This window comes from Phyllostomus hastatus, unplaced genomic scaffold (genome assembly GCF_019186645.2).
Source record: "Phyllostomus hastatus isolate PE091 unplaced genomic scaffold, TTU_PhHast_1.1 phas_contig_198, whole genome shotgun sequence".
NCBI classification, from domain to species: Eukaryota; Metazoa; Chordata; class Mammalia; order Chiroptera; family Phyllostomidae; genus Phyllostomus; species Phyllostomus hastatus.
Window position 1 is genome coordinate 6,603,216 of NW_025333715.1, and position 60,948 is coordinate 6,664,163.

Consider the following 60,948-nt stretch of genomic DNA (forward strand, 5'->3'; position numbering starts at 1 on the left):
ATAATAGATCGCCTTGTGATTCCAACTGAAAATACCTAATCGAGTAATTGCTCTTAACTTAAGATTTCACTCTTTTATACATAGTGTGGGGGCAGCTCACTGACCTTCAAAGTTACCGTATTTGTAAGCTCAGTGGATGAGGTTCACAGAATTGCTTAAATACCTGAGAAGGCTTGTCCGCCATTTGTACTTGGGAAATCAAGCAAAGCTATTTTATGTAATCGATGATGTAACGTGAAATGCTTAAAGGGGTTTAATTTGGTAAATGAGGCCAAGATTAACCCAAGCCCCCTTAAAAGTGTTGGCTAAAATTTGTTAGGCCTAGAATTAAAATAAGTTATTGAAGCTGAAATTAAGAGGTTCAGAATAAACTAGGCTTTTTCCTCTTATGCATACTTTTAATAAATTGAATATTAATGATTAAAACCCAAGCAAACATCTGAATAATCTTTTCTGCACACACAAATGAATGGTAAGGGCATCAAAAAACATTCACATTGTCCCTGGCTGGCGTAGCTCAGTGGATTGAGCTCAGGCTGCGAACCAAAGTGTCACAGGTTTGATTCCCAGTGAGGGTACATGCCTGGGTTGCAGGCCATGACCCCCAGCAACTGCACATTGATGTTTCTCTCTCTCTCTATCTCCCTCCCTTCCCTCTCTAAAAATAAATAAATAAATATTTTTTAAAAAGAAATCTTTAAAAAAATAACATTCACATTAATGTGTGTATGTGTGTATGGGTTGGAGGTTATTGGACACAGTCTAGTCACCTCTCATATCTGCTTGTGTGGAGCCAAGAATAGGACGAATCCCTCACAGGGCCCTGGGCTGGCCACCTGGTCCCTTTAAATCCACGTGGGAACTGGGCCTGGGTCACGGCTTCCTGCTCTACACGCCCATCACCGGCTACAGGTCACACAGGACCCACAGGACAGAGTGAGTGTTCCCAGCCTGTTTGGGACGAAGGCTGTGGCTCACAGGGCCCCACAGAGGGATGTCCCATCTCCACGTGAGAGACGATGGCGGCGTGAAGGCCACCCCTGTAGTCTGAGGCTGGGGCACACCGGGACTCCCGCGCCCTCCACGGCTCAGAATGCAAACATCTCCATGCAGTGCTCCCCTGGGAAGTCCTCGCAGCACCTCCTCCGAGTGGAGCCCTGGGCCAGACGGCAGGACTGCCCCGTGGAGGAGAGGCCTCCTTCGGGAAGGCCCAGTGGGAGCCGGGGGGCAGGGCGGGGGCTCAGGGAGACACGCACCCAACACTGGGAGTCCTGACAGCCCCAGAGGTGGCGACAAGGTTGGGGGACAGCCTCCCCAGCAGGCTGCTGGCTTCCCAAATAACTACCTAGTCAGGCCACCACATTCTTTCGTCCCCTGACCGGGGCCTACCTGCTCACCTGAAAACTCTAGACCCCTGGAAAATCCCTCCGGTAAGGTCTGGGTGTCCCTGGTGCGCCCCCAGCCCTGGCGCCGTGCCCCTCCCCTGGCACTGGGGCTGCTTAGCTGGACACAGCACTTCCTGGGCGCCTCCTCTGCTGGGCGTGCATTTTGGAAGCAGGGCTCCATGAACCCATTAGAAGGACTCTTTCTGATTGAATCCCTGGAGGTTTATCTTTTCAAACAGTCCCAGAACCGTGGGGTCTCAGTACGATTCCGATCTGTATTATCACTCACCGTCAGGGGCTCCCTCGGGAGGAAGGAGATAAGGAGGGGAAGGCAAAGGTGATGTGACAGTGAAAGTTTCTCCTTCTCCAGCCAGGACCGTGGGCCCCTGGCAGGCGACACTGGTCCCCACTTGTCATCAGGAGCAGGGGATGAAGGCCATGGTGCTGGGGAGAGCAGTCAGCAGCAGCAGCTGCCAGCAGCCAGCAGCCGGCAGCCAGCCCTGTCTGTCCTGCTGGCTGGCCCGTGGCTCCAGGGCGGGGGCCACACGCCCACAGACCCGCAGAACGGACCGGAGGAGCACTAGTCCGCGCTTCGCCCTGGCTCAGACGCAGCCTCCCAGCACCCGCCTGTCGGCGGCCTAACCTTTCCTTGCGGTGAAAGAGTCTAGGGAAATGACCACCCCCCACCCCTCACCAACTCCTCCCCAAACAAATGAAAAAAATAATTGTGAAAAAATCAAAAAGGTTTCCCAGCAAAACAGGAAGAGCAGGAAGAGAACAAGTTTGCACAGAACCAGCCCCTCTCCGCTGGGAGCTGAAAGCAAACAGCCGGGAACTTTGGGTCTCTTCTCATCTGTTTTACATTCCCTAGAAGAGGGAGGGATTGCCAGCCAAGGGGGCCCACGGGAGCCAGAGTGGTCCCTGGATTTTATCTGTGATTGCTCAGGAGTCGGTTCTCCCAGCCATGGCCTTGAGCACCCCCCCTCTGTCCTGCTGGCCTCACTGGGGCCGGCCAGTGTCCACAGCCAGGCTGCATCAAAGGCAGAAAGAAACCACGGCATTTGGGGGTGTCTCTGTACAGAAGCTTAGCAGTAGCCCAAACGAACTAGCCGCTCAGGGGAAGGGCCTCCTCCTCCTCCCTTGTTCATCTCTGTGTCAGAGGGTGCCCGGGCTTGGAGATTCTAGACACAGCCCTTTCCACTCTTACGCACAGCGTTCTGCCTCCCTGGACATGCATCGAGGAGCTTCGGCCATGGCAGATTCGAGAAGCAGCCACCCCGAGGCACTCAGGACCTCTCCCACATCCCAAGGCTGTGCCTCTGTATCGAGCTCCCTCTACCAGGCGCCCTCTCCTCTTGTGGTGAGTCCCCCCCACCAGAGCACCCGTGCTGCACTCAGAACAAAGCCCACGCTCTCCTTTGTGACCCGTGGACCCAGCATGGGCGGCCCCTGCCTTCCTTGCAGACCTCAGGCTCCCAACAACCCCCTTCCAGGCCCACTGGCCTCCCTCAGATACGCCGAGTGTGCCCCTGCCTCAGGGCCTTTGCACATGCTGCCCCTTCTGCTCAGAAGGCTCTTCTCCCAGACCCTTGCAGCTGACTCCTGGTCCTCGTGCAGGTCTCAGCTCCGATGTGGCTCCTCAGGAGACCTGCCCTGACCTAGCTGGGCACCCCATCCACACACCCCGTTCCTCTCCATCATGCAGCCTAGTTAGTCTTTTTCTAACACTGACCTGGCCCGAAGAGCATCTTTCTGTTTTGCATATTCATTGCCTGCTGCCCTCAGGAGAATCTGAGCTTTCTGAGGACTGGCGTCTGTCTTTTCTCTGCCACATCCCCAGTGCCTAGAATCATGCCAGGCACGTGGTTGGCACCCAGTGGATGCTGGGTGACCGGGTGCCCAGCGTCAGGGACCTGAAGGGTATGGGTGTCCCTGCCCTCAGGGAGTTCTTGCTACGAGAGGGGAGAGCAAGGACCGGACAGAACTCTCCTGTGTCCCTGGAACTCTGCAGACACCCATGTGGGGCACAAGGAGGCTGGCCAGTTGTGCCTGAGGGGGCCAGACGGGAGTTCAATGGCAGAACATCCCAGGGCTGGGTTTGGAAACCCATGTAGGTGCTTCCCAGGCGGAGCAAGGGGGCAAAGGCGTGAAAAAGCAGGGGCCACTCAGGAAAGAGCGGATGGGTCCATGAGACCAAAGGAAGGGGCTGAGTTGGGAGTTGGGGGAGCGGGCGGGGGACAGGAAGTGAGACCACCGGGAAGGCCTCTTTCCCGGGAGAAAGAGCCCGAGCTTCCTCCTAGAGACAGCAATGAGCCCTGAGCGGTTTCCTTCCCCTGTTGACGTTTCGGCTCCTCCCAGGGCTGAAGAGTCTCACGCAGAGGAATGACTTGGTCGGAACAGCCTCTCCAAAAGATCCCTCTGCCAAAATTGGAGCTCCCCACGTCCCGTGCCCAAGTATGACCAAATTCAGGCACATTTCCAAAAGACTCCGCTGCCTCCCTTCTAAAAATAGTGCAGCCTTTCCTTGGGGGCACATAATTCCACAGCGCGGTCGTTCAGGGGGAACTAGACATGGCTTAGTTCTTTGGGGCTCGCATTGTCACCTGGCTGCATGTCTTCCCCCCTTTTGTCCCTAGTTTCACAAGTCCGATTGCATCGCGTGGCCGATGTCGTCGGGGAGCGGGAGGCGATGAGAGGTGCCCAGTGGATGTGGAATCTGTGCTCATCTCGGCGCCCTCCCTGTTTGGGCGGAAGCCCAGCATTGCCAACAGTGTGGTGCAATAAGGGCAGTAGCTACCTTGCAGGATCGTTCTGAGAATTAAATTAGTTAATATGGTGGGCAAAGCACCTGGAAGACTCCTTGAAACTCGATGGGTGCTATGTAAGACTGTGGTTTTGTTTTTGACCAACACGATTTCAATTTCTAGGATTAAAACTGAGTGTTGGTGGAAGAGAAACATGCAAATACGCACATGGTGTGTGTGTCCCTCTCTCTTCAGCTACGAGCTACCTGGGGTGCACGCCCCACCCCCATCACAGGTTCGCCGTCCGCCCCACAGAGCTGCAGGAGACGCGTGCATTACCCTGCTGTCCGCCCAACACACCTCCGAGACAGGGATGTCATCCCGTTTTACAGATGAACAAAACTGAGGCTCAGAGAGGTTGGCAACTAAAAGGTGCGCAGCTCAGGTGGCATCTGTTGGCACCTTCATCTCTCCATGCACGTTGGTTCCTAAAGGGGAGAAATCCCACCTTTCCCATTTTTATATTCCCAGAGCCCAATACGGGGCGGGAAGAAGACGCCCCATAGGTGTTTGCTTGGTCCAAATCCCTTGTTATATGGTCAAAATTACTCTTTTTTAAAAATATATTTTATTGATTATGCTATTACAGTTGTCCCATTTCCCCCCTTCACTCCCCTCCGCCCTGTACACCCTCTCCCACCCACTTCCCCCCTTTAGTTCATGTCCATGTGTCATACTTATAAGTTCTTCAGCTTCTACATTTCCCATGCCGTTCTTGACCTCCCCCTGTCTATTTTCTCCCTACCATCTATGCTACTTATTCTCTGCACCTTTTCCCCCTCTCCCCTCCTCCCACTCCCCTGTTGCTAACCCTCCATGTGATCTCCATTTCTGTGGTTCTGTTCCTGTTCTAGCTGTTTGCTTAGTTTCTTTTGGTTTTGCTTTAGGTGTGGTTGTTCATAATTGTGAGTTTGCTGTCCTTTTACTATACATGTTTTTTTAATATTCTTTTCTTAGATAAGTCCCTTTAACATTTCATAAAATAAAGGCTTGGTGATGATGAACTCCTTTAACTTGACCTTATCTGGGAAGCACTTGATCTGCCCTTCCATTCTAAATGAAAGCTTTGCTGGATAGAGTAGTCTGGAATATAGGTCCTTGTCTTTCATGACTTGGAATACTTCTTTCCAGCCCCTTCTTGCATGTAAGGTCTCTTTTGAGAAATCAGCTGACAGTCTGATGGGAACTCCTTTGTAGGTGACTGTCCCCTTATCTCTTGCTGCTTCTAGGATTCTCTCCTTCATTTTTACCTTGGCTAATGTAATTATGATGTGCCTTGGTGTGTTTCTTCTTGGGTCCAACTTCTTTGGGACTCTGTGAGCTTCCTGGACTTCCTGGAAGTCTATTTCCTTTGCTAGAATGGGGAAGTTCTCCTTTATTATTTGTTCAAATATGTTTTCAATCTGTTTCTCTACCTCTTCCCCTTCTGGCACCCCTATAATTCGGATGTTGGAACATTTAAAGATGTCCTGGATGTTGGAACATTTAAAGATGTCCTGGATGTTCCTAAGCTTCTCCTCATTTTTTGAATTGTTATTTCTCCATTCTTTCCCGTTTGGTTGTTTCTTTCTTCCTTCTGGTCCACTCTATTGTTTTGAGTTCCAGTTTCCTTCCCATCACTATTGGTTCTCTATGCATTTTCCTTAATTTCTTTTATGGTAACCTGCATTTGTTCATCTAATTTGCGACCAAAATCAACCAATTCTGTGAGCTTCCTGATCACCAGTGTTTTGAACTGTGCATCTGATAGGTTAGCTATCTCTCAGTCGCTCAAAAGGATGAGTTCTGGAGCACTGATTTGTTTTTCTGTTTGAGCCATATCTCTCTCTCTCTCTCTCTCTTTTTGGTCTGGTCGCTCTGGCTACCGTGAGGGGCGGAGCCTTAGGTGTTCACCAGGGCTGGGCACCCCAGTCACTAGATTGTGACATTGTATGTGAGGGTGGGGTGGAGAGGGAACAATGGCTGTAGCTCCGTTCTCCATGGGACCTCAGTCCCTTCCCTGGGATCTTTGGTTGCGCGCTCTGCCCTGCTCCACAATTGCCGCCTCACTGGGTCCACCAGCTGCCGCTTGCGTACTCAGGGTCCACCCGCTGCGATCTTGCGCTCCCCAGATGCCTTACATGCTCCCGGTTGCCTTATTCGCCCAACTTTCCCTGTTCTCTGCACCACGCTGTGACCCAAGCCCAGCTGCTCCTCTCTGCCCCTCCTACTGGTCTGGATGAACGGGTCTACTTCAACTTCTTGGCTGTCCGACTTCCATTCAGATAAATTCTCTATCAGTTCTGAGTGTTATTCTGCCTCTAAATTGTTGTTGTTCCAATCTTGGTTGTGTGTGGAGGTACGGTGCATCCACCTATGCCTCCATCTTGCCGGAAGTCCAAAATTACTCTTGAAAAATGCCTTCGGTGGCCCACTTGTGTATCCAACAAATGTTTATTGAAGACCTACTATGTGCAGGGCCCCAAGCTAGTGCTAGAGATGAAGTGTGCCAGATAAGCAGTTTATTCCTGCCCCCATGGGGCTGGGAGTCTAGTGAGGGCTCAGCTCAGTGGTTCGTGGACGTCAGGTAGCCCACTGAGGGCCGGGCAGAACAACAGGACAGCTAAGGGAAGGGAGTGATGGGTAGAAGTGGGGGGGGAGGGACTTGAGAGAAGGGCGTCAGACACCACTTTTCTGAAGAAATGAGATTTGAGCAGATTGAAAGAAGTGAGGAAACAAGTCGTGCCCTGACTGGTGTGGCTCCTCGGGCTGGATGTCATTCCATAAAGTGAAAGGTCGCTGCTTCGAAACCCATTCGGGGCACATGCCTGGGTGGTGGGTCCAGTCCCTGTTCGGGGCGTGCGCGGGAGGCAGCCGATGGATGTTTCTCTTTCACATTGATGTTTCTCTCCCTCTCTTTCTCCCTCTCTCTACAAATAAATAAAATCTTTTCAAAAAGAAAGAAACAAACAAGTGGCATCCATCAGGAGAAAACGTGAGTGGCGGAGGCAGAGGGATCGGCCAAGGACCTGGGTGGAAACGAGTTTGGAGTTCGCAGAGCCCACAAAGCACCGTGTATGTGGCCTTGTGGGTCAGCCCTGGACAGGAGTATCTGCTCTCCGCCCAGACCGCCAGGGTCCCTTTGTCGTGTCCCCACCTCCACCCTACCGTGTGCTTTTCCCTCCAACAGCCAGCTCCCGCGACTCTCCTTCCCAAGACCACCGGGGCACTGACACCACTCTGCACACTGAGGCAGAAAGCGGGCATGCGGCCCCCCTCCCCCCGCAGCCTTTGCCCAGGGCCTGCGGGTGGGGACAAAGATGGAGCATCACTTACACTCCAGAGCTCTCAGCAGGGCCAGGCTGGGCCCCGGGAAAGGACTGCACCTGAGATGATGCTCCACCCTCCGCTTGGCTCCTCCCCTTTCCAGTCCTGCTTCACTCACTCCCAGAGCCGGTCCTTGCTAAGTCCTGTGACAACAAACACAGAACAGCTGACGTCAGGGTGTGTCGCAGTGAATACATCTGCAGAATGTCATTTTACGCTGTTTAAATGATGGCAACGAATGCAGGGACTTGACCGTTGGATTAAACGCACACTTGATGCTACTCCCGCTGTGTCACAACCCACCCCCCAGGCCTCCAGGACCCCAGACTGGGGGCAGAGCGAAGGTCTGTGGCCTGTGGTTCTGAGCTCAAGGCACTGCCTTTTGGCATCGGGATGGGGATGGTCCACTTCGAGCCTCAAGAGACAGCCTGAGTGTGCCAACCACACTGGGCTGACATCTAAGCCTGTGACAAAGCCACTTCCCCTACATCCCTTAGCCCTTCCCTACCCCAAGTGCAAGCAAATCCTTTTTATCTAAGGTCCCCCCACCCCCCACCCCATAGCACAGGTTTCCGTGCATTTATTCCCTCCTTCGTCCAACAGACATTGATGAAGCAGGGGCCCAGCATCCCACAGGTGCCTGGATGAAGGGAGCATCCGACCCCGAGGACCCCGTCAGCCCCGAGCACGACCTCTGTCCCAGCTGGAGACCCACTTAGGGTACATTACTCCAATAACGGCCCTGAGGCCCCGCTTCAGTGCGACCTTGTCATTCCTCCTCCCCAGAGGTGGAGTCCGAGTCCCCACCCCCGAGCGTGGAATGGCCTTCCGTGTGAGTTTCCTATCGCTCTGCATCCAAGTGCCACACAATTCGCGGCTTAAAACAACACCCATGGACTATTTCAGTTTCTGTAGGTCAAAAGCCCAGAATAGCTTTCCGGGCCTCCAGTTTGCAGAAGGCTGACTTTTCGGCCTCCATAACCACGCGAGCCTATTCCTATAATAAATCTCCCCTAGCGTACCGCTATGTACAGGCTACTGACTCGTGCCTCGGGGAGCCCTGACCAGCACCTCCAGACCCCCAAGGCACCCTCTACATCCCCGTTGTGGTGCTCTGAGTAATGCCGCCACCCGAAGACACCCACCTCCTGACCCCCGGAACCTAGGAATACGGTGCCTCACATACCTCGTGTACATGTTAGCCTGCGACAGAAGGGACTTCACAGAGAGGGCTGAGGAGAGGGCGTGCAGACGGGGAGACTGCCCCCGGTTATTTGCGTGGCCCCGCTGTAATCACAAGGGCACTTCACGGGAAGGAGGCAGGGTGTCAGTACGTGGTTCAGTCGCCAGTTCAAATGGAAGCGGCAGCTGAGAGATCAAGAAGAGGCAGAGGCCTGAAAGGACAGCAACGGGAGAATCGGGAAAGATCATCAAAGGCAAAGACGCGTCATTAGGGACAGAGGCGAAGACCGTCCACGCCCCCGTATTCCCAATTACCGTGTATGGAGGTGAAAGGTGAACCTCGAAGGAGGCTGATAGAAAGTGGATTCATTTGAAATAAGGTCTTGAAGGAGGGCTGCACAGAAAGATGAACAGATGGGTCGTAGAGCAAAGGAAGCCTGAGACATCGCCGGAGGCAAAAATGACAGAACCGGGGCTGCCCTGCCTACCTCGGGCGCTTCGTGAGGAGGCAGGGGTCTCGGGGAAAGGCAGTTAGGTGGGAGTGGTATAGAGCAGCGGGGAAAGAGGAGGACCGGATACGAGATGAACTGACTCCACACAAGAAGCCTAGGCGTGAGTCCACAGGAGCTGGGGACGGCTGCTGAGGACAGGACGTGGTGGACACCAGTCCTTCACAGGGTCGCCACCAGGAGTCGGAGCCGACCAGACAGCCCGTGACACACACACAATAGGGGTCAGGCAGGGGAAGGCAAAAGTGAAGACTGGAGCGATGCAGCCACGAGACAGGGAATGTCGGCAGCTTCTAGAAGCTGGATAAGGCAAGGGAAGGGTTCTCCGCCAGAGCCTCAGGAGGGAGCCCGCCCTGAGGATATCTTGACTGTAGCCTGGGGACACTAACTTTGACCTTCTGACCTCCAGAACCCTAAGATAACAAGCCTGTGCTCTTTTAAGCCACTGGATTTGTGGAGATGTGTGACAGTACAGTAGTCATAGGAAGTTAACACACCTTCATTCCAGCACTAGTCGCCCTTGGTGGCGGGTGTCTTTCTCTTCTAACCAAGAGTAGCTCAAGCCTAGGCAACTGTGTTTCTGCTCATTTAACACAAAACCTTAAAAAGAGCTCACAAAAGCTGCTGAATGAACTAACAGCTGGATTCATGCTTATCAGCCTCACTCAGTGCCTCATTCAGGCCCCTCTCCCTCAGCCTGAAAACATCCACCTGCTCAACAGCTACACAGCTCACCTGCCCATTCATTCCCACCACCCCGGGAGGGCAGCTCCGTTCTTACACCCAAGGCCTCTTCGGGCTGACCAGCAAACAGCTATTTCTCAAGAGCCTGTTGCTTTTCGGGGCAGGGGAGGAGGGCAATTTCTTCCAAGGTGATAAGTGGACAAATCTGCAGAGAGGCAGGAACGAGAAGTGGACATGTCAATATGGTGGACTTGAACCCGCAGGAACTGGTGTTGCATCACAGACATGTAAAAGTCGCCCTGTCTGATAAGGAACGAGAGAGAGCAACAGACAGACCTGGCCCTCGCCACCTCCTTCTCAGCCCCACCACAGCCACCCAAATGAGGGTGAAACCTGTATTTAATGACACCAGAAAGAGCTCTATTTTTGTACCATTGAGGGAGAAAAGCTGATTCCAGATCGTGTAAATCACATGGTCCTATTGTGTTAAGAAGAAAGAAATCAAATATATTTGCTATTATATATACAATGTGTGTGTCAATATAGAACAGAGGCTAGACAAAGCTTCGTGAAGATGTTAATGATGATTTTATGGAGCTTACGGACAGTTGCTTTTCTTCTTACGTTTTTCTAATTTACAAAGAACAAGACTGTTGCTGTGATAAAAATAAAGTTTAAATAATTCAAAGTAAAAGAAATGGAGCGTTTTGCGTGGCAGGACTGCTTTGTGTCCATTCCCAGACAGCCCAGGTCTCTCAGCCCCTCCCCAAATAGGAAGCTGGGGTCTGGTCTCCCCGGGAGTAATGGCGGAATCATTAGAGAAACTGCAGGCGGCAGGAGAGTGACGTGGCCAGGGGGCCTGGGAATCAGAAAGCACGTAGACATGACCGTGAGGGTAGTTTCTACCGCATAACCCAAGGATGACCCGCTTCGGGCTCAATGTGGAGTGTGGGGAGCCCGTTCTTACCCCCGCGCCCTCTCTTTCCTTCCCCTATCACCACACCGATCTCCCTGCGGTCTTCACCGAGCCTCCCAGGGTGAAGGCAGGTGCCGCCGGAGATCTTGGCCCAGAAACAGATGCACCGGCCTTCCCGGGCCCTATTCACTGCACCCCCCACCTTTCCTGCGGTGGCGTTTTTGTTTTAATTCATCTAAACTGGTTACAAAACCACACTCCCACGAATACATAAATAATGGATGGGGGGGTGGCAGCGTTTTAAAGAAATTCCCGCAGGGCTTGGCAAGCAAGCATTTCTGCTGTATCATATTTAACTGTTTGCAAACTTCTGCTGGAAAGATGCGCAGAGGCTGCAAAGACTCCATTGCCTTCCCCGCCTGAGACCTGGTGAGACTTGCTGGGGCGGAGGGGTGGGTAGGGTTAAAAGGAGAGAGAAGTTGTCAGCTATCCGGGGCCGGGAAGATGGAGAGGGGAGTGGAAAATGTAAGACTGCAAAGCCCGGCTTCCTACGAGCTCAGAATCCACCCCCTCCCCACCCTACGGTCTGGGCCAAGGCTCCGGCCACCAGCGAGGCCCCTTTAAGAACCAGCGCGCGCCCCCGCCCCGCGTGCGCTCACTTTCCCTAGCAACGGCCCCGGGGGAGGGGGAGGTCCTAGCAACGGCGCGCTCGCCCGCAGGGTCACGTGACGGTCCACAGCTGGAGCGAGAACGCGCGCTCTGCCGCGCGTCCGCCCGTCGGGGCTTGAGCGCTGCGGCGCGTGCGCGAGCGGTGCAGCACCGGCCGCGGGAGCAGGCAGGGAGTATTATGGGCTGTGGGTGCCGCTGAGCAAGATGGAGCTGTCTGCAGTGGGCGAGCGGGTCTTCGCGGCTGAATCCATCATCAAACGGCGAATCCGAAAGGTGAGCGGCCTCCCGGGCCGGGACGCCTTGTCCGGCAGCTATTGGCCGGGTCCGCGGACCATCCCAGTGAAGCGGTCCCGCTAACCCCGGGTATCTTGCCACCCCCGCGCCGCCGCCTCCTCGCGTCCCCGCATCTTCCCCACCCCCACTCTCCCGTTTTTCTCTTCTCTGTTTTTCAGGGACGCATCGAGTACCTGGTGAAATGGAAGGGGTGGGCCATCAAGTGAGTGTCTCAGAGCCCAGGAACGAGGGGGGAGGGGACTCAGCGGACACCGGGCCTTTTTTTCTTGGAGGGGGGAGCGGGGGGGGGTTCACGTTTGCTCCCTTGCATGTGCCTCTGCCTCTCTGGTTTTCATTTTTATTTTCTGCATGTGTATCTCGGCAGGTACAGCACTTGGGAGCCCGAGGAGAACATCCTGGACTCGAGGCTCATTGCAGCCTTCGAGCAGAAGTGAGTTTGGGAAGCTGGCAGGGGTGGTGGGGCCGAGGCTCGGCTGGGGCGCCGCGCGGGGAAACGGGGAAGCCGGGGAGGGCAGCACGGAGTGGGGCCCGGGAAGGGGCTCTTTGTAACCTTTTGCATTTCTCCTCTGCAGGGAGAGGGAGCGGGAGCTGTATGGGCCCAAGAAGAGGGGACCCAAACCCAAAACTTTCCTCCTGAAGGTAACCTGGCCCAGCCCCAGCAGCCCCCTCTCGGGCCCCTAGCCCCGGCACAGCTCGGGGCCTTCTAGGGAGGGACAGATCGGCGGCTGCCCAGGCGGGCGGGCCTTTCCAGACGGGCCCCAGCTGGGCAGGGGCTGGTGGTGAGCCCACTAGGAGCCCTTGGCAGCCACCCCGGCTGCCTCCAGCTTCAGCAAGAGGGTTCCGGGAGTCGGGGACCAGGACGGGGATAATCCTCACTGGCAAACCAGGGTTTGGGGAGACCATTAGGGCTCCAGAAAGGGGATGGATGAAGCAGGTGGGGGCTGCACCTAGGCGGTGGCAGGGAGGTTGCTTCTGTACCTGAGAGCCCTAGTCTCTCCCAGCCTTGAGCTGTCTACCCGTGGGCTCTGCCTGGATTAAGGGAGAGTGAATGTGGTCTCCCTTGTGGCAGGGAACAGGGAGAGGCATTTGGGGGCCACCTGCCTCCCTGTCCGCAGCTTCCTTCTCTCTCTCTTAGGATTTGTTCTGCATGCCTTCCCTTCTTACTGGAGAGGGATTCCACTTGAATTGAACCTAAATCATTTCTCTTGGAGCTTTTCACTTAGTCTGGGCCACTGGCTTCAGGACCCTGAGCCTGTTTCCCCCTACCTCTGGCTGTCTCCAGAGCCTGTAATGAGGATGGAGAGAGGGGGAGCAAAACCATAGCACATTAGCCTTGGCAAGGGAGGGAGACCCAGCTCCTGAGGAAGCCATCTTAGTTTTGGGCAGGTTTGTTTTATTTTGTTTTTTCGCTGAGAAACGGAACGGAGTCTGGAGAAGGGAGGGCAAGATCGCCGAGACGGCAGGCAGGCTGCAGGAGAACCTCCCTGGGCGACTGCAATCTCCCCATTAGCATTAAGATTGTCTTAGGGCCCTTCCCACCCTGACAGCTTGTGACTTTGTGGCAGTTGGTACAGGAAGGGCAGTGAGGACTCTGCAGGGAAGAGACTGTGCAGAAGGCAGAAGCTCAGAATCACCAATTTCTCCAAAAGGCTCAAAGCCCAAAGAGAGTGAGGTGGGCCTCTCCAGTCCCACCTCCCCACCCAGAAGGACCGTGTATGTGTGTAAGGGTTTGCTTTGGACTTTAAGCAGAAGTGAAAGAAATTTGGGGTTCCAGAATTACATATTTCTGTGACCCCTGACCCCCATCTGCACACATTTTAGGGGATCCATGAAGTAGCCTTAACCCTTGATGATGCTTTGGCGGGATTAGGCGGATCGGCTGGAGGGCTGGTGGGCTGTGACAGTCTCTCCGCGCTGCTGGAGCGCCCTCTAGCGGTGAAGCGAGTAATGACTGTGAGCATTGATTTCACGAAGTGCCTTTTTTTTTTTTTTAATGCTTCTAGTTCCTGTGTCTATGAGGCCTAAACACAGAGCTGAGCCCCCACATGGATTATCTCTTGTAATCCCCTCAACAACCCTATGAAGGGGGGGGTACTATCCCCATTTCACAGAGGAGAAAATCAAGTCCCAGAGAGAGGAATTGATGTACCTCGAGTCCCACCACCCAACTTCATGGCTTCATCCCGTCCTTTTCACCCTGTCCCTCAGACCATACCCATCGGGTTCAGAGGCAAGGTGGGCAGACACACACAGGAGACCTCGGAGGGACCGGGGATGGAGGCGGATGAGAGGGCTTTGAGGGGGGGGGGGGGGGGAATCAGGTTGCTCTGTGAGCTCCTGAGAGGCGGTGTGCACGGCAAGCCAGCGGCCCTCGACTGGCACTTCACGCTGGGGGCTGTTCTGAAGGGAGCAGGAGCCCAGGAAGTCGGTCGCATCCCCATTGACAGACAGGGAAACGGAGGCCGCAGGGGCGCGGTGATTCACCCGCAGTCACAGAGTTTCAGCAGCAGAGCCCGGGCCTCCCAACCCCCGTGCTGTGTGCACGGCCGCACCTGTCACCGTCAGAGCACCGTGGGCACGCTGGCTGTGGGCGGCAGGCCCAGGCCTACCTTCAGAACCAGTCAGGAGGAGGGTTAAACCAGCCTCTTTTTAAAAAATAAATTGTACAGGGTGGGACAAAAGTAGGTTTACAGTTGTTCGTAGGGAAAAATAATACAAGAATTAATAAGCCACAAGACAGGAACAAACTCTGTTTCACAGACTCACAACTGTAAACCTACTTTTGCCCTACCCTGTATGTAGAAATTTATAAAGGAAGACAGGTTTCACAGAAGTTAGGAAAGCGTATCTTAGAAAAAGCTTATTGCTCATAAGCCCCGCCCCCCGCACCATGGACAGATCTGGTGTTTATTGAGTACTTGCTGCCTCCCAGGCATGGTGTGTAGCAGGCATGGTGGTCCCGGGGGCCCCTGTGGTGGGTCCTGCTGTGGTCGCACAGCATGGGCAAGAGGCGCAGGAGACCCACTGACCTGGGGTTTCATCCTGGATCTGATGTTTGCCCACGCTCCTGGTCCCATCCCCAGGGGCTGTCCATCACTGCTGAACTCTGGCAGGACAATTACGGAGGTCCACAGACCCAGGCAATATACAGACGGAGTAAATGCTGACGCTGCTGGGGGGATCAGAAAGAACAGGATCCCCTAAGCTCCGGCAGGGTTGATCCTGCTACAGGCCCTGCTTGCCATGCCAGGGAAGGTCTGGTGGCTTTCTCCTGCCTTTGGGAAGAGGTATAAGGGAGCCAGTACCTGGCTGTGCTGGCTGGGAGCAAGAGGGGCTGGTAACCCCGGGCAGGAGCAGCCTGGGCACTGTGTGCTGCCACCTAGTGGCTGAAGGGGTTGTTGATCAAGCAGCCCCTTAAGTATGTGGGAGGGCCATGTGTCATTCAAGTGTTCTTCTCCCACATTCTAAATTAAGTCATCCTTGCTGACTCAGGAAGTAAGTCAGCAAACATATCTTCTGGGGGCTGTGGTCAAATTCAGCCTCATCTTACCTGAGGGGCATAGAGGCTACCTCCCAAGTACTGCTTAGGCGCCCCAGTGCCACTGTGGGGTAAGGCGAAGAGACCCCAAACCACATGTCCCACTCGGAGCTCACAGACTAGGGGAAAGTGTCCCTTTCTCGGCCACCACCATCTTCCCCCTGGATGGAAGCAGTCACCCCCTAACGGGTCCCCTGTCACACCAGGCGCCGAGGTATCTGTAGAGTACGGACCAACCTCCCACCTCCACCTGCTCTCCAGCCCTTGCATTCCGTCCCTTGGCCGCGTGGCGTCCTCTCACCGCCAGGCGCTCAGCCTCCACCGTTGATCTCAGCAGTGCCCCCTCAGGCCACCTGGGCTTCTGCAGCCACCCGGGGCGCGGTCGCACTCTGGAACGACCTGGGCCCTGCTACTCCGGCTTCATCCTCCAGGATCTGCGCCCCTAGCTGTGCCGCTCGGGCCCCACGCTTCCTTTATTGCATCGAGTCCCCCCGCATCCTAACTGCCTGTTACTTGCCTTCCCCCAGGAGCGCGGCCCCCTAGGTAGGGGCTGTGTGTTCATAGTTGTGGCCCCAAGCAGCCGGCAGGCCCTCGCTAGCACTTCCCAGTGAACGGAGGATACGGAGACCCTGGAGTGCGGTCGATGTGGCCTTGTGCACCTGGGGCCTCTGAGGGCTCCGCCACACCCCGAGTGTTCCCCGATGCAGCAGCTGAGATGCTGCAGAGCCTTGGGGCTTTGCAGATTTCACACCTGGGTGTGCAGGTGGCTCAGGCACCTGGGATGGTGTCTGGCTGCCCACAGGACTCTGCTGAGCTGTCCTGCCCCCACTGTTTTAGTGGAGAAAGTATGAAGTGGTCTGTCCCAAAGACGGTGAGCATCTGAGAGGCCAATCCACGCTGGAGATGCAGCCAGTCCAAAGGTGGAGAGAGACCACAGAGTTTGGGGGCCTACAAGTATGTCACTAGGGCTGTGGTGTGGGGTGCAGCAGAGAGGAGGCTCCCTCTCCTTTCTGTCCCCGGGGATTGGTCCATGAAGGAGTGCCAGGCCGGGCTGGGCTCCTTCACAGAGCAGGATTGGGCAGGGGCCTCTGAGCAAAGCCCCTGTCCCTGTACAGTGTCCCAGCTGTTGACACTCCCATATCAGCGAGGGTAGCCACCGGCCAGTCCGCCTCCGTGGCCCACAGCTGAGCGGTCTCGTTTCCCTCTGACCTCTTGCACTGTCTGAATCCCTTTCCTTTTCTCGCTAAGGTGGGTCAAGAGCAGCGCTGGTTCTCCCAGGTGCGCTCAGGGTGGTTTAATGAGAGCATTTGTGTGAGTGACTGGCGCGGGGACGTCCAGAAGCGGGCAGTGGGAAGCCGAGCTCCCACCGACCCCTCCCTGTCCCCTACAGGCGCGGGCCCAGGCCGAGGCCCTCCGCATCAGTGACATGCATTTCTCCGTCAAGCCGAGCGCCAGCGCCTCCTCGCCCAAGCTGCACTCCAGCGCAGCCGTGCACAGGCTCAAGAAAGACATCAGGCGCTGCCACCGCATGTCCCGCCGCCCCCTGCCCCGCCCAGACCCCCAGGGGGGCAGCCCTGGCCTGCGCCCGCCCATCTCGCCTTTCTCGGAGACCGTGCGCATCATAAACCGCAAGGTAAAGCCTCGGGAGCCCAAGCGGAACCGCATCATCCTGAACCTGAAGGTCATCGACAAGGGCACCGGTGGAGGGGGCACTGGGCAGGGGGCTGGAAACCTTGCGCGCCCCAAAGTCCCCTCTCGGAACCGTGTCATCGGCAAGAGCAAGAAGTTCAGCGAGAGCATCCTGCGCACGCAGATCCGCCATATGAAGTTCGGCGCCTTCGCGCTGTACAACAAGCCCCCTCCGCCCGGCCCTCTGCCGCCCCCGCAAGCCAGCAAGGCCGACGTCGCTGCCTCCGCCGCCCCGGGGCTGCTCCTGCCAGCCCCCGCTGCCCCCTACGACGCCCGCAGCTCCGGCTCCTCCGGCTGCCCCTCGCCAGCACCCCAGTCCTCTGACCCCGACGACTCACCCCCCAAGCTGCTCCCCGAGACCATGAGCCCATCTGGCCCCGACTGGCGAGAGCCCGAGGTGCTCGACCTGTCCATCTCTCCCGAGACGGCAGCCACCAGCAAGCGGGCACCTCCTGACGTCAGCGCGGCCGCCAGCCAGGCACTGGCCACAGCCCCTGAGCCTGTGGGTGCCTCCTCTGAGCCTGAGGCTGGGGACTGGCGCCCAGAGATGTCACCCTGCTCCAATGTGGTCGTCACCGATGTCACCAGCAATCTCCTGACGGTCACTATCAAGGAGTTCTGCAACCCTGAGGATTTCGAGAAGGTGGCTGCTGGGGTAGCAGGTGCTGCAGGTGGGGGTGGCAGCAGTGGGGTGAGCAAGTGAGGGGGCTCCATCACGGAGGGGGCTTTGGGGGGGCCCTCCTGCCCAAAGTCATACTCTTGCTCTCCCCCCCACCCTCAGACACCTCCGCCTGTGCTTTGCTTGTTTCAAATGGCTGGTGTTGACCCCGGGATGGGGCAGGGCAGTTGGAGCCTTCTGAAGCCCAGTGGGGGTCAGTCCTGGACCAGATCAGGGCTGGGGTGGGACCGGGCACTGGAAGGTCCTCCCTCTTGCCATTGGCGCCCTCCCCGCCCATGCACAGTGGGGCCCACCGGGCGGCTCCTGAGGAGTCCCAGCACCCAGGGTTCAGCTGCCCCCGCCGCATCCCACCCCGTCCCCCCAGTTTGCTTCCAGCTCTCCTGCGCAGTGTCTGATTTCTCGGTGCTGACCCGGCGGCCTCGGACCCCTTGGAGGCCCCTCCCAGCGCTCGTGCTGTTCCTTTCCTTCCTCCAGACGCCTGGGCAGGGGGGGTAGGGGGGGCAGGGATGGCGGAGCTCAGACGGAGGTTGGGGCGAGGCCAGCCTCGGCCCCTCCCTGCACATCAGCGAGGGTGGCCGTGCCCAGAGGCAGGGGTCTCCTGCCCACCGTTGGAGGAGACCCAAGGGCCCCCTTAGGCCCCGCCCCACCTCTTCACTAGTTTCCATCCGGAAGGTGGGGGGTGGGCAGGGAGCTGAGCTGGCCGCAGCCTCCCAGCACGAAAGGCCCCTTCAGTCCCCAACCAAAGGTGCTACGAGAACCTGCTGTGGACGCCTCCAGCTGTGCGCGCGTGTCTGCGCCCCGGGCGCGTTCGTGCATGTGTCTTCACGCCTGGGCACTGCGCACCGGGTCCAGGCTTTCCGGCGGCTCCCTTTGGGGTTCTTCAGCACGGGGTCACCGAAGGCCTGGATCCTCCCTTGCCGGCAGCTGGGCCTGTGGAGGCCGCCAGGCCAGTCCTTCCTGCCCGGGTGGGCAGGGGGCATGGTCCCCGTGCCCTTCCCTTCTGGGGCGGTCAGCCTGACTGCCGGGCCTTCGGTGGCCGCACGCGTGGCATGGTGGGGACTGAGGCAGGGAAGGGAGGCCCCCGCCCTGGACTTCCACCTTCCTCCCGTGTGCTTTGGGGGAAGGAGGAGGCCTGGAAGTGGTCTCGAGGGTCTCTGGCTTCTCTCCAGCCCTCTCTTTTGCTTCTGACCCTGAGGCTCTCTCACAGCCCAGCCTGTTCGAGGCGGTGGGAGGCCTCCGGGGCCCTGGGCAGCTTTTCTCCCTCTGCTGCCAGGGAGCAGAGGCCTCCGTGCCAGTGGCAGAAACCAAAGCCCCAGGTGGAGCCCGGGCCCCGGGAGGCCAGGCGGGCCGGGGCGGGGGCCTGCTGCGCGACAGCCTTGCGTGGCGTGCCCTGCCCGCAGCTCAGCGTGGCTCCCTGGGGTGTGCGCTGAGTGACGGGTCTCAGCCGGGAAGTGGGAAGCGTGGTGGCAGGAGGCAGGAGATGACAGAAAGGGAATCCGATTGGGGAGCAGACTCCTCCTTCCTGAGTGTGGGAGGGCCCCTCCTGAGAGGCCTCCCCACCAGGGCTTCCGCCCAGCCCCACCCCCCCACCCCTAGGTGTGGAATGAGGGCCCTCACAGGGTTTTGGGGGGCTGGCACTCCCGGACCCCTCTGCACCTGCCCTTTGTGTTGGCTCTGTGGCCGTCCAAGTGCCAATTGGCTTCCCCCCAAATAAGGGCTGGTGTTTCTCCTCTGTCCTCAGAGGCGATTTCCCCCGACCCCTCACCCCAGGGGCGTGGCCGCCTGGGTGCCAGTTACAGGTGTTTCCAGAGACCATAGAAATGTGTTTTCCTGAGAGTCCGTGTCATTCGTGACTTTTTTTGTAAAGAAGTTGTGTTTTCAGAGGTGATTTTATGACAGGAAAGTGAAAGACTTAGTTTTGCAAAAAACAAAAAAAAAAAGAGGAAAAAAAAGAAATAGAAAAAAATATTGTGGGATTCCTATGGGGTTTGGGGGGGCGGGGAGAAAGCTATTTAAAAGAGAAACTAGTGACGCAGTGATTGCACAGGTGAGGTGGCAGTGTCGGGGACAGGAGCGGGGGCCCGGGCCCCGCCGGCGCGTCCCCAGGGCTGTGGCCGACCGCCTTGCTTCCGTGGTTCGAGGCAGCATGAGCCCTCCCGTCCTGGGCCCGGACTCCACACCTGTCCTCCCTCCAAGGAAAGGATGCCCACTGGTCCAGGGGGGCTAGCCAGAAGCTGCAGGGACCAAGCCACTGGAGCTGATATTTGGGGAGGTGGGGGTCAGCAGGGGTCCCCCCCCCCCATCGCCAGATGGGTCGTGGGTAACTCTCTGCAGGAAGGCTGGAGAGTAGGTGCAGTTGCTCCGTTCCTTTGCCAGCTTGTCGGGCCACCTGGTCCCCACCACCACCACCCCGTGGGGGGTTTCTCCCTCCCCATCACCCCAAAGACCATGATGCCCCTGGGCTTCCCTGGCCGGGTAGTGGATGCAGGCTCCAGGCAGACAGAGCTGTGGACCCCGGGAGACCCTTAGGTGGTGACCCTGTGGACTGAGGGTAACCGTGGGCAGGAGGGAGTGCCTGCCCCAGGGCCCAGACTTGCAGCCCCGCCCCACCGTGGCACTCTCGGGGACACGCGTGCACTCTGCTCCCACAGGGCCTGAGTGGGCACGGTGTCGCCAGCAAGCAGAGCCCCCCTCACCTCTCTCCAGAGTGGCTTGGAGCAGGGGCCCAGAAGCGCCCCCACACACACACACACACTCTCTTGCACGGATCTGCCTCCCATGGGCCCTTCCCCCTTGCTGCTTTTCCGTTTGCCTAATTACCAAGCAGAAGTTGCCGTCTGGTTTGCTTTATTTTCATGTGTGAAACGCCCCCACAGCCCGATCTCCCCCATGTTAGGCCTTTGGTGGGGGCGTCAGTCACGGCCCCTCATTGCCACGCCTCCTCATCCACACGTCATAGGAAACAGGTGAGGTCCGGTGCCTCTGGTTTGAGATGGGAAGGCGGGCCCTACCCCTGACCCGCCCCCCCGACCCTCGCTTGCCCGTCTGTGAAATGGGTGTATCGGGCAGCAAGGCCTCTTCGTGGAGCACTGCCAGCATCCAGGCAGCCACCGAGGGTCAGCAGTGGTTGAGGTTGCCGCCCTGGGCCTCCAGCCGCCCACCACTCCCACGGCCCCCTCTGGTTCTCACCCTGCAGCAGGGCCAGGGTCCAAATGAGCTCCGTGCTTCTACTCCGGAAAGAGGTGACGATCAAGCACCCAGCCACAGCGTGAGGTGGGCGCTGTGGGAGGGATCACCCACTTACAAGACACAGACACTGGGTCTCAGAGGCAGAGCCGCTCCACGGGGTGAAGAGCCCGCTGCTCTGGCCTTTGGCCTTTTCAAAGCCCCTCTCACCAGTGGGGCCTGGGCCCTGGAGCCACCACTAAGCTGGCAGGCTGCCCCTGAGCCCCCACGGTCCCGGGGGAGGGGTCAGCCCAGGGTAGGAAACTTCGTGGGGAGGGCGGGTGGAGGCTGAGCCACGCCAGCCTTTGGCCTCTGGCGACCACGTGGACGCCCCACCCTCCCCGCCTTGTGGGGTCTGGTTCTCGCTGTTGGTTTTCGTTCGTTTGTTTGTTTTGCACTTCGCCCCACTTCAGACAGTGGAGCCCGGCCCCGTCAGCTCCACGGGCGCCCATGCACTAGCCCGGGGCGGCCTCTCGGGGGCTTGTGTGGTTTAAGGAATCACTTTTAAAAGGAAAAAAAAAAAAAAAAAGGAAAGTGTTTAAAGGTTTTTGTTTTTTTCTGTCTGCATCTCCTCTCGGATTCAGAAAAGCCCAGAATTACAGCCTCCGGCCCCAGGAGAGGGTCTCCCCGGCCTGACCCCCATCTTGCTGACAGTCACCAAGATGCCACAAGGGGACAGGCTGGGTGGGGACTGAGGACCCCACCTCCCAGGCCCGCAGGATGCCCCCCTCCATCTTGAAGGAGTCAGCACCTCACTCCAACAGTGCGTGAGCGCCTACTGTGTGCAATGCTTCCGCTAGGCAAAGGGGGGCCGGTGGCCCAATGGGGGACCCTTTGCGAGAGGCCGGGGAGGAGGAGCAGGGAGTCCTGGGGTCTGCCCTGCTGTTGGCCAGAGTGGAAATGGAGACGTTTTTGTTGTTGTTGGTTTTAATTTAAAAACACAAAGGCCTAAAGAAATGTATCTTATAATTTTTTTTTTAATTTTTGAAAAGCTCATTTAATGCATTGTGCACGAATGAATTCTATATATATAAAATATACATATATAGCTCTATATTTGGGGAGGGTGCTGTTTCTTTTCTCTCTGTCATTTTAAAAATGAAGTGGCGTTGCCTTCATCTGTGGTCCAACCATCCAGCACCCAGCTGGCTAAACTCTGCCTCCCGTGGTTACGGAGAGGACACTCGTGGAGAGGACACTCGTGGGGTCGGCGGGAGACCGGAGCAGACAGGCCGCCCGGCGTGCCGGGGTGCCCGCCCGCCCGCCCGCCCACCCCTGTCCCCGGGGCTGCGGGTGGAGAAGGTGGCTTGTTTCGGGTGTGGGTTTGGGTTCTGTTCTGGATTCAGCTGTTTCTGGTCTGGGGGAGGGGGGTTCGTGCCGATTCTCTCGTCTTGTACGTTCGTTCCGCTGCTCTTCAATATTGTATCGATGCCAGGAAGGGGGGTGAGAAGCCTCTTTCGCTCCCCAAATAAATTGTCACATTCCGAAGCTAAGGCCCAGCCCCTGGGTTGGGGTGTCTGTCTCGTTTCTGCCGCTGTGACTGGTCTCTGGACAGCATCGGATCTGCCTCTCCTGCAGGGGTCGGGGAGGGGGGGACTGGAGGGTCATGCCCCCCGCCACCGGGGCCGCCCAGCGCTGCGCCGGCCACCCCACTCCCCCTGCGTCACAACCAGTAAGCGGGGGTGAGCGCCCACCCCTGGTGAGACCACGCTGCCAGGGACCTGGACCGCATCTCCTAGCCGGCCCGTGGGAGGGTGGGGCCCCGCCACTGCCTGCCCTCGGCCCCCCCCCCCCGTGGGAATTACATCACCTACGGGGTGGGGCGCCTGTGGGGCTGGATCCCGGACAGGCTTGCTGCCCCTGAGCCTGAGCGAACAGCCCAGAGTGGGGGGCACGCGGTGCGCTGGCCAGCGGGTCCACAGTTTGGCCCAGCACCTGGGTGACGAGGAGCTGCTGCCACGGTTTGGAGCAGCAGCAGCAGCAGCGTGTTCTCCAGGCGCTCAGGGCGTCTCGGGTTACACCCGCAGCCCCGACCCGCCATCCCCCCTGCAGGACGCCCGCCCGGCTCCGGACGCAGCTCCTGGCCAGACGCCTCCTTCCTCTAGGGCCCACGCTGAGCCTCTGGGTGCCCATGCCACCCGTTCGCCAGGCCTCGCTCGGGTGTCACCTTCCTCACCGCCCTCGCCCCTCTTCCTTCTTCCTGGAGCTCCCCACGCCTCCCCTCCCCCCTGGGGTCCAGCTCGCTCGCCTTTGCGAAGCCTCGCTGGGCGGCTGGGCTCCAGCTGGCCGGCACCGCCTCCCGCCTCGGCCACTCCAGTGCGCTCCTCGCCCCTTCAGAGAGCCCGTTGTCCCCAGGTCGTGTCCCAGGCCCGCAGCCTGCAGGGGGGCGCCCCTCCCCTGCTCCGCCCTCACACGTGCTCCCCCACCTCCGTCCCGGGCTGACCTGTGGGCCGGTCCCTCCCTCTCCCTGAGTTGCCCGCAGCACAGGCGGGAGCATGGCCCTGGCCGTGGCTGGTCCTGGATACGGGGCCCGCGGATTCTGGGCAGGCAGATGGGAGGGTGCGCGAGGGGCTGCAGTCCACCCGTGAAGCAGGGCGGGCCCTCCTCCGTGACACCTGCTCCAGGTCACCCTCCTTTGTCTCCGCTCCATCATCGTGCCCAGCGCTGTCCTGTCGTCCACAAACCCCCATTCGGTGCTTACTAACAAACACACGAGCTGCCAGTGCATGGGCCGCGTGCCACTTCACGCTCTCCTTGCCCCCACCAGTGCCCAGTGAGGCCCGCGGTGCTGAGTGACCTTCCTGGGGGAGGGTCGGAGTGGCGCCGCCCGGGGAAGTGGGCGGGGCTTCTCTCCCGGCGCCTCTCTGCCCCGCCCCCAACCCCTATGCTTTCTGGGACTGAGAGCATGCGGGACGCCCTTGTCCGACCACAAGTGTGTCCTGAGATTCCAGTCACTAGGGTCCCTTATCACGAGCCGTCCATTACGTTATCAGTTGCGGGTGAGGGCATGTGACCGTGCCAGCTTCCAGAGGAGGATCCAAGGGTTTGTGATGTGGGCGGGGCGGGATGACACACCCCCCCGGGCTGGGGAGCCACCGGCCCGTCTGAGGTGCGCCCGTGGGTTACACGCAGCTGCCGCTGCTGTCTCTCTGTCCGTCTGCCAGGCGGGGCCTGGCCTGGCCCCGCCCCTTGCCTCGGCCTACTCCTGGGCCTCGCTAGGGTACAGGTCAGCTGTGGGGTGCAGCGCGGGACTGAAGCAGGTAAGGAATGGGGGTCGGCGTGGGGTGAAAGTGACAGTTATGCAAAGTGACTCGGTCATTTAGAAGCTGGAAATTCTGTCCTTGCCAAGGTGTGCCTGAAGTGAGCGGGGAGGCCGGAGTGGCCGCATCAGAATGCGAGACCCCCCAAGCCTGCTTCCCCACCCCCGGCAGAGCCAGTGCGCCCACCCCGCGCCCTCTTTGTTCAGGCCCCTGGCCCGGACAGGCTGAGGGAGCTCCAGGACACCCAGTCACGGCAGCGGGGGCACAAAGGAAGCGAAGGCAGCGGCAGGTGACACCCCTCTCACCACCAGGCGCCCCTGTGCTTGCTCTGAGCACCTGAGAGTCCACGGAGGTCCCAACGGTGCTGACCAGACAGACAGAACCCTGGGAGCTGCAAGAGGCCTGGGCGGAGGCAGCGGAGGCGGCGGAGGCAGCGGAGGCGGCGGAAGCAGCGGAGGCAGCGGAGGCAGCGGGGGTGAAGGGAAATGGCCGGAGTCAGGAGATGCTTAGGAAACCGAGCATTTGGTGCGTGACTCTGAGTGTTTGCGAGAGGGGCCCTTGAAAGGCACCGTGGGGACCCGGTGCAGGCAAAGGAGAGGGTGTCAGCCCCACTCACGGGGTGGGGGGGACACCTGGCCGAGGGGGCAGCTTGCGGGGGGAGATGAGTTCGGTTTGGGGCACCATGGCTGTGAACAGGCAGAGGGTCCAGGAGGGATTTTCACCCTTAGGTTTGAAGCTGGGAGCAAGTTCCTGCCCACACAGAACTTACTGGAAAAATCCACCCCTTTGTTGAAGAGTCTTCGCCGCAGGTGCACCTCAGCCCTGACATGACTGGTCACCAGACATCCTGGAAGGACCACTAGGGTCTTAGGTGCTTAGCTCCAGAGGGCACTGAGGTACCCCCCAGCCCCTGGCCACCCCCACCCTCCCAGTCACACCCTTTTCTGGTGAGGCGGTGAGGCAGCTGGCTGGCGGGCAGTCAACCCCACCCGACCAACCGGGAGGCAGGGCAGCGTGGGGGCCGTGGGCCTCCCAGGGTCGCTCGGAGGCAGAAGGGGTGGACCTCAGGTCTCAGGCATGGTGGATGGCACCTTCTGAAGAGTTCCATGCCACTTAGACACACCAGGTAAAATGTAACAGACCTTCTTTTAAATGCCCAGTGAGCTTCCACAATAGCAAAGAGCTCCCCAGGGACCACACACGAAGGGGGAGCCCACACTGGCGCAGTGGGCAGATGCCGGTCCTCTGGCGAGGCGGGTCTGTGGGCGGCAAGGGGACCAGGGTGCGGACGTGTCAGCCGTTGCCCATCCTGGGAACCACAGGGTTTGGCTTGTGTAGCTCTGTGGGGACAGGAGACAAGGCCTTGGGCCCTCTCCAGAAGGGATTCGGGACCCAGACGCTTTTTTTTTTTTGAGATTTTATTTATTTTTAGAGAGGGAAGGGAGGGAGGAAGAGAGAGAGAGAGAAACATCAATGTGTGGTTGCTGGGGGCTGTGGCCTACAACCCAGGCATGCGCCCTGACTGGGAATCGAACCTGCGACACTTGGTTCGCAGCCCATGCTCAATCCACTGAGCTACGCCAGCCAGGGCTTGGGACCCAGACACTTGAATAAAGGTGGGCCCATATCCTCAATGAAAGACCACACGAGAGAGAAAAATCACCCTTTTGCAAACAACAGGAAGAAGTCATCAAAGAAGTCTCATTTTGCGTGGCTCTCTCGGGAAATGTAAATAAAGTCTCTCTTAGGAAATTGTAACTCTAGACCTCCCCTACCACAGATTTGAGGTTTGAGTTTTCACGCCCCCTGTGGTCTCAGAACCCCCGAGCCTGGAAATGGCGCACAAAGCACCCACGAGGCACCTGTGCCGGTAGCCGATACAAGCTTCTCTGGAGGGACAGGGCCACCGCAAAGGCCGCTCGGGATTCTCGCAGGTGAAACCCTTTGAACACGAGCTCATAACCCGAAGGTACAAAACGTGCAAAGACTCGGGCTGCAAAGACCGACACCTGTGGAATCCCGCCCCTGCCACGTCCTGTTCGAGCGCACGACGGTTTTCAAAATTGCCGTGGACCTCTCGTAGAAGGACATGAAAGCACGTCCCAATAAATGTCAGGAACCTGGCACCACAGATCAGGTCCAATTAAATCAAACACCACAAGCGAAAGGCTTGCTGAAAAACCACCCCTGGCATCCTCAGACGTAGCCCGGGTCTCTCGCTCCTCTCCACCCACTCCCTCCCCGGCCTGTGGCCTGCGGGACCCCCGAGGACACTGGGGCCCCAGGGTGGACGTGAAAACGCTAATAGGCGGCAGACACACAGGAGGGGCGCAGCATGTCCCAGGGGAACTGGATGGGAACAGGTCTCCCTCTGGGCTCGCTGCACAGGGTGTCGCCTTCATTAGAGCAAAAGGCCGGTCCCTTCTGTCTTTTCCAAAGGACGGGCTCAGGGTGTGACAAAGACAGAAGCCTCTGCTGAAATGGCAGCCGCCAGCCATCAGCCTTTATGAGCCAGCGCATCCAGGAGACATCCCTGCAGAGCCCGGGTGGGCCGAGAAAAGTGGGCCGGTGCCGGGAGGCAGGGGTTCTCGGTGCTGCGACAGAGAGACAAGCACCCTGCCAGCCTGGCCCTCCCTGCCTACCTCGCCTAATGGTCTCAAATCCCAGCATGAGCAGCACGCTCTTTTGGGGCAGCTTTGGAGGCCCCCAGCGGTTCCAGGAAGGCTCAGTACTCCCATCTACGTGCAAGGAAATGGGACACACTTTGGAAAAGGTGCCTGTGGACTCCGTCCCCCACGGGGACTCATTAAACTGATCATCATGTCAGCCACTCCCCGGGCAACCTCTGCGGGCCCTCGGGGCTCGGTTTCCATGAGGCAGCATCTAGAAGAGGCCAGCTGCCCTCGTCTCCCCTGACCCCATGCCCGCTTCTCATCCGCCTGCCTGCCCGCCTGCCTGCCTGCCACGGCTCAGATGCCAGAAAGACACCCCTGTCCAGTTCAGGCGGCCAGGCCTGAGGCTGCCCGGCCACTTCCCCTCTCCGGGCCTGGCGCTCCTGTGCAGTGAAGGAGCCCAGCACTCGCTCCTCGGCAGGTGCCTTGGCAGCACCGGAGGTGGTGGCTGTGAAAGGGTTGAAGTTCAAGCTGGATATGGGCAAGAAGAGGCGTCTTCTCGATCTCCGTGTCCAGACCACCCCTCTGGCTTCCAGCCCGGGTGTTCCAGCTGTCTGCTCACCAGCTCTTGGGGCCTTACCCCACGAAACCGCTTGAGGACAGCAGAGAAACCGTGGAGGAGTCCCAGCTCTGCCAGCTGTGTGCTCTCGGGCCAGGCAATCACCCTCTCTGGGCCTCTGGATCCGCTTCTGTAGAGTGGAAGAGAGGGCCTTTCCCAATTACCACCCCCCCCAGCGCAGAATTACTCTCAGGAAGATAACTAGCGTGTACAGAGTGGACTTTACACGGATTAACTCATTAAATCCACACAACTCCGAGAGCACAGCACCCACAACATGGAGATGAGGGACCTGAGACCCGAACTCATGCAGTCAAGTTGCGCACACCCACTAGGCCACCGTCCTCCCTGCAGAGCACGCTGGGCAGGGGACAGTCACTGGAGCTGGACCGCTCGCCTAGGTGGGACCCCGGGCAAGTTGTTTAGCTCTGCTGTGCCTCAGTTTCCCCATCAGTAAAAAGAGGGAGAGACTAACACCCCCTTCCTCACTCAACCCCCTTCAGCAGGATTGCCTGCTGAGTGCCCCACGAGCCGGGCTCTGAGCTGCACACTCGAGTTTTGCTCCGGCGTGAACCCTCCCGTGGGCAGCCAAGGAAGCGAGAGAGGCTGAGTCACTTGCTCCAGGTGGCACTGTTAGCGGGATGCGGTGCTGAGACCCAAACCCAAACCGAAACCCGGACTTCAAAGTCCACGCTTTCAACCACTCTGCTCCACCAGCAGGTGGCGCCCTCAAAGTCCAACTTCAAAACCGACCTGCGGCTGCACAGGGGCACTCCCCGCCGGCTGCCTGACTCACGGGGGCCTGATGGGGCCTGAACCCTGGCCTTGACTTTGACTCATCCTCTCACCCCAGTCACCAGTGTCAGTGACTAACTGACCCCTTAATGGAAATGCCCCTTGGGCCCCTCCTCTCCTCCTCCGCCCAGCTGCCTGTTCCAGTTTAGACCCCCAAAGCTGAAGACATTGTCTCCAAGGACGCCCACCACAAAGAGGAGACTTGTAAAGGGGCTGGACCCGAACTGCTCTGGTCCCGCAGCCTCCGGGGCCATGCGGCGCGGAAGCCAGCCGTGAGGTGGGCGGTGGGAGCTCGGAGACGGAGTGAGCGGTCTTTGGAGACGGCTGGCGTTGCCCCCAGCCTCAGCCCAGAGGACCCGAGAACGTGGCACAGGGAACCTGTCCACCGGAATTTGGGAGGCGAGGCGACTAGGGCCAAAGGGGGGAGGCTGGCTAGAGTTACCTGTTTCCACCAGGCAGGGACCCGGCAGCTGTGGGGACAGCCTGGACTCCCAGCATTCCCGGGCCCCAGCAGGAACCTTGCTGGCGTGGGTGGTTTGAGGTGATTTTGAATCGGGATCGTGCCCCAAGGAGACGGGGGGACAGCAGTCAGGGAAGGTGCATGTGGTCCCATGAGAAGAACCTGTGCTGGGTGGGCCCCGGAAGACAGGCGCCGGAGGGGGGTTGTGCGCACCTGCCGGCCAGGGGCTGCTCCGCCCTGGCGGGAACTGCAGGTGGGAGATCTCTAGTGCAGGGGCAGGAGGGGATCTCTGAGGGACCCACAGAAGTGCCCCTGATGAGAAAGAGCCAGTTTCCAGACTCCCGGCCCCCCGGGAACTTGGGCTCTTCCGAGAACGCCTAAACCAGCCAGGTCGGACTTAACTCACCACCTCACTCCCCTCCCTGCCCCTAGCTCCAACCCGGGAGAGACCAGGGGCACCTAGTGGGGGAGGGCGGGGGGAGAGCGGACCACACTGGGTCTCAGAGACGCCCTCCGAGCCTCCGCCCTCACTACCCAGGCCTTCGTGTTTGCGGAAGACTCGGGCTGGGGGCGAGGAGAAGCTTTCAATAGAGCTGAAGGCTCTGCCACTAGGCCACGAGATTTTAGCATCTAAAAAAATAAGGTCTAAGCACAAGGCCCTCTGCGTGTCCCTGTGCAGCTTCGGCCTCCTACTGGGCGCTCCTTGGCCCCTCCTGCGGCTCCTCCCCTCCCAGCCCAGTCCCCCGCCCCTCGGGCTCAGGGCCTCCGCAACAGCCTTCCCCTCACTGCCCAGGGGACATATCCCAGTGGTCATTGGCTCGACTGTCTGGGTTCGTATTCCAGCTCCTCGACCTGACAGCTGAGTGACCTGAAGCAAGTTGCTTGACCTCTCTGTGCTGCAGCACTGCTCTCTGTGACCCAGGGATGGGGAGACGGCCCCCTAATCCACCGCGGGCCTGTGAGGCTTAGCCTGATTACATAGCACCTAGGAACACGCAACAACCAGTGTTAGCGTTCATCACTCCTTTTTTAAAGATTTTATTTATTTACTTTTAGAGAGGGAAGGGAGGGAGAAAGAGAGAGAGAGAGAGAGAGAGAGAGAGAGAGAGAAATATCAATGTGCAGTTGCTGGGGGCCGTGGCCTGCAACCCAGGCATGTGCCCTGACTGGGAATCGAACCTGCGACACTTTGGTTCGCAGCCCGAGCTCAATCCACTGAGCTACGCCAGCCAGGGCCTCATCACTACTTTTTTAAAGATTTTATTTATTTACTTTTAGAGAGAGGGAAAAGGAAAGAGAAAGTGGAGCAGAGAAACAGCAATGTGTGAGAGATGCATTGGATTAGTTGCCTCTCGCACACCCCCAGCTGGGGACCTGGTCTGCAACCCAGGCATGTGCGCTGACCGGGAAGCAAACTGGTGACCTTCCAATTTGCAGGCTGGCGCTCAATCCACTGAGCCACACCAGCCAGGGGTGGTCATTATTGTGGAATGCCTTTTTGCTGTGTAGTTGGGCAAGTCCCTTCCCCCTCAGCCCCCTGCTTCTCAGTTTCTGTGTCTGAAAAATAAATTGTTGGGGAGGGGGGGTAATAATTTGATGGTGGCTGCAGCTAATGCTGGTGGTAGGCAATCTTCACTGAGAAGAGAGACCCCAGCCCAGGCCCACCTCAAGGTGGTCCATGCGGATGGCTGGCAGCTCAGCGGGCAGCAGCAAGGCGGGGGTCTTGCCAATGGAACAGCCACCCCCCCCCCGCCCCGTCTCACGCATGCCTCTTCTTCCAGCCTCGGAGCCTCCCCAACATGCCCCCCCTTCCCCTAGGGTCCCCTTGGGTACTTGAGCCAGATCAGGAAGTAGCTGGTGTTTGGGAGCATCTGCCACACACCCTTGGTTCCTTGGTGGTCACATAAGAACGGCCACCCAGACGAGGCCCCAGGTGCTGCCCTTTCCTCTGGCCTCACCACGCACCTCTGCCCTGGCCCTGTGTCCACCCTCCCTGGTTCTCCTTCCTGAGGGGACCTTTGCCCTCCCACGGGGACTTGCGTCGCGTCCCAGGCAGCGCAGGGCTGCCGGTGCCCCTGGTGCGGACCGAGGAAGGGAGGCTCGCAGAGCCCTCCAAGTCGGCTCTCCTGCCTCCAGCGCAGCATCTGCGGGTCCTGCGGGCCGTCAGGCAGCCGCCTCTTCGGGAGGAGCTGGAGAAACGCCGTTCCTTAGGCTCCCTCGTGCGTGACGACGCAGGCGCACCCTGAACGCACACCGGGGTGCCGGTGACCCAGATAGGAGGCAGACGCCGTGCCAGGCCTCAAGGAGTTCTCGGACTCGGGGCGGGGCGGGTGCAGGCGTGACTGTGCGGCACGGCGGGTGGCGGAGGGCGGGGCAGGCGCGGGGCTGCAGCGGCCTGTGGGTTAGACAGGCTCCCGGGGTCTAGGAAGGGCCTAGAGAAGGGTGGACTCAGCCCAGGGCAAAGGGAAGGTCCAGGATGAACTTGGCCTCTGTCTCTGGCCGACTCTGAGGGTGAGAACCTGTGGTGTGGGATCGGCGATCGTCTGGGTTCAAATCCCAGGTGCACTCCCGCCGAGCACGGGACCTCGCAAATGACCGCGTCTCTCAGTTTCCGTTTTCTTCCTGCGAGACGGGGATGGTGACAGAGTGGGGCTCCGGGGCGGCCGCAGGGGAGGACCCGGCAGAGGAAGGTGCGGGCGGGAACGACCGCAGGAAGGCAGGCCAGCGCTGCCCTGGGGACGGTCAGACAGGGAGGGCAGCCGGCCCACCCTGACCGCCGCAGGAAGAGCACGTGCTTTGTTAGGTGGCCACTCCTTCCGGTCGTCCTTGGCTGGGCCTGGACTCGGCTACACGCACTTCAGCCAACTCCCAGCCCGCCCCCCGCAAGGAGGACACCCGCTCCCTCCTGGGCGCTCGGCCCCTCCTGAGCTGGGAACAGATGTCCCTGCTTCCTGCCGGAGCCTGGGAGCTGGGCTGGCTCCTTCCGCGGCTTCAGGGAGGCAGAAACCCTGGGTGGAAATCTCTGGGCTTCCCCAGAGCGGGAGGCTCTGTCTCCTCTGGCCTCTGCCCCGCCCCTCCAGCCCGGCTGCTACCCCTGGCATCCGCGGGTCCCTCGCAAAGGTTCCTGGGCCCTCCCTGAGCCCTGCTTCCTTTCGGAAGGCCCCGAGCCGTGCTGTGTGGGCTGGACACGCACCGGAGCCTTGGTCTGGAGGACGCCCTGACTCTGCTGAGAAATGGCGTGGGGCCCCGGCCAGCGTGGCCAGCTGGTTGGGCATCATCCCACAAACAGAAAGGCTGCCGGTTCAAATTCTCCGTCAGGGCACAGGCCTGGATTGTGGGTTCGGTCCCCAGTCAGGGCACGTACAGAAGATAACCAATCAGTGTTTCTCTCTTTTCCTTTTTTATCAAAAAGTTAAAAATTTGGCCCTGGCTGGCATAGCTCAGTGGATTGAGCGTGGGCTGCGAACCAAAATGTCACAGGTCCGATCCCCAGTCAGGGTACATGCCTGGGTCGCAGGCCATGACCCCCAGCAACCGCACATTGATGTTTCTCTCTCTCTCTCTCTGTCTCCCTCCCTTCCCTCTCTAAAAATAAATAAATAAAATCCTTTTAAAAAAAGTTAAAAATTTGAAGAACAAAAAAAGAAAGAAACGGTGTGGGAGGGGACAGCAGAAGGACTGCAGAGCGACTGTGGAGGGAGGCCCTGAGGGCAGCACCTGCAGAATGAAGGCGCAGAAGTGAGAGAGGGAAGGTAACAGGCACTGAGTGCCCAGCATGTGCTGGGGGTGGCATGTTAACTGGCTGGTTTGCTGGCACCATACGGAGCAGGCAGCGGGCACGGGGTGCCCACCAAGTGCCGGGCACTGCTCCGTGCCCTGCACATGGCACCGATACAGAGCGGCCACTGTCTCTGCCCCGAGTCCCCGAGAGATCTCACACAGGACACCTCATCTGGTCTTACCTAATGGTCACTCCAATCCCCTGTGAGGGCAGGACCGTGACCCCATTTTATAGGTAAGGCGGCTCCAGGCCTGGGACAGTCTGTCTCTGGGCGGACACTGGACCCTCAGGCTGCAGGTATCCAGGAAGGACACAGGCAGCCGTCTTTGTCCCCTCAGGAGGAAAGCCCAGGGGGACCTTGGAGAAGCAGCTCCCTGATGGCGTGTGGAGGAGGGGACCTTCACGGCACCAGGTGGGGGGACTGTGGCGCCATGGAGGGGCACCGCGCAGCCCCCCACTTGGAGAACGAGCTCGCCGCTCTGCCGCTGGCGCATGGGGCAGGGGGAGGCGCCTCCAGCTGCAGGGCCATCCGGGCCCACCCCAGCCTTTGTCTGTTTTCAGAGTGGTTTGGGGTTCTCAGCGGTGCTGAGCAGGAGGCGCAGAGAGGTCCCCCCCGCCCCGCCCCTGCACACGCACAGACCCCCCACTCCCAGCATCCTAGACCAGAGGGCACGCTGGCCGCAGCTGACGAACCCTGACACTGACGACGTCACCGTCACCACCAAGTGCGCAGCTCACGCACGGGCTCGCTCTCGGCAGCGCCCCCTCCGTGGGTCTGCGCAAACGCACAGTGACCCGCATCCACCACTGCGGTCTCGTAGAGAACAGTGTCGCTGCCCTAAAACCCTCCGTGCTCTGCCCATTCATCCCTCCCTCGCCCATATCCCCCGGCAACCGCCCATCTTCGCACTGTGTCCATGCTTCTGCCTTTTCCAGAAGGTCCTATTGTTGGAGCCACACGTGGGTAGCCTTTTCAGACCGGCCCCTTTCACCGAGGGATGCGCATTGAAGGTTCCTCCATGCCTTTTCCTGGCTCGGCAGCTCCTTTCCTGGTAGCCCCGAGTGACATTCCATTGTCTGGATGTATCCCCGTTTATCTGTCCATTCCGTGTACGGGCACCTTGGCTGCTTCCCAGTCTGGGCACTTATGAGCTGCTGTAAACATCCACACGCAGGCTTCTGTGTAGACATCACCCCAGCGTTTGAGCTGCGGCCACCTTCCTCTGGGCCAGACGCACCGGGGCCGGGGCATCTGTGCCCAGCGCAAAGCCTCCGTAGCAGAGAACCCTCATGCCAGAGCCCCGTGCTGGGTGGGCCAAGACTCGGTCGGATCTGCACTGAGGTCTGAGGCCCCCCTGCCCAGTTCTCCCTCCTCCCCTTTTATCTTCCACAAGACTCGGCGCCCAACCCCACCCCAGGGCCCGCTCCCTGGAGGGCCCGACCGACAAACTCCCCCTCCACGTTCAGTCCACAGCCCACCCGGTTCTCTCCACCGCCGGGACCTGCGGCCCCCATTCCTTTCACCTGGAGGCTGGATGGCCCCCAGCGGGTCTCCCTGCTTCCCCTCCGATCCCTTTGTGACCCGGCCTCCATGCACCTGCCAGAGGAGCCTTCTACAACTAGGGACCCCAAGCTATCACCGCCCTCCCCCGCTTGGGCTGAGAATCAGACAGCCCCTCCCCCAGCCCGGGCAGCCCCACCCACCTCACTCTGCCTTCCTCCGCAGCCTCCTCTCTCCCCTGGAGTTCACTCTGCTGCAGCCCCATTGGCCTGCTCTCTGTCTCTGAAACACACCACGTTCATTCTGCCTCAGGGCCTTTGCACCAGCTGCGCCCCCTGCCGGGAACACTGGGTCTTCCCCCAGATCCCTGCACGGCTGGCGTCTCAGATCGTTCGGGTCCCAACCTCATACACAATGTCCATCTCCCAGTACCCGCCCCTGTCATTTTCTATCATATTACTTTTACATTTTAAACTACTTTAGCATTTCAAATGTTCCATCGCAGTTCTCATTACTGTCATCAATTAACGGTTTCGTTTAATTATTCATTTGTTTACTGCCTGCCTCCCCACTAGAACAGAAAGTGGGGGCTTGTCTCGCTTCCAGCTCTCCCCGGTGCCTGGCACAAAGTCCGTCTCCAAACATACATTTTGAACGAACGACTATATTTGTTCATTGAGGGCAGAATTCTCTTACCCTAAGAATGGAGTGAAAGTGGAGAAATAAAGCATCTAGGAGACACGAGAATTCAGAGGGAAAATAGGGGGACAACTGCCGCCTGAGGAGGTCCCCCTGAGAACCCCCTTTCCTGACCATCTCTCGAGGAGTTCTGGGTTAGGGCTGGGGCGGAGGTCTCGTCCGCAGCACCAGCGAGACGGTTTGGGAACCCCCCTGGCCGGCCTCTCGCCTCCGCCCCGGGCAGCTGCACTGTTGCCTGCGGGGAAGTTAGATCCGTCCGCGTTCGCCCAGGTGGCTGCCGCCTTTTTCGTTTTTCGGTACCTACCGGACGCTGGGGATGCAATGAATCGAGGAAGGAGGGGGCGGCCTTCCAGGTGGGGGACGGCACGAACAAAGGCAGAGACAGGAGACCTTCCCGGATACGTGGGGAGTTACGCACAGCGCACGGGCAGTGAGGGACGGGCCGTGGGGCTGGAAGGGTGAGCGGTGTCCACACGACCCACAGTCTTACAAACCAAGAGCAGCCGACGTAGTGACACCCGACGCTTACGCGGCTTTCCTCCTTCCATTCCCCACGTTGGGGCTTGGAGGCCCCGGCAGGAGCGGGCGTCAAGAACTGTGAAGGGCCTGGGACTTCACCCTCCTTGCCCACTAGGTCACGCAACTGGAAACAGGCAGAAGCGGGGTTTTGAAATAGACCTTCTGGCTCTGGAATCCATCCTTGCCCTTGACCAAGAGGCAGTACTAACCCTTACGGAGATTGGGCTTCATTCCATGGGGATGGGGAGCCACCAACGCAGGGGAGGGGGGCCTGTTCGTACGACAGGTTTGTAAAGACATCCTGGAAGACAAACAGACCCCTTTAAACACGATTCGACTCCAGCCTCTCGACCCGTGATCCAACTGTCCCCAAGGCAGTTCCCACAATGGTGGCACCCCTGGGGGCCCAAGCCACAGCAGGCCCTCTCCCAGCCTCCCCTGGATTTTCTACCACAGTTTCTCCTTGAGATGTCACATGGGTGCTTCTGTCTTCCCGGAACACATGTGGATGCGCCAGGAGTCTCCCTGCCTCCTGCACCCTCAGGTCCTCCCGGGCCCCTTCAGAGAGGCCTCCTCCGCGCTGGGCTGCCTGGAGGGGGCTGAGGGCCACCGCTCCGAGGAGGAGTTACACATCCACGCACACACATGGCTCAGGGGTTCGCGGTGTGGAGCTCACGTTTGCTTCGCGCCCACTTCACAACTCAGGTGACCCCGAGTCCCAGAGCTCCCACCAGGAGGGTGGTCGGCTTCCTGGGGCTGGGGGTGGGGGCGGGGCTGGGGCCTGTGCCCAGGGCCCGACGCCTCCTGAGCGGTGTTCTGGCCCCGCCCCACACCCCGCCCTGGGCGGAGCCTGCACGGCAGCCCTGGGGGTCCAGAGTCCCACAGTGTGAGTCTCCCTCAGGTCAAGAACGTGGCCTTGGAAGGGAGGCAGGCCGGCGTGCGGCCCGGGCTCAGGGCCGACCTGGGTGCGGCCCTGGCCAGCGACTCCACGAGCCGCACCCCCTCTTCTCCATCCCGGGATGCAGGGCGAAAGCCCACAGCCGGCTCGGCGCCCTCCCAGCCCTGGGAGCCCACCCTGACGAGGAAATACCTCGTGGAAAGTGGGAACTGGAGCTGGACTGTGAAGGGTGGTAGGCCTTTTTTTTTTCCCCTTAAGTTTTTAATTGCCAAGTTAATTTGCAACAAAATATATATAGACGTCTTTGACAGGCTCCTCCTCCACCCCCACAGCTCATCCCACTCCCATCCCTGTTCTCCCTCCCGGCACCTGGTCCGCGGGCCCACCAGCGTTTGCCTGCAGGCGGCCTCCGCCAGGGGGGTCTTCTCTCTGCACCGCCTGTGCCCCTAGCCAGTCAGAGGAGGAGCTCTGGCTGCCCTTTGAGGTCACAGGGAGATTTTTTTTTTTTTTGGACAGGTGTAGAGGGAAGTGAACCCTGCTCCTTCAGGAGGGTGGGGGTGGGAAATGACAGGCAGGTGGCCATAATATAAATAGAGATTGGGACAAAATCTCCAGCCCCCCCCCCGCCATGCCCCCACACTGGCCTCCTTCCTTCTCCTCCCCACGCCCACCCCAGCTCGACCCCACAGTCTGCCAGGTCAGACTCCCCGAAGCCCAAATGCTACTCCCACATACACCAGCGGTGTGACCTTGGCCTGCCACCTGACCTCGGGGAGCCTCAGTTTCCTCATGTGTATCATGAGCATGCCCACAGTGAGGCTTCATGGGGACCAGAGTGTAGCTCACTCGGCTCAGAGCGTGACTCGAAGGAAAAGCTCCTGGAAAGGCAGCTGTTGGCCTTGCCAGTTCGGGAGGGGGACCACACTGGAGGGGTGGGATGGGGTCACTAAGAGGTCCCTCCGCGTGGCCTTCGAGTCGCCACCCTCTGTGACCCAGGCAGGATAAAGCTCTCAGTGCCGCCACGTGCCTCTCGCCGCATCCCGGGTGGAGCCCCCACCTCTGCGCCCGGCGCGGAACGGGTGCGGGGCTGGGCCAGGGCCGGCCCGGGGGAGCTGGCGGGGCGGGGCCGCCGCGTCTGCTCCCCCTCCCCGCCTGCCCGCAGCCTTCCGCTCCTCGCGACGCCCGGGCTCACAACGGTGGCAGCAGCGGCCGCGGCAACATCTCCAGCTCCTGCTCCCGCTCTTCCCGCTCCGGCCCGCTCCGCCCCGCGCTCCCGGGCCCCGCGCCCCGACTCCGCCGCTGCGCCTGCCGGGGGCCTCGGGAGCCCCCGCCGCCCGCCTCACGCTGAAGTTCCTGGCGGTGCTGCTGGCCGCGGGCATGCTGGCGTTCCTCGGTGCCGTCATCTGCATCATCGCCAGCGTGCCCCTGGCGGCCAGCCGGGCGCGGGCGCTGCCCGGAGGCGCCGACAACGCCTCGGCCGCCTCAGGTGCTGCCGCCGCGTCCCCGGGCCCGCAGCGCAGCCTGAGCGCACTGCACGGCGCGGGCAGCTCGGCCGGGCCCCCAGCGCTGCCCGGGGCGCCTGCGGCCAGCGCGCACCCGCTGCCGCCCGTGCCCCTCTTCAGCCGCTTCCTGTGCACGCCGCTGGCCGCCGCCTGCCCGTCGGGGGGCGAGCAGGGGGACGCGGCGCTGGGCGAGCGCGAGGAACTGCTGCTCCTGCAGAGCACGGCCGACCAGCTGCGCCAGACGGCGCTGCAGCAGGAGGCGCGCATCCGCGCGGACCAGGACACCATCCGCGAGCTCACCGGCAAGCTGGGCCGCTGCGAGAGCGGCCTGCCGCGCGGCCTCCAGGACGCCGGGCCCCGGCGCGACACCATGGCCGACGGGCCCTGGGAGTCGCCCGCGCTCATCGTGGAGCTGGAGGACGCCGTGCGTGCCCTCCGGGACCGCATCGACCGCATCGAGGTGAGCGCCACGCCCCACGCCACGCGTCGTCGGGGGCAGGCCGGGGTGGGAGGGGCCGCTCGAGGGCTTTGGGGGGTCTGGCCCCCACTGCGGCGCGGAGGGACTCTGGGGGGACCCCCGCGTGTATCTCTCTGATCCGCGGATCTCCCATCTGTGTCAAGGGGATGATGGCTCCTTCCTCGCAGGCGAGAAGGAAGAATTCCGCTGGGCGTGCGGGCCGGAGGCTGGTACGGTGCCTGAGGCGCGGGAAAGGCTCGCCCGCGATCAGTTTTCCCCAGGCACTAACGTAAGCCTCGGCTTCCGCGTCTGTACAGTGGGTATATCGGCGTCCGTTTGTAGTGAGGACTGACTAACATGTAGGTGTGTGAACACGTGTGGCACGAATTAGGATCTCAGGAAACGTCCGTGCGTCCGCTTCTTTCACGCGTCTGCACGGCCGCCCCCGCCCCCGCTCGCTTCCTGGGGTCAGGAGATGGGATGCGCTGTCCCAGCGACTCCGAGTCCCTTTTGGCTCCTGCCGACAAGCAGGGAACAGGGTGTCCCATAAGCCAAGCCGGTGTGCTCCTCACCGCCTCCCACCGCCGTGCCCCCCACACCTGGGCTGCAGCGCGGACCTGGGCACGAGCCCAGATGGCGCCCTCCCAGCCAGCACACCTGGAAGCCGGCAGCTCTGGGTGGGGACTGAGTGGAGAACGGGGTTCCACCCAGGGCTCCCCCTCCTGCTCCCACCCACCTTTCCAGACGTTCCTGGCTCGAGCTAGGAGTCAGACACAAGGGGTCTGACCCAGCGGTCCACTCTTGGCGGTCATGGGCTCCCGGGCCGGCGATTTCTCCTGTGAAGTTCCCAGACCCCCACCCACCTGTTTAGGGTCCCCAGGAGGGGAGCTGGACAGACTAGGAAGAACAGGCACCGGGGAGACACTGACCAGCCCCAGCCATTGATAATTTCCAGATTGCAGGGGAAGGTGTGAGCAACCAAATCGGATCTGTGAAAGGAAGGGGAAGAAAGGGCCCCCCCCATTTCTACCTCTCCCCAACCCCAAGTGCGGCTGGCAAAGGCAGGGAGAGGACAGAGGCTGGAACGAACAAAATGCAGGGACCCCACCCCCACCCCGGGTTCTCTCCCTCAGATCTCTGGCTCAGCAGCGCCGGCGGTGCGTGGAAGGTTGGCGGAGCCCGGGGTCCAGTGACCCTTCAGCAAGCCGGCGCTGGGGTCAGCCCCCACTGCACAGGGTGTCACCGCCCCGCCAGGGCGCAGTCACAGACCACCCTCTCCGTGTGGCTCTCCACCAAGGCCTCCAAAGCTGAGCCCCGGAGGCAGGAGGAAAACCCCGGGGTCTTGTCTGCCAGGCCAGCCCTCCCTTCCCCACTCCAGCTCTCCGGGATTTCTAGGACAAGAACTGAGAGCAGGACAAAATAACAATAAACGCTGCCCGGCGGCAGCAGAAGGGAGTCAGTCCCCTCCCCTGCGAAATGGGGACAATAGCAGCGCCTGCCTCACTGGGGTGTTGGGAGCGTGAAGCGAGTGGATCTTCATGAAGGGCCCAGAACAGTGTGCCTGGCCGAGGTGTGCTCGGTCAGTCTGGGTGATTGCTATTTTCACCACTAAGCTATAATATTACTCGTTATTTATTTATTTATGTATTTTTGTCCTCCCCTGGGGACATTTCTTCGTTGCTTTTTAGAGAGACAGGAAGGGAGAGAGGAAAGGAGAAAGAGAAACATCGATGCAAGAGAGAAGCATTGATTGGTTGTCTCCTGTACACGCCCAGACTGGGGACAGAACCTGCAACCTAAGACTGTGTGCCCTGACTGGGAATTGAACCCACGACCTTTCGGCTATGGGATGATGCTCCAACCCTCTGAGCCACACCATCCAGGGCACTCATTTTTCAAATAGCCAAAAATAAAGATGGGAGTGACCTCTCCTTTTAGGAATACATTTTATTAATGTTAAAAAAAAAAAAAAGATTTGGTTTTCAGAACACTTCCTTTTGCCTGCCCTAGCCCCCGCCCCCACACCCAGATGGCGCCTGTGGTTCTTCCCGTGTCTGGGGCTGGCAGGGCTGGGCTCGCCCTGGCCCGGTTCCTCCAGCACCTGCGCACTTGGCAAGGTGGGCTCTCCTCCGCTGAGCCCGCTGGGGTTGGGGCTATCCTGGCAGCTGGGATCTGGCACCAAGTTCGCCTCTCAGGTTGGGGGAGCTCTGGCTTCCCTGCACACGCCCCTCCTGCCTGCTGCGTGCAGTGCGCCCGGGGAGAGGAAGGCAGGGCCGCCTGCCCACCAGACCTTTCCGAGCCTGGCCACAGCCGGAACCAGTCTCTCTGGGGTCTTTGAGAGGAGCTGGGGTCTGGGTCCCCAAAGACATGGGGTCAGACTGTTGGTCTCAGTGGGACTCCATCCGCCCATCAGACAGCGTCCGGTTCTCTGTTGTCTTCTCATCCGAAGTCCTCGGAGGGGTGCTCCCCCACGTTCAGGGTCCACCTTCCCTCTGCACATCTCTCTCCCTGACACTGGTGCACCGGCGCTGATGAACTGAACGGAACGCGTCAGTCCTGATCTCGCTGACCCCCCGCCCCCCAACATCAGACCCCATTGGTCATTCCCCCCTACGGGTCTCCAAGTGCTTGGCTCCCAGATACCCTCACCCCTGGCCTCTCCCCACCCCCACCCCCGCTTTCCTGCCCCCTTTCGGGGTCCTCCTGCAGCCCTTGCCCCTCTCCTGGCCCCCCCTCACCCGCCCTGGGTGAGCTCGCCCACACCCTGAGGCTTCCAACTCCCCTTCCTCAGCGGTGCTCCAGCCCAGCCACACCTCCAGCCCAGGTTTCTCTCCTGAGCCCCAGACCAGTGGACCGGACTGCTCCCTGAGCCCCGCCCCCTCTCCCCACCCCCCAGGCGTCCCACCAGCCCCCTGCCCTCCTCGTGTCCCAGCCTGAACTCAGGCCCCTGCCTCTCCGGTGTGCTCGGAGGAGCCATGCCTGGTTCCGCCCCCTTCCACTCGGCCTCACCTCTCCGTGGGTACTTGCACGGCCTCTCACTGGTTTCTGGCCCCCAGCACACCCTCCCACCCACCCTCCTCCGGGCAGCCCCGGGGATCGTCCTTGAGGCCACCGTGGGGGCTCCCCTGTGGTGCAGCCCCCTCAGCCTGCTTCCAGGCGGCCGTTTGGGATCTGGCCCATCTCCCAGGCCCTTCTCGCCTCGGCCTCGGTACCCCCTGGCATATCCATCCTCAACACTTAAGAGTGTTCTGAGGGCCCCTCCTCCCAGAGACCCTCCCTGGCCACACTCCGTCCACTTCCTGCCCCACCCACGCTCCCACAATCCTCAGCACCTCCCTGCCCGCCCTCACCTGGCACCTCTCTGCGTCACCTCTCTCCCCGCCTGCCGGGCCCACCGCCGAAGGGGGCGAGGTCGCACTGGCCCAGCCTGTCCCTCCAGCCCTCGAGTGGGGGGCCCATGTTTGAGGGCTGAGGAAACATCGTCCCCCTCTCTATTTTTATTTGTGTTGTCATTGCCATTGCTGTCAATTGGAAAAAAAGTCCAAAGTTCTTTTGGAGTGGGAAATCACATTTAACTCCACCCCTTTATTCGTTTTGCGGCTCCCTTTCGGTCCTTTATCCAAACATAGACGCAGTCCCTGAGCCGAGACCTGGTTCACTGCTGGTGAGTAGTCTACTGACCGCTGCCGTATCCGGGGCCGCGGCACGCTCCGCCCCCTCAGCCCCGCGAGCATCTCTGGTTGATGGAGATGGAGGCTGTTTCTAATTTTTGTTCTTCTCGATGTTCATTGCAGGATCAATTTCTTGCAGATAGTGGGGCTTTTTTTTTCTCTTTAAGTCTGTTGAATTATTTCTTTAGGCCGAACTCCCAGGAGTGGTATTGCTGGGTCAGAGGATATTGACTTCTCATGGCTGTGGCCCAGAGCCACTTTCCAGAGGGGTCGGACCATTCGTGTGGCAACCGGCCATGTACATATATATTCCAGTGTCCCACTTTTGCGCTAATTTATCTGTAAAAGCAAACTTCAGGATGGATATCAGCAGTAATTCTTTGACATAAATCACCTCCTGCGCCCAGCCTAGCAAGGTGGTCGCCTCCTTCCGTCTTGGAGAGGGAGCCACAGTGAGGAGGCCCTGGTGGCGGTCACAGAAGACCCTACACTCACAGCAATTACAGCTCCCACCGAGCACTTGCCGTGCATCAGACACTGTACGTTCCCACTTAACCCTCATCAAGTAAGTCTCCGTGAGGGAGGTCCCCGTCTATCCCCTTTCCCCGGTTGAAAAAACCAAGGTTCAGAGAGGTTAAGAACCTGGCCCAGCATCACACAGCAGTGGCATCAGGATTTGACCCTGTTGGTGTCAGAGTACTTGTTTTTTGTTATTCACTCTACACCCATCTGGAAGGGCCAGACCTCGGCCACCTTCAGGAGAGTGAGAAAGACAGGGGAGGGCAGGGGCTACTGCTGGATGGTGTCCCGAGCCATTGCTGCCTCGGCACATGCAGAGCCGTGAGGGCGAGGGCCAGTTCTCAGAGGCCCGTCCCGCTGGCTGGCTGGCACGGTCATCCGGAGGGTCCCGTGGGAGCCTCACTGACAACAATAACAACACGGAGAAGTAACGTCCATGAGGCTCTTACTGCATATGTATTAGCTGAGTCAGTCTTCAGCCCTGTGCAGTGGGGTCAGGGGGTGTCCAACCTGCGGCCCATCACAAAATCGTAAATTTACTTAAAACGTTATGAGATTTGTGTTTGTGTGTAATTACACATCGCAATGTATTGAATGTGTGGCCCAAGACGACAACTCTTCTTCCGGTGGGGCCCAGAGACGCCAAAAGCTTGGCCCCCCCCGACTGGTGGGCTGCACACTCACAGAGAAGGAAGGGGGGGCTCCCAGAGTCTGTGGGAACCAGGGCAGGGGGGGCCAGGCGCTCCCCGAACACTTTTCAGCTGGAGACAGTCCCAGCGAGAGGGGAGGGCAAGCGGCATGAAGTTAAGTTCTGTTTGCTTGCGGTTTCAGGCTAATCGCTGCTCCTCTTTGGGCCTCGGTTTTTCTGTCTCTAAAATGGGTTTTCTGTGCTGTTAGCGCCCCCGCAAACATGGTGAACATCCCTAAAACCCACCGGCCTTTCGGTAAGGAGTGTGGCGAGCACCAACCCCACCAAGTAACACAGCACAAGAAGGGCAAGGCTTCTGCATACGCGCAGGGGGAGCGGCCTTAGGACAGGAATCAGAGTGACTGTGGAGGACAGACTAAGCCGATTTTTCCGGGAAAAGGCTAAAACTACAAAGAAGATTGTGCTGAGGCTTGAATGGGCTGAGCCCAGCTGCAGACCTCCGAGAGCTCTGGCTGTTCGGAGAGGCGAGCCTGCCGAGCTGGGAGGAGATAAGAAGGGAAAGGGCCAGGCGATCCAGTTCTAAGCTTCGTGTTTTGTTTTATTATGTGACAATAACATCATGAGGATATGTTCAAAAAAATGGGGGGGGGAGGGGCAGAGTTTGGTCCAGGCCCTTTGGTCTCTAAATTATGAGTTCTCGGGCAGGTGCCCCCTGACTAGGGCTCAAGGGGTGGGGGGGACATATGTGTGCAGCCCAAAACTTCCGTTCACCCGCCCCCAGACCTCCCAGTCATCTGCAGACAAACACTGTGACTTAGAGAATCCACTGGCACCTTTTCTAAAGTCGTCTGGTTGCTTTTCCTTTTTTCCTTATGTCGCTGCCCCTTCTGGAAGTTTCTGCTCTGTGGGGGCTGGCTCCCCTGACCCTGCCTCTTTGTGCATGAAGGGGGCCAGCAGAGTGTGGCAAGAGAGGGTCTGCATGACGGCCTTTTGTTTGAGAACTTGGAACCTCAGTGCCTGCCCGCCACCTGCAGGCCCCGCTGGCCTCTGGCCCTGTGGCTGCCCCCTGCCATCGGGGTGGAGCACCACACGGGGAAGTCCTTAACCCCTACTCCTGCCGGGGCGGCTCCTTCATTCTAGCAAGAAACCTGGGCCTTTAAGTCCCAGCTCTGCCACCTGCTTGCTGTGACCTTAAAAAATGTCTCCTCTCTGATCCTCGGTTTCCCCACCTGTCAAATGGGAGGGGTGGGCAGGACCCCCCCTGCTGTGACATCCCCCCTGGGAGGCCTTCACTGAGGAGGAGACCAGCGACTCCCAGCCGGGCAGGCGCTGCGGGGCGGAGGCTGGGACCTTCCCTGTGGGACTTCCTTTTTTTTTTTTTCCCAAGTCTATCTTACATTCAAGATGTGTAAGAGCTCACATATCTGACTTGTGAAAGACACAAATCTTAAGTGCACAGCTCGGTGAAAATGTATGTATGCAGACAGCCAGAAAGCAGCGCACCCAGACCAAGAATCAGAACGTTTCCAGTGCCCCAGAAGTCTTCTCTGTGGCCCCCCAAATCCATTCTGCCCCCAAAGCTTCCACGATTCTGCTCGTCACCACAGACCAGCTTTGCGGTGTTTGAGCTTCGTTCACACGGACTCGGGCCGCTGCACCCCTTGCGGCTGGGGTTTCCCCTGTGTCCGACCCGCGATCGGGGCGGGGCCCCGGGGCTCCGCTGTTTGCAGTGCCGCGTGAGCGGTGCGGATGCGCCGTCGCTGACTTATCCGCCCCTCTTACGGGTGGGCACATGGGGTGTTTCTGGTTTGGGGTTAGAACAAGTAAAGCTGCCGTGAACGTCCTGGTGGGGGATTTGGTGGCTATGAGCGCCCCCCCCCCTTTCTCCCGGCTGCGTCCCCAGGAGCGGGCTGCCTCGGCCCCGGAAGAGGCACGGACTCAGCGCTAGGAGGCGCTGCCGAGCACTGTCCCGAAGTGGCAGCGAGCGTGCGCACACCCACCCGCCTGCGTGGGGATCTCGCCCGTGTTGGTACGGTCATTTTTAAAACGCTCCTCGTTCTGGTGGGTGTGTAGTGCGCACTCATGGTGCTTTCATTTGAATTTCTCTGATGACTCATGAAATCGAGCATCTTTTCTCCGTTCTTTGGCCATTCTGCGAAGTCCCTGCCTGTGGGAGGTGGCACGGAGTCAGGAGTGGGCGATCCTCAGTGAGTGAAAGGAAAGTGGGATTTCTGTCCCCAGGACAGACTTGGGCACGTGATCCCCACCGAATTCTGGGGACAGGGGTTGCAGCAACCGACCCAAAGCGGAAGCACTTACACATGTACTCCCCAGACACCCCTCATTGGACTCCGGGGAAACTAAGGTTCAGAGAGGCAGAGTGACTTGCTCAAGGCCACACAGCACAGCAGAAGCGGAGCACAGACCGCAGCCAGGACCATCTGTTAAAATGGGCTGAGGGGAGGGGCCTCAGCCTTTGCTGCAGATTTCCCGCCAGGGCCCAGGAGGTGTGTGGGCAGGCAGGGCCTGAGAGAGAATTCTGTGGCCTTCTCAACGCGCTAGCTTGGCAGGGGATACTTGGAGGGAGAGGCGAGGGTCCCTGGGGCTGGGGTGTCCTATCGCTTCCTCTGGGGCCTCAGAGCCACCTCAGTCCCAGCCCCATCGCCCACCCACAAGAGGGTCGCCACTGTCCTGCATCTGCGTTTGCCTCTCCAGGCTTGTTGACTTCATGCTTTTACAAACATGTGATCTGGCTTTGAATCTTTGCAGCTTTATGTTAATGGTCTCTCACTGTTCTTCTGTAACTTGCTTTTTTCCTCAATATAATGATTAAACAAAAAGATGTATGATTGGAGATGGAGAAGCATTGGTCCCTTCAAGAGACATTTGATGTCTCTTATTATTATTGATGATAATTACTGATGTTTACCTAACATTTCATGTGCCACCTCTACTCTCAGGGCATTCTATCTATTAAGTCATTTAATTTTCACTACCATGCTATGAGATATTATTATTATTACTGATGGGGAAACTGAGGCACAGCAGCTCTTCATGACAAAGTCCTGGGCTAGTGGAGCTAGCATGCCGGCTGGGGCAGACTCACAGAGGACTTCAGGGATGACCGGGTGGGGAGGTGAGGAGACCTGACCCCTACCGCTGCTGCCCCAGGAGCAGCATAGCTGGTGGGCCCGTGCTGTCCCGGGCAGGGGGGTGCTGTGCAGAGGCTGGGACCCTGACCCCGAAGTCAGCACCGTCCCTCTGCTCCCTGAAGGAAAGGATCAGTCCCCACTGGGAGACGAGGTGGTTGGATGCTCTCCACTCCTCCAGCCCCTGAGCCGCCCTGCATGGGCAGGTCCTTCCTGTCCAGTCCCTCTGCAGAGCTGCCCCGAAGCACCCTCTGACACAGACCGCCAGACCCTCCCCGCCCTCTCGTGGCCACAGGAACCTCTGAGAGCTGCGTGCTCTTGGGGCAGGCGGAGTAGCCAGCACGGTGCCCCCTTGGCAGATGGGCGCACTGACAGCTGGGGAGAACAGAATGAAAAGAGGCTCTGGCATCTGAAGGGCCTGGGCTGGGGTCCCGGCTTTGTCCCTTCTCAGCCATGGGACCTTCAGCAGGAGTCTTCACGTCTCCGAGCCTCGGTCCCCTCATCTGGAAAGTGGGCTTCCCTCCTCCCGGGTGCTGGGAGGGGCTGGCAGGTGTTTGAGCAGTGCCTCCTCCCTGCAGGGCTGGCTCGCCCTGTGCGGCCACGAGGACGGCCGCCGCGTACAGCTGGGTGCTGATGGGCCCGGCACGTTGGCTCTGAGCCGGACGCAAACCCTGGGCTCTGCGTCCAGACTCCAAACGCTTGCAGCACGTCCTGCCCTGGGCCCCCAGCACGACTCCCGGTGGGTTCTGAGCCCCCACTTTCCTGCCTCATCAGGACCTGAGCGGGGCTGAGGGCTTCATCCTCTCCCCCACCGTCTCGGGCTAGGGGCCCACTTGGCACCAGGCCGGGAGCCCACGCGGCACCGCCCGCACCCGCAGCAGATGGGGAAGTGAGGGGGGCAGCCGTGTTCCTCTGATTTAGACGCCGGGGTGGGGAGGGGGCCACACACGATCCGGTGAGCCCACCTCCTCCCCGGCCTTCCTGTTGGCGCCAGAGCCGGTGGCTCTGACAAAAGAACAGCTTGTGCACCCACCTCCGTCGCCTGCACGGTTTCTCCCTGCAATGGCGTCTGTGTAAACAGCGCCCCACGCCCCGTTCCCTCCTGGCAGGTCTGGCTCCCTCCACGGGAGGAGGGCGCTCTGCTGGAGACAGGAGGCCTTGGCTCCAGAGGCGTCAGCTTTGCCCAGCCCCAGCGTAGAAAATTCAGAAGGGTCTGCCTCAGTTTCCTCATCTGTGAAACGGGGACACTAAGAGGGCCAACGAAACCGAGTGAGGGGCTGTGAGGGCCCATGAGCAAATGCGTGTCGAGCGAGCGCCAAGGATGGGCCTGGCACGCTCATTCAGAAATGTGCCCCTCACAACGAGCGTGGCGCAGTGCAAGGAGGGAAACTGAGGACCCCCAGCCACCGCCCTCCCAGAACCGGGCGGGAATATACTCCACGAGCCCGTGTCTCCGGCCAAGGTTTCCTGGCAGTCCAGCCACCGAGGATGCAGTGCGTGGCTGGCCCTGTCCCTCCGCGGGCCCTCTGTGGTCAAGGGAAGGTTCTGGAGGTGGCAGCTGCCTGTCAGCCGATGCGTTACAGTCCACATTCTGCTTTTACAGTCCGGGGAGCCTTTACTTCCGTCCATCTACCCTGGGGGTGGGCAGAGTGGGGTCAGCGGGCCCTTTTTACAGGAGGGGGAGGCGAGGCATTGGGTTTAGTCAGCACCAGAGTCTGGATTCCTAGGACCCTGGGGAGTGGGGAGAAGCCTTCTGGACAGTGAAGGTTAGTATAATGGGGGTCAAAGTGAGCCCACCCGCCCCCATCTCGGGGTGGCGTGGCAGAACAGAGTACCGGTCCCTCCAGCTCCTCGGCCCCAGACAGTGATTGTGGTAACCAGGCTGTGCCCATTGGCATTTACTGCTGAATCACGCCCCCCCCCCAACCTTCTAAATAGGTACAGTTGCCTGTGAGCAGCCCGGGGTTCAGAGAGGTAGAGGCATTTGCTCAGGGTCACACAGCAGGTTGGCTCTCCAGCTGGATTTGAACCCTGAGCTGTCTGACTGTGTGATCTGAAGAAGCTCTGCTAGACACCCAGTCTGCTGCCTGGAGCTGGTGTTGGTGGCTTCATTCTGCACACAGGGAAGCTGAGGCTCCCTGAGGGTCACTCAGCAGAGGTGGTGGGGTCTCCGAGCCCTGCGTCCCTTCCCTTCCTCCCTCTGAGGGACCTCACATGCCCTGTCCTCTGCCCCTTAAGCAGCAGGAGCTCCCAGCCCGAGTGAACTTCTCAGCCGCCCCCGCCCCGGCGCCCACGGTGCCCACCGCCCTGCACTCCAAGATGGATGAACTGGAGGGGCAGCTGCTGGCCAAGGTGCTGGCCCTGGAGAAGGAGCGCGTGGCCCTCAGTCACAGCAACCACCGTCAGCGGCAGGAGGTGGAGAAGGAGCTGGACGCCCTGCATGACCGCGTCGCTGAACTGGAGCACGGTGGGTCCTGGGCCCCGCAGGGGGCGGAGCAGGGGAGCCCGGGGCCTCGGGCGGGTCCTCAGGGTGGCAGACTCACTGGGAAAGCATTTTCATGCTCTCCGGAGGCTAAAGATAGGCCGGCGGGGAGGAGGCTGTGAAACACGAGAGGGCGGGTGCAGTTGGTGGCTATTTTATCATCATTATTCCTGTTTTCTAACACATCGTGCATCGGGGGTGGGCTGAGGACTCGACACGGCAGCCGGCTCACTCCTCCCGGACCACCAGGGGATGGTGCCGCTGTGGTGCCCACCTCACAGAAGAGGGGACCGGCACTCAGAGGGGTCCAGGGACGTACCCAAGGCCACACAGCCAGTCAGGGGTGGGTCTAGACTTCAGACCGGGTCTGACTTCAGAGTCCGTGCATCTAACCACCCCGAAAAGTAGCACCTGCAATGAATCAGAATACTGTCGTTTGTTTAGAACCTGGGCCCGGCACTGCCAAGGGGGTCAGGGACACACGGGGCAAGGGCCAGTGGACGGCTGTGACCATCAGGAGACCTAGCCACCTGGCTGTCGTGGACTTGCCCTGTGACTTTGGGTGTTTGCTTCCTCTCCCCGGGCCTCATGTTTCTCGTCTGAAAAGTGCAACTTTAGAGCTCATGAGCCCTCGGGCATTTTTCATCTTTGAAACCTTGTGAGGATCACCCTTAAGAGGCTTATGGACAACGTGGGGTGCCAGGGAAAGCCATGAGCAATTGGCTGGGACCAGCTTAGATATCAGACAGGAGTTCTGGAGAAAGAAACCCAGGAGGCTTCCTGGAGGAGGAAGGCCTCCAGCTCATCCGACAGCAGAGGTGGAGAGTGAATTTTGGAGTGAAGACTCTGTAGCAGGGGCACAGCTGAAGGGGGGCATAGCAGGTCCTAGGGACTAGTAACCCCCATTCTGAAGTGTGCCCTACCCACCCCGGCCTCCCCAGGGTCCACTGACTCCCCCTGGTTCCACTTTACCCGCCCCCTTCAGGGTCCTCGGCCTATAGCCCCCCTGACGCCTTCAAGATCAGCATCCCCATTCGCAACAACTACATGTACGCCCGCGTGCGGAAGGCGCTGCCCGAGCTCTACGCCTTCACCGTCTGCGTGTGGCTGCGGTCCAGGTCGGGTGGCACTGGCCAGGGGACCCCCTTCTCCTACTCGGTGCCGGGGCAGGCCAATGAGATTGTGCTGCTGGAGGCGGGCCACGACCCCATGGAGCTGCTGATCAATGACAAGGTCAGTGGGAGCTGGAGAGATGGGGGGCGGGGGTCACCCTCCCAGGAACACCGCCCTGTGCTGGGCCCCACGTGTGTGGGCCCTTTCCATTCCCCTGCCCACACGCCACGCCAGGCTGGGGTCTGGAAAACACAGTGACAAGCCAGACCCGGGGCCGGCTGAAGAGGGGCTTGTGTCCACGAGAGGCCGGAAGTGTGGCGCTCCGTTTACAGGGGAGGCGTGTGAGGCTCCCAGAAAGTCTGTGACTTCCCCAAGGGCCTACCTGTGGAGAGGCTCCTCCCAGAACCCACTGAAAACCTGCTCAGCAGGAGGTGCCTCTTCTGGGTGCCTGAGAAGAGGAGGAAGGAGATGGGCCCAGGGGGCGATGAATGTTTTCTGCCACCCAGTGGGTCCCGAGAAGACCCGGGAAGGTGGACTGCATCTAGATCCCGCTAACCCTGTTCCGCTCGCACGCTCCCGGGCTGCCATCCTTGGCCCCGCCCACAGTCTGCGCTCAGTTCCTCGCAGAGATTCAGCACCCTGGACAGGACACAGCGAACCGATCCCGGGAACCTTTGGAGTCCTTCCAGCGCAGACCTCCAAGGCTGCTCGCGGTTCCCCTTGCATTCCCGCCTCTGAGCGTTTGCCCCCGCCCTGCTCCCCACGCACGTGGTTCGCCTTGCAGCGGACGGTCTGGGTCCATTGTCGTCCAGACGTGCTTAGTCTCCACGTCTCCTGTTTCCTCGGGGCCTTCATCACCTCTGCGCTGCCCGAATGGGCCCAGTGTTATTTTGTCCCCAAAGCCCTTCCCTCCTGTGCAGACTCAGCTCGTGTTTGCAGCTAGGACCAGATGCATATCCCCAGCGCCCAGAACAAGACCTGACACCAAGCAGGCTTCAGAGAATGTTGCATTATTATATCGTGATCTCAGGGAGCAGGCGATGAAAGAGCCCGTTGGGAGCTCCAAATCCACGGGCAGCAAGTGCCCTTCCTCTGACTGGCAAACGCTAACCAATCAGCAGCAGCTTCAGAAGTTTCTAAGGCCGAGTCCGGGCTCATGACTGATTAGCCGAGTCTGCCTTGGGCAGCCGAGGCGGAGGTGGCTGCACATTTGCCATCCTCTGCCTGGCCTCCTCACTTTACAGACGAGGAAGCCGAGGCCAGGGAGGAAAGTGCAGCCTCCCCTGGTCCCACGGGGGGTCGGGTGGCAGAGCCAGGGCCGGGGGCCAGTGCCCGGCCTGAGTCCAGGGCCTGCTCCGCCACTGCCGGTACCTCTCCAGCCGGCTGTGTGCCGGGCACCGTGTGAGGTGTTCAGGGGAAGGTGGGACTGGAGCCTCGGCTCCCGCCCCATGTGATCTGACTGGCCTGTTAGTGACTGAACTACCTGGAGACAGAGAAAACCAAAGCGGCACTGACTAGTCCCTGGGATCTGAGCGAAGCTGCTGGTCAAGTCGGGCAAAGAGGAGAGAGTGGTGGGGAAGGCGCTGGGCTGGGAGGAAGGGGAGGGCCAAGCCTGGGGTCGGGTCCCCCTCACCCCACTGCTCCAGCCTCGGGTCCTGTGACCTCTGACCTGGAGCTGGGGCATCTGTGTCCAGGTGGCCCAGCTGCCCCTGAGCCTGAAGGACAATGGCTGGCACCACATCTGCATCGCCTGGACCACGCGGGACGGCCTGTGGTCCGCCTACCAGGACGGGGAGCTGCGGGGCTCCGGTGAGAACCTGGCTGCCTGGCACCCCATCAAGCCTCATGGGATCCTTATTCTGGGCCAAGAGCAGGTACGGCTCAGGGATGTCGGCGCTTGAGCCCCAAGTGGATATCCCACCGCCCCCCAGGGCCCCTGAGGAGGAAGGGCTAGGCGGAGGGATCCTGAAAGTGCAGCAGTGACCACTCAGTCTGACCCGGCCATTCTGCAGATGGCGGGGCAGACGGAGACGCTGGCAGAGCAGAGACATGCCCAAGGAGCTGGAGCCTCAGGGGTGGGGCCAGAACTGTGGGGGCGGGGCTAGAACCGTGGGGGCGGGGCTTCTGCTAGATAATGGGGTTGGGGAATCCCTGACTCTCTGAGTCTGCCTGCCTATCTGTTCTGCTCTCTCACTCCATGTCTCTCTCCTTTTTCTCTGCTCTCTTCGCCCAGGATACCCTGGGAGGCCGGTTTGATGCCACTCAGGCCTTTGTGGGTGACATTGCCCAGTTTAACCTGTGGGACCACGCCCTGACACCCGCCCAGGTCCTGGGCATTGCCAACTGCACTGCGCCACTGCTGGGCAATGTCCTACCCTGGGGAGACAAGCTGGTGGAGGCTTTTGGGGGTGCAACAAAGGCCGCCTTCGATGTCTGCAAGGGGAGGGCCAAGGCATGAGGGGCCACCTCCTCCAGGGCCCCTCCCTTGACTGCCAATCTGGGGACCTTCCAGGAGGCGGGGCACCTTCCCCCTCAGCCTACCCACACACTGGCCTCCCCTCTCGCTCCACTCCTGGCCACGCCTCTCATCTCCCAACCCCCCTAACCCACAGCTCCAGAACACCCTGCCCCTGCAATGGCTGTCCTCTGACCCCGCCTGGATGGGGACAGGCAGCTCAAGTCAACAGGCCAAGCCTGGGCTGAAGAGCAGTGCCCGTGGTTCTGCCCACCGTCCTGGCATTACTCCCCAGCCATCTCCTACCCCCGCCACGCCCCACCAACCACATCTGATTCTGCCAATGCCAACAGCATCCCCGTGGGGCTGCATATGAGGGAGCACCCACTATCTCAGTGGCAGGGAGGCCATCAACCCCCTGCCCCCCATGCACCTTCCTCTTCGGGGCCACAGCAGGCTGCAGAGCAGTCCCTCCGGCAGAGAAGGGGATGGCGGGGATATAGGAGACCCAGACGCGTCCCTCCTCCATCTTCCCACCAGCTGACAGTCAAGGGTAGTGGGATCTTGATGGACCCTCCCCCCCACAGCCCCCACCCCCCCACCTCTCTCTTCCTCCTCTTTCCTCGTTTCTCTGTGTGCAGTGGGTGGAGTGCTGGTTCCCTGCCCGTCCCAACCCCACCTCAGTTTCCAGGACATTTCCTCCCGAGCTCTGGCCTGGAGGCTTAAGGACCAGGACCCCACCCACAGCTGTGTCCACTGCTGGCATGGTCATTTCTCCCGCTTTGTGGCCAGGACAGAACCTGGGCCACTTCAGCCTGAGCTGGAAGCAGCATGAGGCAGAGGCTCTGCGCCCCAGGGGACCCCCACCACCTGCCCCTCGGCATGGCCCTGCAGCGTCTGAGGAAGGAAGGAGGAAGTGGAGTGAGCAGGGAGAAGCATGGAGTGGCGCGCAGAGTGCTGCATGCGAAGGAGCAGCCCTGGTCCTAGCCAGCTCTGCTGTGTGGCCTTCTCCAAGTCCCTGCCCTCTCTGGGCTAGCCTTCCCCCTTTGTGAGAAAACGTGAGATAGCCTGTGATTCCAGGTGGGTCGGGTGGGGCAAGCCTGATGACTTCCCTGGTGACCAAAGGGCAGGCATTGCAGGGGCAGGTCCTGGGACTGGGCAGCATGTGGGATCTGCTGAGGGTCAGAGGAGAGGGTCAGAGGAGAGGGCCAAGAGCAAGGCAGACCAACCTCAGGTGCAGATTATAAAAAGCAGCTCTTCTGGATACCCCCCAGCCTGGCACTGTTGCCTGAGCATGTCTCTACGGGCCAGTGGCTTCCCGTCCCCTCCCCTGAGTCCTCACCAGCTTCCCCAAGAGGACAGAAGAATGTCAGAGCTGACAAAGTCACGCAGTCTGATCCCTCCTTGTGCAGATAGGGAAGAGCTCAGAGAGGGCAAGCCATTTGCACAGGATCGCCCAGCACCATGAGCAGAGCAGGACTAGGACCCAACTCTCTGACTCCCTCTTCAATGCCCTTCCCCGCACCGCACCCCGTACTGCCTGCCCACGAGGGTCTGAGTGTGGCCCACCCCTGGCGGGTGGGCTTTTGAGAGATCAGAATGCTTTCCAAAATGACCACTGGAACATCTTCCTTTATGAAACACATCTTGGCATCCCCCACCCCCTGGGAGGCATGATCCCGGGCACCCTGGCAGGAATGGAGAGCTGAGAACACAGGGGCCCCTTCGCTGGCAGCCACCGACCTGGTCTGGGCAGCTGCAAGCTCCCTGACTCAGTGGGTGCAGGTGCATTTTGTCCCACTTTGTTCCCTGCCTCCGCGCCCCACTGCCACCTAGCCTGAGGCCTGTGTAAGAGCTGGGGCAGCTGAAGCTTTTCTGAGGCTGTGGCCTCCAGCCCCCTGGGTCCTTGCTTCCCTTTCAAGAGCACAAGCAGACCTGTCGGCACCTGGGGCCCAACTCCCCTCAGAAGGACGTAGTGGAAGGAGCCATGGCGCCACAGCCGAGAGATCTCAGTTGCCCTGGTAACAGCCAATGACATCAGCCCTCGTGCTGGGTCAAGTGTCTGGTGGTGACATCCGCTGTTGCTGGGGTGATGGCGGTATTTGGAACTTAGATTCCAGGGACGCTGGATGCTGGGTTTTGTTGGGTCTCTCTTTTTGTTTTTAAGGAAGCAGCTGTTGTGGAGGACGTGGGGGCGAGAAAGGGTCTTAGGATAGAGGCGGCAGGGCGTGCACGACCGCTTCAGCCCACCCAGAGAACGCCCCGCGTCCTTTATGCTCTGTCAGGGTCTCAATGAGACACCCGATGCGCCCGGTCAGCCCCCCGGAGGGAACAGGAGGGAACCGGAGGTGTCGTGCGGGCTCTGAGTCTGGGCCTGGAGGCCCGTTTCTACCCCAGAAAACTGAAAGCTCCACAGGCCCCGCCCCTTCACACATGGCCGCGGGGCTGCTGTCTGGGCTGCAGCTTCGCTCTTCGGCTGCTCCCAGGCGCAGCGGAGGAGGCGGGGGAAGAGGATCGAGAAGTGGGGCTCGATGGCGCCCCCCGCCGCTCCCACACGGCGCTGCCGGCGCCGTGTCTGTTCCGTCCTCTGTACGGGTCGGGTCGGGCGCTGTGCCGAGCGCCCCCCGCCGGCACCCTCTCGTGCGTCCGTCCTTCCTCCCAGGGCGGGGACTGCTCTCAGCCCCATCACACACGCGCGGACGCGGGAGCCCGGAGAGGTTCGGTAACTTGCCCGTTGCCCATCAGCCAGCCCAGCGCTCAAACCACACGCAGGTTACTTCGAGAGCCCACCCTCGGCCCCAGGGGACAGCCACTCCCACGCTCTGGAGTGGGGTTCGGGCGTCCTTGCTCCTGGTGGGTTTGGGCCTGAAGGGATGTGCCTGACCCTCTTCGCCGCCCCTCGGAGTTCGAGGCGGAGGAACGGAGGCCCGGCTTGGGCCGGCCCCAGGGCCAGGGTCCCGTGGGGGAGGCTGTGGCGGGGGGGTGCTCAGTCCCTTCAGGGAGCACGTCCTTCTACAGTGGGCCCCCGTCCACTGGCGGGAGATTCCAGCAGAGCTGCAAGGTGAACCGTCCCCCGAGAGCCCCACGCAGGGGAGGGGACGGGAGAGGAGGGGACGTTCCTCCGCCTCCAGCCTCGGGCCAGGCCCCGCCCCAGGTGCTCCACAGCTCTCACCTGCCAGATTCCCCCGCCTCTGCCTCTGGGGCCAGCGCGCTGGGGCCCTGGCCAACCCCCCGCGGGGCCGGGTCGCCTTGCCACACTTGTGCGTGACCTCGGTCCACAGACTCGGACAGAAGGACTCTTAGAGGGGGTCGGGGCCCTCATTTCACACGTGAGGACAGCGGGGCCCACGGAGGGTGAGCGGCCCTGGGGGCCACCCAGCCGGGGCACCGGGAGACCTGAACCCAGCTTTCTGGCACTACATGAAGTGCTCTCTCCACAACACGGTGGCCCCCCTCTCTCCAGCACTGGTCCCCCCTTTTCCGTTTCCCTGAACCCTTGCTCTGAACAAACTGGGGAAGGGGCCCCCTCCCAGAGATGGGATCATTTTCGTTACCTCCTTTGTCCCAGCTGCCAGCTACCCTGAGCCCTCCCTCCCCCATGACCCCTGACCTCTGACCCTGCTGCGTGGAGAAGAGGCGCACGTGGGCGGGCCCAGGCTGAGCCCTGAGCGAGCATGCTGAGCTGTCGGACACTGTGAAATTAGTGCACCCGCCTGGTGACCCGCCCCTCCCGTCCTCCTGGCCCAGTTTTGTACATAAAGTGACGTGAGATGCAGTGTGTGTGCGTGTGTGTGTGATACATCATGGGTTTTTGTTACTTTTATGTTTTTGTAAATTTTAATGTTCAAAATAAATGTGATGTTTAACCCTGAGGCTCTTCTTGCAAGGCGGGGGTTACCCTGGGAGGGGGCGACACCGGGCAGGAAGGAGGCAGCTACTTGGGGCGGGGCTGTGGGTAAAGACGGGAGGTGCCACCCCAGTGTCCCCCAGCCTCCCCGAACCCCACCTGCCCCCCGCACGACTTGCCCGGTTCTGCCAGGGCCCAGGTACAGCGGTTCCCGCTCCCCAGGATTCACGCAGCAAGAATGACAAGTCCCACGTGGAGTGTGTCCCAGTTCTGGTAACTGGCCTCGTTCCTGATGCCCCGTCCCACCTCGTGCCCCAGTTCTGGGGACTGGTCCCTGACTTGTTCCCCGAGACCCGGTCTGCCGCAGTCGCTTGCTGGACCCCCAGAGTGGCGCCTCCCTCGGAGGCCTGGGCAGGTGGGGGAGGGGAGAGGAAGTCGGCCCTGGTGTGCAAGGTCAGTCCAGAAGGTACCCAGCCATGTGTTATGAGAAACAGAGACATTTACTGAAGAAGATACAAGATACAAGAAACGCTGTACACAGGACAGTGACACCTCAGTCTACTTTCAAAGTAGGCACCTTGGGACCTCACACAGTTCTCCCGTCAGCTGCCCCGTTGTATTTTCCTGAATCTCATCGACAGTCTGAAATCTTCTCCTTTTCAAAGGTGATTTTAGTTCCGGGAAAAGCCAGAAGTCTCAGGACACCAGATCTGGGCTGTAGTGGTGCTGAGTCACCTGGGTGATTTGCTATTTTGTCAAAATCTCCGCACAAGACGTGATGCACGAGTGAGCATGTTGTTGCGATGAAGCTGCCAGTCACCAGTCGCCCGTAGCTGCAGCCTTCTGAATCATCTGAATGTTTTTCATAGGGGAATGTTCAAGCTTAACATAAAATTGGACGCAGATTCATTTCTCTACTTGCTCAGTCATTTTGAATGAGACAGCCACACAGTACACATGCTCACTCACCACATCTACCTCCCCCACTGACTAGTACAGTGAAGGCGTCACTGTTCACACATGCGCATGCCAGTCCCCTCTCCTTGGCGGCCAGGTTACACTCATGTCACGCACACCATTCTCCTTACTTTAACAGTGGCTGGACTTTCTCCGGAAAGACCTCGCATTTCAACCCTTGCCCTCCCCATGGTCTCCCTGGACACCTCTGACTCACTGGCCTCTAAACTGGACTCTCCAACAGTCCCCTACCCACCCCTCCAGCTCCGCCCATCCCTGCGAGGCCCCGATCAAGCCCCCAGCCTTGCCCGTCCACACCGTCTGAGGGCGCAGCCTCCGCCCGCCCGCTCCACCATAGTGCCACTGGCCCTTGTGCTCCGCTGGCCCCGTGAACTGCCCGGGGGCCAGTCAGCAAGCAGTCAGGGGGACACACCAGCAAGACAAGCCTCCCCAGACTTTCCTGAAGCCTTCCGACTTTCAGCCAGACTGAGTTCACCCCACGACGCCTGGGGAAACACTGGAAGAGCCCCTCGAACAGGACAGCCGTATTCGAGTTATCTGAAGAGTCATGTGCTTTCTTCATTCTATTCCAGAATGAACCCAGGTTTGTTTTTAAACATTATTTTTCATTACTGACCACTGAGCACAGTTAAGCTTCGGGCCACTATGCCTTGTTTATCCCCTCTCACTCTGATTTACCTACAAACACCCTCTGTCCCCCTCAGCTGACACTGCCCCCCCCCTTCTGGCCGTACCTGCACAGCTGAGTGGCCGATGCAGAGAAAGCAGCACAGGGCTCTGGTGCGTGCTGACCCTCGTGTCAGATCCACGGCCAGGGGTCCCTGAGGGGCGCTTCTGCCTGCCCTGCAACCTTAGCACACTTTTCTGGGTGAGGGTTTGCTCTCCAAAATGACTAAAAGCACCCGCCCGGTTTTCCTCCCACCTCAGTGGCTCTCAGACCTCAGCCTGGACCACAATCACCTCCTTCAAGCGCCGATTGCCGGGCTCAGCCCCAGAGCTTCCGCGGCAGGAGGTCCGGGGTGGGGCCTGACCTTCTGCATTCCCAGCACGGCCACGGCGGTGCTGTGGCGGCTCGGCCGCCCTCTGAGCCCCACGACTTCGCTCCCTGGGCGCTGCTTCTCGGGCCCCCTGCGGCCCCTCCCAGTCTCCCTGGCCTCTGAGCCCTGCGGTTGCTCCGGGCGCAGTCCTGGGCCTGTCTCCTCATTCTCCCCGATCCTCTCTCCCCAGGAAACCTCACCCAGGCCCACACCTCGAACCACCTGACGACGTTCAAACGCTGACCCCTCCTAGACCTTGCCCTGAACTCCACATGGGCGTGTCCAGGTTGCCTAATGGGAGTCTCAGAAGGAACGTACCCCAAACTCTGGCTCCCCCTCTACTGGGACCCCAGGCGTCCACTTAAGAGGTGGGCTCGCCATCTTCCAGTCGCTCAGATACGCACGTACCGTCACTGGCTTCGCGTGCGCTCCTGCCCATCCACCCGGTCCATCGCCTCGGACTCTGCCACGAGCGCAAACCTCCCACCCGTGCACACTCCTCCCCACTCCCGCCGCCCGAGCCCCCGCCGTCTCCCAGTCAGACGACTGCACGGGCCTCTAGGAACACCCACGCTCTGTGCAGCAGGCCGGTCCACCGTGTTGCCGTGAAAGAGTCATTCCCTCCCGTAAAACTCTCCGCAGCTCTCCAGGACACGGAGGGAAAAGCCCCGTGTGACCTGGCCCCGGTCTGCCTCTCGGACCTCATGCACTAACTCGCTCCTTTCCCCGCCCCCCCGGGACCCCCCGGGACACGCAGGCCTCTGTCCGTCCCTCGGGCAATCGCCAGACTCAGGGGTTTCCCCGCGTCCTTCCCTCAGCCTGGAGCGCACCGACCCTTAGCCCTCAGAGCCCGGCTCCTTCTTGCCACGCCGGCGTCGGCTTGGCACGCAGAAGTTCTGCCGACCCTCCCACCTTACGGCGCGGCCTGGTCACTCTCTGCCATTCACCATGTCCTCTCGTGACCCCAGAACAGGGAACACAGCCCGTCCTCCTCGTCCGGCACCCAAACCTGTCGGGGTCGCCTGCTCTATTGGCCTTTTTCATTCTCTCCACAGCACACCCCTCTCTTTGACAGTAAACGTGCTTGCTTGCTTCTAACTGTAAGTCACTCAGCGTGTCAGCTCCACGGCAGAAGGGACCGCATTCACCTTTTTCGCCACTGTGTATATCCAGCACCCAGCACGGAGCAGGGCTTACTATGCGTTTGCTGAATACTAACAACTGGTACATTTTGGGTACTGGTTATGTGCCAGGCATTCACTGCTCTGATCCCTTGATGGACATATATTAGTTTAATTTAACCCTGTGAGGGTCACTTGTCCAAGGTCACGTGGCTGGGAAGTGGCAACATTGGGGTTTGAATCCGGTCCGACTCCAGAACAAGCACTCAGATGCCGCACTACGTAGTCTGAGGTTTCCAATCCCCCTTAGCCCTTCAGGGATGTCAAAACACGGGATGTCAAAACCAGCCCTGGCTGGTGTGGCTCAGTGGATGGAGCACCGGCCTGTGAACCAAAGGGTAACCAGTTTGATTCCCAGTCGGGGCACATACACGGTTTGCAGGCCAGGTCCCCGGAGTGGGGCGTGAGAGGGAAACGAAGTCTGACGTAACGGACTCCTGTTGCTGGCCCACTCTGCCACCGAGAAGACCTAGAGACACCAAACACCGTATTGAAAACACCCAGGGAAGCCGTCAGAGACGCAGCGAGACAGCTGAGAACTGAGCAACCGAGACGCGTGGAGAAGAGAAGCTGAGAGAGGGGAGCCTGACTTTGGGGCTCCCGTTTCCTCCCGAGGCACCTGTCTGCTCTCAGCACGTATCTGAGTCAAGCACAGAGTAACAGCCAAGCAGCCGGTGACATGTTCAAGAAATTACATGGAGCCCTGGCTGGCCTAGCTCAGTGGATTGAGCTCGGACTGCAAACCAAATGGTCGCCAGTTCAATTCCCAGTCAGGGCACATGCCTGGGTTGTGGACCAGGTCCCGGGGGCAGGGGGCCATGTGAGAGGCATCCACACATTGATGTTTCTTTCCCTCTCTTTCCCCGACCTTTTCTTTCTTTCTAAAAATGAATTTTAAAAAACTTCAAAATTTTTTAAAAAAGAAATAAATAAAGTGTCTGCCCCTTGACTAATACCCTGCCAAAAACAAAAGGAAATTCCCTCCTGAGGAAGATAATGACATCACTCAAACTCTCATTATATTTTTGGTACACAAGGTTTGGCGAATGAAGAAATTATTAGATACACCTGGGGCCAAAATGGAATGCCTGCAAACTATGAGAGAAAAAAATTAAAGGTCAGTGGGCCTACACATGTGTTAAAACTGCACAGAAATAAATAAACATACACATATACATGAGTTTGTGTAGGGAAATCCGAACAACACAGTATGGACGTCGGTATCCCAGTTGTGACACCACACTAGTTTTGCAGGCTGCCATCCCTGGGGGTAACTCGATAAAGAGCACATGAAGTTGATCTCCATTATTTCTTATAACTGAATGTGAAACTATGGTCATCTCAAAATTAAAAGTCAAATTTTAGAAAGATCTTTCTAAGACATCCACTCGGTGGAGTTAAAAGATCCAGACTTAAAAATGATTATGGCTAATATATTCAAGAATTTAGATGGAAAATAGAATTTCAATAGAACTGTAAACTATAAAATATGATCAAATGAAAGCTCTAAAACTGAAAAAATACATTAACTGCACTTGTGAACTCAGTAAATAGATTTAACAGCAGATTAGACATAGCTGGTGAAGGGATTTATGAACTCCATTAGAGAGGTCAAGAGAAACAATCCAAAATAAAGAACGAAGGAAAAGAACAGAAAGTACAGGGAAAATGTGAGCCTGAGATTAATACATGACATAGTGGGAGGTCTAACGTGTGGAAGGAGCTCCAGAAGAAGGGAAGAGAGCAAATAGGATGGAAATAATATTTGAATAAAAACTGAGAATTTTCCAAAAAACATTGAAAGACACTAAGTCATAGATTCAAGAATCTCAGGGAACTCCAGACACAAGAAATGCAAAAGAAAAAACACACACACACACAACT

At 59.5% G+C, this 60,948-nt stretch overlaps 2 protein-coding genes and 1 pseudogene across 2 annotated transcripts; all 3 read left to right on the top strand.

The window, feature by feature from the left end:
* Positions 1-11,554: 11,554 nt before the first annotated feature.
* CBX6 (chromobox 6) lies at positions 11,555-22,373 on the top strand. The gene is made up of 5 exons (XM_045834735.1): positions 11,555-11,728; positions 11,908-11,951; positions 12,114-12,179; positions 12,322-12,388; positions 16,678-22,373. The coding sequence occupies exons 1-5, from the start codon at positions 11,660-11,662 to the stop codon at positions 17,677-17,679; spliced, it is 1,248 nt and encodes a 415-aa protein (XP_045690691.1). The 5' UTR covers positions 11,555-11,659; the 3' UTR covers positions 17,680-22,373.
* A 4,273-nt stretch (positions 22,374-26,646) lies between these two features.
* NPTXR (neuronal pentraxin receptor) lies at positions 26,647-55,860 on the top strand. The gene is made up of 9 exons (XM_045834773.1): positions 26,647-26,686; positions 27,204-27,353; positions 30,679-30,845; positions 36,028-36,256; positions 37,187-37,986; positions 48,213-48,438; positions 49,439-49,686; positions 51,261-51,440; positions 51,800-55,860. Exons 1-9 carry the CDS (start codon positions 26,647-26,649, stop codon positions 52,022-52,024), a joined length of 2,265 nt encoding a protein of 754 aa, XP_045690729.1. The 3' UTR covers positions 52,025-55,860.
* LOC123816019 lies at positions 43,084-43,405 on the top strand (annotated as a pseudogene).
* Positions 55,861-60,948: the final 5,088 nt, after the last annotated feature.

Bases quoted from the DNA above. Each gene is read 5' to 3' on its own strand.
- CBX6 (XM_045834735.1), top strand. From the start codon at position 11,660: ATGGAGCTGTCTGCAGTGGGCGAGCGGGTCTTCGCGGCTGAATCCATC. The intron at 12,180-12,321 runs GTGAGTTTGGGA...TCTCCTCTGCAG, and splicing joins ATTGCAGCCTTCGAGCAGAA to GGAGAGGGAGCGGGAGCTGT. The intron at 12,389-16,677 runs GTAACCTGGCCC...TGTCCCCTACAG, and splicing joins CCAAAACTTTCCTCCTGAAG to GCGCGGGCCCAGGCCGAGGC.
- NPTXR (XM_045834773.1), top strand. From the start codon at position 26,647: ATGAGCCAGCGCATCCAGGAGACATCCCTGCAGAGCCCGG. The intron at 26,687-27,203 runs GTGGGCCGAGAA...GCTCCTGTGCAG, and splicing joins GACATCCCTGCAGAGCCCGG to TGAAGGAGCCCAGCACTCGC. The intron at 48,439-49,438 runs GTGGGTCCTGGG...CGCCCCCTTCAG, and splicing joins CGTCGCTGAACTGGAGCACG to GGTCCTCGGCCTATAGCCCC.